Here is a 58,285-nt window from a genome sequence, read left to right as displayed (position 1 = left end):
GAGCCCCATCCCAGAGCCCGCACCCCCTCCAGCACCCTAACCCCAATTTTGTGAGTATTCATGGGCCGCCATACAATTTCTATTCCCCGATGTGGCCCTCAAACCAAAAAGTTTGCCCACCCCTGGACTAGACATTGGTCCCTTTTGGCCTTGGAATCTGTGAATCTATGAAGGACATCCATATTGCTGAGTCCCATTTGGACATTAATACTTTCCCCTCTATTCCTCCTACGTGATCCATTTTTACTCTCTTATCCACTGTGTCGTCAAGCCAGGAAATGCTCAAAGAGTTGTTCTTCCCAGACTACATGCAGCACTAACACCTCCCCCTCCATTCCCACCTGACTTTTAGATGACCAAGCAGAGTAGGATAACAACTACTTGTGGGATTCTGTGATGGAGGCAAATTGTACAAAAACAGGGATGCAATCTGCAGCTGCGGAATTATAGAACGGACATACAGTCTGTACTGTATGTATTGCAATATCCAGACAGAGCATTTGGGATCAGTAGCTTTTGGTGTCGGCTTGTTTAATGGAAGTTAAGGGCCTGATTCCATACTGTTCTGCTTCTTTTGTCACCATTACACCTATGCAAAGTGGCTGCAAAATATTACCATTCCAATCTGGTAACATGCTACATGCATTTTGTACTCCTATTGTAGAGGTGTAAATGATGACACGAGATGCAGGCAGTGCACAGTTAAACCTCTACTGAACAGTTTTGCTTCTGCTCAGAAAAACAGACCTATCAGATGATATGAGTCTTGCTGTGCAAATGTGCCTTGGATCGTCAGATGTTGCCTGTTTGGAGTGACGTTTCTGCAACCTAGGGTAACAGGAAATGACACAGTGTGGACATTATTAGACACCGACCTTTTTAAGCAAACCTAAGGGTGGCAAACAAAAGCCACAGAATGTATTTTTCATCAGAAGGCGTGTGATATATCTGTTCTACTATACGGCACTATTGATTTGTGTTTAATATTTCCATCTTGACCTTTTGACACCCAGCTTTTCACATATCACAGTCCACAGCAGATAAATGGTAATTGAGACTATAGAGGCTGATGCATTGGGAGGGGTAAACATTTATCATTGTTAGATATAGACGTCTTCACAGCTTGGCCCTGTTGGAGTATATTTTAAAAAAAAAAAAAAAAGCCTCTTCCTTAACTTTGGATATCTTGGTTCTGGCTTTGGCCAGGGCTGCTGTGGAAGATGAGGACACACTTCTTTCCACTGTACATCCATATGTGATAGGTGAGTTATATGTATACTATGTTAGGGTCTCAAGCGAACACATGTGCCACTAGGACAGTGATGTATTCAAGGGAAGCATTCAAAGGGGCTGCTCAAATGTAGGACCAAACTGGCAAGTCGCCATGTGGGTATTTGAGAGAGAGGTTGCAAGGATTTTCCTCCACTTTATGCTCCTATGCAGAGGCAAGTCATAACTGCAGTCCTTGCCCTCTGTTAAGTGCAGTGATTATTCCATGCTAGTGCCCACCTGGGCAACAGGCAACCCCAAAGGAATGGACATGCAGAACTAGGAGAGGTGATTGCAATGTTCTTGTCCATGCCAGTCAGAAAAGCTGGCTGCCTGCATAGGAGAGAGCATAGAAAGCCTTCCAGTTAGTGGCAATAAATTTTCTCGGAAACAACAAGGCAGACAACTACAGGTTGTTGGTGGAAAACCTCCTCAAGGCATACAAAAGCCTGGGTTGCAACATGTCACTAAAGATACATTTTTTGCACTCTCATCTACATTTTTTTCCACCGAACTGTGGAGCAGTGAGCAACGAGCACGGCGAGCGATATCACCAGGACATTGCAACAATGGAGAAATGCTATCAGGGCAAATGGAGCCCATCAATGCTTGCAGACTATTGCTGGACAGTGACAAGAGATGCTCCATTTAATGAATACAAGAGACAAGCCAAGAAGCGCCGAGTAGACACTGAATAGGACTAAACTATGTACATAATAGTTTTTTGCCTTTTGTTTCATAATAAATTTTATTTATATAACCCTTTTGCTGATTTTTATAGTGTTACATAAACAGGACAGGTGAAATATTATCATGTAAAGCAACCATAAACACATGAAAAGACCTAGGTTTACAATTTATGATTAAAACTCTATCTACACAATATACATAGACATAAAATGTAAAAACTTAAACATCTTAGAAACAGTAGCCAATCAGTTGTTTTAATTGTCATATTTGAATTCAGCACTTCAAAATACATAATAAATAGCACATTTTATCTCTGAAGCAGACAACTTCTCAAAAATTGTAGACCAGTGTAAGATGAGATTGGGTATATCCAAGCATACCCTAAATGAAAGCTTAATGAAGCTAAGTGAAGACATTGATACATGTCACCCATTTCCATAGAGATACAGAAGAACCTTGTGTAATCTAACCCTTGACATTTAGCTTACTTAAACTAATAGCTGTATGTGATAGAGCAGGGGTGGGCAAAATTTTTGGCCTGAGGGCCACATCAGGGAACAGAAATTGAATGGCAGACCATGAATGCTCACAAAATTGGGGTTAAGGTGCGGGAGGGGGTGACGGCTCTGGGATGGGGCTGAGGAGGAGGAGTTTGGGGTGTAGGAGGGTGCTCTGTGCTGGGATCAAGGGGGTTGGAGAGTGGGAGGGGTATCAGGGCTGGGGCAGGGGGTTGGGGTGTGGGGAGAGGCTCAGTGCTGCAAGCTCCGAGCAGCTCTTATGTGAAGCGGCTCCCAGAAGCAGTGGCATGTCCCTTCTCTGTGTCCTACGCATGGAACAGCCCCTGACCCTCGGAGCGGGGCCATGCGGCTGCTTCCGGGAGCCACGTGGTGCAGCTAACGCCCCTGCTGGAGCACCGGAGTGGGGCTGAGTCATGTGGTGTGGCCCCAGACCCGGCGACCCGGCTCGAGCACCGAAGCAGCCCCCGACCCGGCGACCCGGTTGGAGTGCCAGAGCAGGGCTGAGCCGTGTGGTGTGGCCCCCGACCTGGGGCACTGACCAGAGTGCCGCAGCAGGGCAATTCCCAGACCCCGCTCCTCAGCGGGAGCTCGCAGCGGGGGCTCGCAAGCCACATCCGGCCCACAGGCCATAGTTTGCCCACCCCTGTGATAGAGTGCTGTCAGCATAATATGTATGTGGTAGAAGAGGTGTTTTAGATCATCTAAAAAGACAAGCTCTCTGCCTTGAAGAACTTACACTATAACGTACATGTGCACAATGCACTGAATAATAATTAATGTGGAAGAACACAGAAATACTTTAATATTGGATCATAAGAATGGTGTAGCGGGGAAGTTAATTTCCTATAAAGAATGTTCATTGGAAATTGTGACATTTCAACTATGCCCAAACTTGTAAATTTTTGTGGCAACTAGTGAAAATGCCCATTCTGGCATGTGCACATTTCCTACTTTGCAGGAGGTGTTTTAAGGATCACTCAATGAAGGATTGCTTAGTTAATATAATAGCACTTGCACTATACCTATCAAAATGCTCAGTGATAGAGGACAGAAGCTCACATGCAAATTTCCCCGTATAATGTCGTGGCTTTCATTGGCACTGCTTACCAAAGAGATGCCATTGATGCACTCTGCCAGCTATGCTTACATTTGGTTGGATTCATACATTTTAAGACCATTATGATGATCTGGACTAACCTCCTGTATAACACAAGCCTTATTGAAACTGGCATAATATATGACGAATGCCACCTGAATAGACAGCCAGAAATATAGGCAGTGCCACCCAGCAAGCATGAACATAGTTAGACCGTTAGGGGTCAGAGTGCTGATGTATATTAACATGCTCTTAAAGTCAATGGAGCTATGCTGAATTATACTAACTGCAGGTCTGCCCTAAAGGCTTAATTCCCATCCAACAATGTCTAAATAACTGTCTCTTTGGTTTTGAAGGCTGTAGATAGTGGTGAGAAGCTTTATTGTGAAAATATGATTTAACCCAGAATCCCAAAGTAACTGCAAGATTGAGAACTTTGGCTATGGTAAATCAGGGTTAGTATTCCAGGATCGGATGAGATCAGTAACATATCAAAGTCTTCATCTGCTGAGTTGTTCTGTATTGGAGGTAGTATTAGATGTGGCTCTTGATCAATGTGAATTAATAACTCAGCCAGTGAAAGTGGCATCAAGGAAACCTTCATGAAATTTCCATGGAATAGGATTCCTAGCCACTGAACAAAAAATGTTGCAAGTGGATAAATAGGCCTGAGTTCAAAACAAGAATATCGAGTACATATAGTTTGGCTGCAAATCCAAAAGGGCCCTGATTTTCAGATGTGCTAAACATCCACAGATCCCACTGTCATCAATGGAAGCAGCAAGTGATCAGCACCTTTCAAGGTCTGACCATAAAGTAATACACACAGTCTGGTATTTGTTGCCAGTCACCATAGTGGTATACAGCTGTCTAACAAACTAAGAAAAGAAAATATGCTGCTATTGATGACATGGGCACCACCACTAGGGAGCAGACTTCCTCATTCTTTATTAAGCTGTTTGTACTGCTACCCATGCTCTATTGCAGTGGTTCCCAAACTGGGGTTCGCGAACCCCTGGGGGTTCGTAGAACGTTAGAGGGGGTTCGCCAGAAAAATTTCACTAATGGCGGACAGAGGACCCTGGGTATTGGAGACAGCAGGTGGGACCCGGTTGCAGGGCAGACACCCCGAGCCCCAGGGAGAGTGGAGCCGGGCAGTTGGGGCTGGCAGCCCGAGTCCCAGCGCTTAGCGAGGGAGCCGGCAGCCCGAACCCCAGCGCTCCGCGCGGGGCTGGCAGCCCAAGCCCCAGGGAGAGCAGGGCCGGGCAGTTGGGGCTGGCAGCCCAAGCCCTGCCCCCGTAAGCGGGGGAGCCGGTAACCCGAACCCCAGCCCGAGCCCCAGGAAAAGCAGGGCGGGCAGTTGGGCATCCATCACACTGAGGAAATTTAAACTTAAATCCCTGAAAATATTCATTTTTAGGAGGGGGTTCACGAGATTTCACAATTTAGTGAAAGGGGTTCGCGGGCTGTTAAAGTTTGGGAACCACTGACTCCATTGGATATGCAGTTATCGCCTATGTAGCTCTCTAAACATTTCAGTAAATATTTAAAACTTGTTTGTAAAATTTCAAATGGGAAAATGAAGATGGCGGTTTAATAATATAATTAATGCTGAATTTTGACAAAATTCCATTCAAGAGCCTGTGAAATCTGAACTACAGACTTCCCGCCTTTTCTGCTACACAATTTCAATGGGAACTCAACCAGTATGTATGGTATATGTGAGGTACCTCACTCTGGCAGAGAAGCCAAAGTCTACAGCTGAGATCACTTACGATCTTAGTGAGGTGGCAATTGTCCCAATATTGTTAAAGTAAAGCACTAGTCACATCTAAAATAATAGGCTATATACTATTTTCTTCTTTGCAAAACTGAAGAGTTTTAGGGATTTTTCTAAAAAAACTTGGCCATTCGCTGCAGAGCACCACTTCTGTTACTTGTGTTAGGAGTTTAGAGAGACTAATGAGACATGTTTCTTTACTGTGCAGTAAAGGAATACAAAGGAATACAGTAAATTGGAATAGTGAATAGATTTTTTTATGAGAGTGATGTGTATCTAAAGAGATGTTTGCAGGAAAGTTAAATTCAGCTGAAGTCCACTGGAAGGTTTGCAGAATGACAGACACAGATTGCTGTCAGCATGGCATGCAATTTAGAAGTGCTGCCATCCTATGGAGGAGTTGGAAATGAGCAGTGTATGGAGAGAAAGCCATTCCGCTCATCTGGGCAGAGAGCTGTGGCAATGGAGCTAGGAAGCCTTGGTTTCTGCTGGTTTTGGGGTGGGAGGTGTTCTGTTTTTATTCATTTATTGATTGAGCTTTTTTTTTTGCCACATACCTACCAGTATCACAGCCCCACCAGTCCCATAGTGTGTGGAGAAGACAGGCCAACTGCCACACTGACAAATCAGCAGAGATTTTTGATCAATTTATTTCCCTCCATGCATTTTAAAATGGGGCTGTTTATTGGGGGAAGGAAGCCCATACACCAAGCCTGCACCTGACCAGCAGGAGGTAAAAAAGAAAGAGGTATTTGTTGTCATTCTTATTTGTGGGAGATGCTTTAGTGCTATGGTGAGGGGAGTCAGTACTATAGCCTAGACAGAACCAGATTCCAAGCTCAGTATAGATTCAGAGTAACTCCACTGAAGCCAGGTTTACTCCTCCGTACCTCAGATTAGAATGTAGCCCTAATCTTTTTTGGATCTCCCACCCTTGCCTCCTGTGATCACTGTCTACTGTAACAGACCCAGACCAGTGGGGTACAGGAGTCTGGTAGAGGGCAAATATACTGGTCACTGGATGAGTAGTTTTCTGTTCCCTGAGTGACCAGAGCAGGGGCTGCACTAGAGTAATCAGGAACCTGCTAGAACCAGTTAAGGCAGGCAGGCTAATTAGGACACCTGGAGCCAATTAAGAAGAAGCTGCTAGAATCAATTAAGGCAGGCTAATCAGGGCACCTGGGTTTTAAAAGGAGCTCACTTCAGTTTGTGTTGTGAGTGTGAGGAGCTGGGAGCAAGAGATGCAAGGAGTTGAGAGGCTGTGCTGCTGGAGGACTGAGGAGCACAAGCGTTATCAGACACTAGGAGGAAGGTCCTGTGGTGAGAATAAGGAAGGTGTTTGGAGGAGGCCATGGGGAAGTAGCCCAGGGAGTTGTAGCTGTCATGCAGCTGTTACAGGAGGCACTATAGACAGCTGTAGTCCACAGGGCCCTGGGCTGGAACCCGGAGTAGAGGGCGGGCCCGGGTTCCCCCCAAACCTCCCAATTGACCTGGACTGTGGGTTCTTCCAGAGGGGAAGGTCTCTGGGCTGTTCCCCAACCCACATGGTGAATCTCTGAGGCAAGAAAATCCACCAATAAGCGCAGGACCCACCAAGATAGAGGAGGAACTTCGTCACACTGGTGTTAGAAGTGGGATCTTGGGGTGCACAGTGCGGTGGAAGAAGGAGGGTGATTTAAAAAAAACAACAACCAAACAAAAAAAAGGGAGAGGGTTTATTTTTTTTCACCATAATGGATGACGTAGTGCAGGCACTGATACAAGCTACAGTGGCCCAGCAGGAGGCTACCCGTGTCCAGGCAGCCGCCCAACAGGAGGCAGTGCGGCTGCAGCAAGAGATTAATCGCCTGCTGATGGACCAGGCTGCTCAAGACCGAGCTATCTTCCGGGAACTGGTAAACCAGGTAAAGTCCCTTACAGAGCTGAACCGTGGCCATGATGGGACGCGGCTCATACGGGCCAGCCATTGGCTGCAGAAAATGACACAGGAGGATGATGTAGAGGCATACCTTCTGGCCTTTGAGAGGACAGCCCTACGGGAGACCTGACCTCTGGCATCCTTGCCCCATTCCTGTGTGGGGAGGCCCAGAAGGCCTATCATGATCTGCCTGAAGAGGCTGTGGCAGACTACCCCCAGCTGAAAGCAGAGATCCTGGCCGGATCTGGGGTAACGACAGCAGTGCGGGCCCAGCAGTATCACAGTTGGAGGTACCAGGAAGACAAAACCCCATGGTCCCAATTGTATGACCTCATCCATCTCGCACGAAAGTGGTTGCAAACAGAGTCCCGGAGTCCGGAAGAGATACTAGCAGTTCTGGTCATCGACCGATACATGAGGGGACTACCACCAGACCTTCATGCCTGGGTAAGCCAGAACGAATCCTCCACCTACGAGGTTGTCGCCCTGGTAGAGAGGCGAAGGACAGCAAGGGAGCTGACCCGACCAGTTAAGGAAGAGGCACCCCGGGTTAAACTAGCAGCACCACGCCCTAAAGTTCGGGTGACTGGGCCACCAGGAGGGCCCAGGTGGAAAAAGAGAGTGGCTGAAGGCCCATTGGAGGCCACAAAGAGTCGGAGCACTGAGGGAGAAGAGGATCGTGATGTTAGACTGCCCAAACCAAGAGACCGGGGAACGCCTAGGGCTCCATACAGATGTTATGCCTGCAGGGAGTGGGGACACATAGCTGCACAGTGTCCCAATGCTGAGGAGCCTATGCAGTGTAACCTGGGGAACTGGGCAGATCCATGCTCCCTAATCCACCTTGTGGGGTCTCACTAACCCCACATATGTATACCAGACCAGTGAAACTAAATGGGGTAAGGACCACGGCACTGGTTGATTCGGGGAGTGCTATCACACTTATCTCAGTGAAGCTCGTGAAGCATAGTCAGCTGCTGCAGGCTAAACGTACGGGGATAACATGTGTCCATGGGACAGTTAGTTACTATCCCATCATCCCAGTAAAAATCGAGATCCAAGGGAACACTCCTGAGGTAGCAGCAGGTATAGTCCCTAAACTCCCATACCCAGTGCTCATAGGGAAGGACTTCCCAAGGTTTGGAAACTTACTCCCAGTAGGGGGATTGGAGAAAGATGGGGACCCTAAAATTGGTGAGGCATCCACAGCAGACTGTCAACCCCAATCTTCTCTGAAATATCCCCAGATTTGTTCTCCACTCCCAGACAGGGTAGAAAGACAAGAAGGGCAGCTAAGGCCTTGGGAACCCGAATACTGACCCAAAGCCAGAGGGTCGCTCTTGTAGGTAGGCAGACCCGTGCAGCTGAAAAGGAGGCCACGCAGGAGGGAGAAGCACCTGAGTCTGACTCCCAACCTAATGCTTCTGAACCAGTAGAGGCAACAGAGACTGGGCCCCTAGATCTTGGGCAGATTAGCCCCGGGAGAGGAAATTTTGGACGGGACCAGGCAGAAGACCCAAGGTATGACAACATTAGAAAGGAGGTGACTGAAATAGATGGGGTCCCCGTGGAAGGGAAAACCCAGGGACCAGGACCCTATTTCATAATGAAGAAGGATCTCTTATACCGGGTTGCACCAGTACAGGGGCAGAAGGTACAGCAGATCCTAGTACCTCAAAAACACCAGAAAGCTGTATTAAGTCTTGCTCATAGTCATCTTTCTGGGGGGCATTTGGGGGTAGAGAAGACCCTGGCACGAGTCCTACGACGGTTCTTCTGGCCCGGAGTACATGAAGAAGTGCGGAGGTACTGTGCCTCCTGCCCAGAGTGTCAGCTACACAGTCCCCATCCCCACTTGAGGGCACCTTTCGTACCCCTTCCCATCATAGAGGTCCCCTTCAAGCGAATAGCCATGGACCTAGTGGGACCCCTGAAGAAGACGGCTCGGGGCCACCAATATATACTTGTTGTTTTGGACTGTGCTACTCGTTACCCAGAAGCCGTCCCCCTGCGGAACACGGCCTCTGAAACTATAGTCAAAGAGCTGGTGGGGATCTTTGCCCGAATGTGGCTACTGAAGGAGATATTAACTGACCAAGGAACCCCATTTATGTCGAATCTAATGAAGGACCTCTGTACACTGCTCCATATACATACCCTGAGAACTTCCGCAGACTGATGGGTTGGTAGAAAGGTTTAACCGAACCCTCAAGGCTATGATAAGGAAGGTGGTAAATCGGGATGGGAAGGATTGGGACACCCTACTACTCTACCTTATGTTCGCTATCCGGGAGGTACCTCCGGCCTCAACTGGGTTTTCCACCTTCGAGTTATTATACGGGCGTCACCCCCATGGCATACTAGATATCGCCAAAGAGATCTGGGAAGAGCAACCCAATGAGGGGAGAAATATAGTAGAGCATGTAATGCAGATGCGAGACCGGATAGCCCGGGTTACCCCTATTGTACGGGAACATTTGCAGAAGGCACAGGAGGCCCAGCGAACCCATTACAATCACCAGGCAAAAGTGCGGCAGTTCCAACCAGGGGATCGGGTTATGGTGTTGGTACACACGTCAGAAAGCAAGCTTCTGGCCCAATGGCAGGGGCCCTATGAGGTGATTGAACCCGTGGGGGAAGTAACCTACAAGGTGCGGCAGCCAGGACGCAGAAAACAAGAACAGATTTATCACGCTAACATTCTGAAACCCTGGCATGCACAAGAGGCATGCACAACGGTCCAAAAAGACCTAACCCAGGAAAACAAGCCTTCCAAACAGGTGAGAGTGTCTCCCAATTTAACACAAGACCAGAAGAATGAGGTGTCTGAGATGATCTTCCAGAACCAAGATGTGTTCTCGACAAAACTGGGTCGAACAACCAAGACATATCACCACATCGTCACGAACCCTGGGGCCAGAGTAACAATGAGGCCCTATCGGGTGCCAGTGGGGAAAAGGGAGGAAATAAAAGCAGAAGTAAAAAAAATGCTGGAGTTGGGGATCATCGAAGAATCCCACAGTCAGTGGTCCAGCCCAATCGTGCTGGTGCCCAAACCTGATGGCACCACAAGATTTTGCAACGACTTCCGGCAACTAAATGAAGTATCCCAGTTTGACGCGTACCCCATACCTTGCATAGATGAGCTAGTGGACCGTCTGGGTAATGCCCAGTACTTGACTACCCTGGACTTGACAAAGGGGTACTGGCAGATTCCCCTTGCAGAAGACGCAAAGGAAAAGACTGCGTTCTCTACACCAGAGGGTCTTTTTCAATATACTGTCCTCCCTTTTGGACTACATGGGGCCCCAGCTACCTTTCAGCACCTCATGGACAAGCTGTTACGCCTGCATAACAGTTATGTTGCTGCCTACTTGGATGATGTGGTCATTCATACCTCGGACTGGGAAACCCACCTGGAGAAGGTGGAGGCAGTCCTCGATACCTTCAGGCGAGCTGGCCTTACAGCAAACTCTGCCAAGTGCACTGTAGGGTTTACAGAGGCCAAATATCTTGGCTACATTGTGGGAAAAGGTCTGGTAAAACCCCAAGTGAACAAGTTAGAGGCCATCCAAAATTGGCCCCCTACCAAGCCGCAAGAAACAAGTCTGGGCGTTCCTAGGTGTGGTGATTTATCCCCCACTTTGCCACAAGGGCAAGCCCCCTGACAGACCTAGTGAAAGCCCGTGGACCTGATCTGGTGAGATGGTCTGATGCAGCAGAGGAAGCATTCACAGACCTACAGACTGCCCTCTGCAGTAACTCCATACTGATAGCCCCTGATTTCACCAAGGAGTTTATCCTGCAGACGGATGCATCGGAAGTAGGGTTGGGGGCCGTTCTATCACAGATGGTCGGGGAGGAGGAACACCCAATTCTATACCTCAGTCGGAAACTCCTTCCAAGGGAACAAAAATATGCAGTGGTGGAGAGAGAATGCCTCGCTGTAAAATGGGCCATGGAAACATTGCGCTACTACCTGCTCGGGCACAGATTTGTCCTCGTGACCGACCATGCCCCTCTTCAATGGATGCAGCGGAACAAGGAGAAGAACACAAGGGTGACCAGATGGTTCTTATCCCTCCAACCTTTCCAGTTCCGTGTGCAACACAGAGCAGGGAGCCGTCATGGCAATGCCGATGGCTTGTCACGTGTGCACTATCTGGCATCCCAAGCTGCCCAACCCCTTGGCGTTGAGCAGGGGGGAGGGATGTGTGACAGACCCAGACCAGTGGGGTACAGGAGTCTGGTAGAGGGCAAATATACTGGTCACTGGATGAGTAGTTTTCTGTTCCCTGAGTGACCAGAGCAGGGGCTGCACTAGAGTAACCAGGAACCTGCTAGAACCAGTTAAGACAGGCAGGCTAATTAGGACACCTGGAGCCAATTAAGAAGAAGCTGCTAGAATCAATTAAGGCAGGCTAATCAGGGCACCTGGGTTTTAAAAGGAGCTCACTTCAGTTTGTGTTGTGAGTGTGAGGAGCTGGGAGCAAGAGGCGCAAGGAACTGACAGGGTGTGCTGCTGGAGGACTGAGGAGCACAAGCGTTATCAGACACTAGGAGGAAGGTCCTGTGGTGAGAATAAGGAAGGTGTTTGGAGGAGGCCATGGGGAAGTAGCCCAGGGAGTTGTAGCTGTCATGCAACTGTTACAGGAGGCACTATAGACAGCTGCAGTCCACAGGGCCCTGGGCTGGAACCCGGAGTAGAGGGTGGGCCCGGGTCCCCCCCAAACCTCCCAATTGACTGGGACTGTGGGTTCTTCCAGAGGGGAAGGTCTCTGGGCTGTTCCCCAACCCACCTGGTGAATCTCTGAGGCAAGAAAATCCACCAATAAGCGCAGGACCCACCAAGATAGAGGAGGAACTTTGTCACACTACATAGTTATTGTATATTCCTGTGATTAATTATAGCATACTTGAAGCCTTCTTTGTACTTTTCCCCAATATATTAAATATAAATACACCTCTACCCCGATATAATGCGACCCAATATAACACGAATTTGGATAGAACGCGGTAAAGCAGCGCTCCGGGGGGCGGGACTGCATGCTCTGGCGGATCAAAGCAAGTTCGATATAACGCGGTTTCACCTATAACGCGGTAAGATTTTTTGGCTCCTGAGGACAGCATTATATCAGGGTAGAGGTGTATAACAACAAAGTCATTTACTTTAGATTGGTAGAGCAACAAATAGTGAAGAGCACAGGTGATTTGCATTGCACTGTGCAGAATCTTCCAGGAGCATTGTTTCAAACTAATCCTGTGCTGTTGTGCAGTTTGCCTCATGCTCTGTAAACAGCTCACACCCTTTGGAGCTTGTTAAGTCAAAGAATGTTTACTTTTAAATTGTGGATTTAAAATAATGCTTTAAAAGGACTTGAGCCAGAACTATGGTAGGTTCTATACCAAAGGCCAGTGTGCAATTTCAGGACTTACCCATTGTGAGCAAGAGTTAAGAAATTAGACAGCCTATCCGATTATAGCCATTCAGAATGTCAATGGTTTTGTCCCTCCGCATTTAACTTTCATTTTCACTCTGACCTCAGGAGATTGTTATCATTCATTCTCAGATTCCCTTTACCTGATAGTCATTTAGTCATGCTCCGTGTGCTGCTTAATATCACATTATTTACTTTCCCTGTTGGTTGATACACTTGGATTAAGACTTTCAAAGCAGACTAGGGAATTTGAGGTAAGATACCATATGTACATAAATCGCCTAGTCTGTTTTGAAAATCTCGTCTGTATTGTGTCATATTTTGTCCTGGTGTGCCCTGAAATGGTTCTCACCAAAGTCTCTAATGACCTCTTTCTGGCCAAAGCTCAGAACTCATACTCTGTCCTCATTCTCCTTGACCCATTGGACACTTTCACTATTGTGGACTACCCTCTTCTTTTTGATATCTTGTCCTCCCTTGCTTTTTATGACTCATTCCTCTCCTGGTTCTTCTCATACCTCTCTAATAGCTCTTTCAGTGTGTTGTTCAGAGAATCGTCACCTCCTGGTGGCCTGCCTTAATTCCAAGACCTTAAAAAACATAATATTTAAGAATTTGTGTATCTATCCTAAAGATTATCCATACTGTATATACATTTCACAATGATTATGATGACCAGTGGGCAACTGGATCTCAGTAGAGACCTCACATGCCACTCTTTGGTAAACTATTATGCATAGATCTGACCCAGGGTATCCCTGTAAACACCCTTGCCTCCTCTGTGCCCTCTGCCAGTTGGCATCAAGGGGTTCCTGGATCACAATGAGCTGAAATATTTTAGACCTACCCGTATCTCCTTGTGGAAGATGGGTCATTGCCCAATAAGGTAGACATGCATATAAGCTGCTTATTGTTTGTCATATAGAGTCATAGAGATTAAGGCTAGAAGGGACCCCCAGGTCATCCAGTCTGACGTCCTGTATATCACAGGCCACCAAAACCACCCAGCACCAAAACCCAGCAACTGAAATTAGACCAAAGTATTTCAGTCCAGAGGAGACTATTATGTGCTACAGGCGGAGAATAGGAGGGACTGAGGTGCACAAATGCCCGAGGCCCCTGCAATAGCAGGGGAACGATTAAGTGACCTGCACCCACACGCTGCAGAGGAAGGCAAAAAAACAAATAAACCCAAGGTCACTGCCAGTATGACTGGAGGGTAATTCCTGCCTGACCTCACATGTGGTGATTAGTTAGACCCTGAGTATGGGAGCAAGAACCAGCCAGCCATGCACCTAACAGAGACGATGCTTGGTACCACCTCAGAGGCCTGGGTCCTCCCTGTCCAGTGTCCCATCTCCAGCTGTCGCCATCCTGGACACTTCAGAAGAAGGAGATTTTTTTTAAAAATAGATGGGGGGAGGTATTCTCTGCCTGCAAATGACCAGGTGAAAGCTTGAAGCATGAGCTTTTAGGAATATAAGACATAAACTAGAAGTGAGCGCCAGCGTTGCTGAGCCCTGACCCCCATGATCACATACAACCCTGTCATACAATCCCACTCATAAATATGTGCAGCATTCTCTGAAAACTAATTAAGTTGTTTGCCCCCACAACTCCTAACAGTAGGTTGTTTCAGAACCACACTTCTCTGGTGGTTAGAAACCTTCTAATTTCCAGCCTAAATTTGTTCATGGCCAATTTATATCCATTTATTCTTGTGCCAACATTATCATTAGCTTAAATAGCTATTCACATTCCCTGGTATTTTCCCCCCTAATGTATTTATAGAGAGCAATTATATCCCCTGTCAGCTTTCTTTTTGCTAGACTAAAGGAGCCAAGCTCTTCCAATTTCTTCTCACAAGATGTTTTCTCTGAAATGCTACTGTTCTGAATAAATAATACCTTGATTTATGAAAGCTGGATAGATAATCCTGTAATTGCCTCCTAGAGAACAGAACTGCAGGTGCTGAACTGAAGTCAGACCTGTTGAGGTGATCACAGTGAATTGCAGGGTATGGCTACACTGCAATGTAAGCCCAGGATTAGTGGGACTCGAGTCAGCTGATCCTGGGTTAGAGAACCCATGTCTTGAGTGTCTTCACTGATTATTAACCCTACATTGAGAATTTTCTAACCTGGGCTCACACCTGGCTCTCTGGTATCCACCTGCAACATTTCCACCTCTGCTCTCCCTCTTTTTTTTTTTTCTTTTCTTATTTTTCAGGTGGTATGTCCTTGCAGACCAGTTTTGTTTTCTTTTGGCCCATCTTGTACCTACAGTTTTTTGACTATTGTAGAATGTTTTAGGAAATTTTAAATTATAGTGTGTGATTGTCATTTTAATGCAAATTAAATATAATCCTAATTTTATTTAGAGGTCTAAATGCAATATGAATAGCTAATTTTTTCTTGTAGATCATTTTTCAGTCACATGTGGAAACACCTCATGTCATGTTTAACAATAGTCATCTTTGACTTCAACAAAAGCCACTCCCATTCACTGGCATTCTCTAATGTCCTGGAAAATTAACCACTGATCACTCTGAGCCCCCGTATTCTTATCAGTTGTACACTAGTCATTTTACTCTTATGAGTCAGCCAAGCATCTTGTTCAATAGATCTGTGACTAATTGTGTACGCTTTTCTGTAAGCAGAGCTAAATTAAGAACACATAATTAAGATTGTTTAGGCACTACGGTAGTACCCTGCATTTGTGCTCTAGCATTTCTTCTTGGCTTTGATAACGAGTAAAAATGAGCGGGAAGGGATTACTCTTGTTCCCTAATACAAATTTGTCCAGCTTCTAATTTGTCACAGTTGATTTGATCATCTCTGCTTGCAAGAGGCCCAGAAATAGCAGGTATGTAATGCTATAGTTGTTTGTTCAAGCTCAGTGAGGAGGCGGTGCTGCCTGAACTGTGCCTTACTCTAAACCGTGGCAGCAATCCCTCCATTTCATGAGCTCCGCAGTTTTTCAGTTGTTATAGTAGCCACAGGGAGTGCATGCTGGAGGCAAAGGTTGGGTCCGTATTTAATTATAGTCTTCTTTCATCAATTACTCATAATTTTCTAAAACAAATTCTGCTAAGTGTGAAATTTCCCATCCTTGATTTCAAACTGAGAGCCAGATCAGTTCAGCCATTTTAGGCTATGTCTCTGACGAGGAAAAAAGAAAGAAAATTGCACTGTGTTCAAATGTTTTACACATCTTGAATGAACTGAGATGAGGCAATACAAAATCTTGCCAAATAGCAGGTGATTCTTTTGTACTGGAACTCTGTGCATTTCATTACAGATTTTCCCCCCAAAAAGATGAAAGTGAAAATTTCCTTCTCTCCAGTTTTGTATAATAGGATAGGAAAAATTCACTTATTTATGTATTTTAGTACTAAGTAGGATTGCTTGGATTAGGCAACAATCAAGAAATATTTTATGCAAACAAAGAGTGTCCCTTGGCAAGATCAAATGTTCTACTTAAGTATGTATAAAGGTGCAGTGGGGTTACGGAGAAGGAGGAATTCAGCTGCCTCTTAGGCTAAGTCTAACACATATGATCAGCCACAAACAGTGCTTCTTGGAGGTGGTGGGAACGGAATTTGTTGCCGTCAATAGTTTAGAAGACTCAAAACAAAATGTATACAAAAATACATGGACACTGACTCCGTTGTATGTGTCTTAATGTATTCCTGTGGGAGGAAAAGTGTTAAAACGGAGGGGTTGAAAGTCCCATCATATAGAGAGGAGCAAATGATGACCAAGGAAAAACAACCAATTAAAAAAATCCACTCAAAGACCACAAAATTTCCATTAAAAAAGCACATTAGCCACAGGCAGAGAACCCACAGCAATGTCATCTTATCCCAGTTGGCATTCAACTCATTATTTCTTACGTGGGTGAGGAAGGTTCTCTCAATTTCATGTGTACCACAGAAACCAGAAAAGACAAAGCCAGAAAACAGCAGCAGCATACTAGATTAAATGAGTGACATGCTTGATAATTATTTGTATTGCAGAAAAACCTGCAAGACTCCACTCAAGATTGGAGCCTCATTATACTAGGCTGCACAAGGTTTTTACTCACGAAAGCTTATGCCCAAATAAATCTGTTAGTCTTTAAGGTGCCACCAGACTCTGTGTTGTTTTTATAGGGAGACACAGTCCATGCGTTAAAGAGCTTGTAGTCTGATTTAAGTCAATATGTAGCAAGTAAGTACAGCAATAGGAAAGAAGAGGAGAGTGAGAATAAGGAAGGAGAGAGCAGGTTAAGAGCAGGAAAAAAAATCCTCAAATAATACTGCCTGCCCCTCAACTATCCAGCATTAGCTGGCTGATTTTTTGTACACATCACAGCAGAAATGGAGACGGGATCTTCAAGAAGAGAACGATACTGCCCTTATGGATCTGCTCAGGAAGGGTGTTTCATGTGAAAGATGAAGCATGGGACAAAGCAGAGACCTCTTTTGGGAGAACCAGAAAAACTGGGTTGTAAAGGAGGACACCACTGGCAGAGAAGGATTAGGGGACAATGCGATAAGAGATAAAAATGGATAAACACAGCTACTGCAGCAGTGATGGAGAAAGTAAAAGTATTCACAAAGAAGACACAAGAAGTTGACCAGAGTTCAAAAGTATAGAAGGAAGCACATAAAGAAGACTCAGGGTTAGAATCATTCCAAAGACAGGCAATTCAAACAGGCTTGATCTCCATTCGGAAGCACTCCAGAGAAGTTCAGCCCTAACTTTCTCAGTCTGAGTAGCATGTCCACACTGCAGAGTTAAGGCAGCCATAAGAAATGGAACATTCCTTATGGTTATAGTGGGGGGGGGGGGGGGCGAGGGTGCTGTCATTGGTTTGCTCGAGGCATCCTCTATTTCATACAGAGCCTGATTTAGAACTTAAATGGGTCCTGACACATCCACCCATTGTTCTATGGGAAACAGTGTGACCAGGTGAGAGACCTAAGCAGATCGTCCATAAAATGCCACAGCATGCTGAAAAACACTTCAAATGGTGACAGAAATAAGTCCTGCCAGGGCTGGCTTTAGGCCGATTCCACCAATTCCCCGGAATCGGGCCCCACGCTTAAGAATGCCCCGCGCCTTAGGCACCTTTTTAATTTTTTTTACTCACCCGGCGGCAATCCGCTCCGGCACTTCGGCGGCGGGGGGTCCTTCAGTGCCCCTGAAGACGCGGAGTGGACCCCCCGCCACCGAAGTGCTGCCAAAGACCCAGACCACCACCGGGTATTCGAATCGGGCCCCGCAGGTCCTAAAGCCGGCCCTGCCTGTGCTTAATGTCAAACTGGTTAAAATGCTGGTTGGGAACTGGTAGCCACTTTGGTTTACATTTGCAAATGATTTTGAGAATTCTCTGGGAAAAGCAGTCTCAAAGTGGCAAATGCTCTAATACCCCTTTTTTTTTAGTTCTCACAGTGTAAGGTGGAAAAGTCCATCTGACTACTGGCATGTAAATCTCCTCCTATATACTATTGCACAGATATTTGATTTTTCTTTTCATTTTTTAAACTGGGACTCTACCCAACATCAGATTAAAAAGTAACAAGCTCCACATGCAAATCTGAAAGCAATGATTCACTGGACAGCAACTGTCCTCTGAATCATGCCCCATTGTGGTTCTAGGAGACATTGAGCTCCTGGAGATGAACCCCTTCAGCTGAGGAATAATATCAAAGCCTTGACCCATTGCAATGTTTGGAAGATTCAATGGCCCCTTTTGCAGAAGCTAGGAGTAGGGTCAATCTGGGTGTCCTAGCTTAATTCAAATTTGAGTGGCTGTTGTCTGTCCTTTTAAACTGGAGAAGTCATATTTTCCTTCACCTTCTAGAATATATCATGTGCTCCTACTGTGTTCCCCTCAGGGGTGACTTCATTCCAGTGACTGGTGAGTGACTGCTATGTGCATGCAGCCAGGAGAGCACTTGGGATCCTTCAAGATGAAAGGCCTCAAATAAGTTTAAATTTGTTGGGGTTCCCCTGAGACTTCTTCCACTCAGTTCCCCAAGAATTCACTTTGACTCTAGTCTCGTCACTCAGGTTCCTTTATTTGGCATATAGCAAAACTATGCTGAGTTGATCAGACACAAGCATCAGGCATGGGGATATGGTGTACTACACATCCAGAGTTACACAGCAAACCTCTTCCTTTATATACATATACACATTGTATTGCATCTATACATTGCATCACATGCTTTGGGTTTGGCTTGGTCACTTTGTAGGAACCAATTGCTGTGCGGCACACACTGTCCATGCACAACTTACTTTTTACCTCATCTTATGTTCCATTGTTTTCTTGCTCATTGTAAATGGTTCCCTGGGTGTTCCCCCTTACATTCTGTTTCCAGCCTATGGCTCCATTTACCTCCCCAATCGTGTCTTCCAAGAAATGAGGCTTCCCCCGTGTCCAATTACTCATGTCAAGCCAGGCCTACAGGCCGCTGCTTTATTTTCTTTATATTTTTTTTACTTTCTGGGCTTTTTTTTAAGTTCACTACCCAGCAATACATTCCCAAGACTACAGTAGTTGTAATCATTTGAATCACCATTAATGCTTGACTCAAGGTATGAACCAGGGGGTGCAAGCTCACCTCCTCCTGTACTAGGGTGTAATTCCACATTATAAGCTTGCTCTGCCTTTAAAGCATCCTTGTGTAATTTTATTTTTGTTTTTATTTTAATTATAAACAAGTGGTACAAAAGAAAAAAAACTTTCCATTTATTACCACAGGAAATTTAGGTGTGAAACAGAACATAGGCCAATTAAAATAACATTTTCTGGGTCCATACCAGAAGTGACTCTCTGCAGCCACCACACAATACTTGTTATCCCCAGTATAGGCAGTTTTTACTTTACCAGCATCTCAACCATATTGTGCAATTTGAGGACTGTTCCCCCAGAATGAATCCACATGCCAGCAACTCTGTCTGTAAGACATGTTACTTGCTTATGTAAGTGTCTCCCACCTGCAAACAGCAGAACAAGTGTGGGGCTTTCCAGACCTTTGCGTTGCCTTGCAACTGTATTTGAGAAGGGAAAACAAACTTCTTCCTCAGGGCTGCAGTGGTTTGACATTTAACTTCATGATATTGGACCCTTGGTAATTTTCTTCTCCTGCACCAACTAGTGTCACCTCTCTTTTGCCAAATTTGTAACTTTTCTGTGGTGATACACCAGGTGAAGTTCTCTTGCTCCATATCTCTTAAGGCCACTTTTACTTTGTATAGCATGTACCCCCATATACAATGCATGCTGTTATTATTAGAACCCATTGACTTAATTCTGTACTTAAAAGCAATTACAACATCATGTATTTTTTATATATACAGTTAACAAAACTTCATTAATGAGTCCTTGGTTTTGCTCATTCAATGGATGAAGTGCTTTTGCTGCTATTGTCTGTTGGTCATGTTCCCACAGTATATCTATGTCAGCAACGTACCAGTTTCAAACAGTCCAGTTTCCGTGCCTACAAAATTATTAATGTTAAAGTAAATCAGCACTTGTTCAATGGCTAAACATTTAGGGCAAGTGAATAGTAAGGTTCTTCATGGAGGTTGGGGGATGGCGTTCAGCAACACACTCCAATGGGTGTGCTCCATCCCAAAGTCTCCTCCCTTCCCCTGCCCCCACCTGCATTCTTATGCCTTAGAATCACAAGAACAGGATGACATTCAATGAAATTAAAAGCTGTAAATTCTTCAAAATTAATAGGAAATCTATGTAAATGTTGTGTGAAATAAGTACTGTTGAACTCACTGCCACCAGAACCTTGTTGAGGCCAGTAATTTAGCAAGATTCAAAAGGGGACTGGACACTTACATGGATAATAAGAATATCCAGAATTGGTGTTATATCAGAAATTATGGAAGGGATCTTGAACTTCATGCTTCTTCAGTGCGTAAGCCAACTTTTAACTATTAGGGAGTAGGATGATACCTAATACTGGTACTGGCCTCTGTCTGAGACAGCATACTAGACTACATGGACCTCACATCTGGTCCAGTATGGGAATTTTTCTCCTTACGTTCCTATCAAACATGTCAATGCAAGTACACTTACATGCACAAATGTTCAAAAATTTGAACCAAAGTACAGAACTACTGTATGAAAAGCATCTAGTTGGAAGCAGTGTTTATCAGTGGATAGAGGTAAATTGGTTTAAGTGGCCATGAAAATAGCCAATGCAATCTTAGGATGCATTAGGCAAGGTATTTCCAGTAGAGATAGGGAAGTGTTATTACCATTGTACAAGGCACTGGTGAGACCTCATCGGGAATACTGTGTGCAGTTCTGGTCTCCGATGTTTAAAAAAGATGAATTCAAACTAGAACACATGCAGAGAAGGGCTACTAGGATAATTAGAGGAATGGAAAAATCTCCCTTACGAGAGGAGACTTCAAGGAGCGTGGTTTGTTTAGCCTAACTAAACGAAGGTTGAGGGGAGATATGAGTGCTTTCTATAAATACACCAGAGATATAAACACCAGAAGGGAGAGGAGGAGCTAATGTTGGCACAAGAATGACTGGCTATAAACTGGCCATTGACAAGTTTCGGCTTGAAGTCAGATGAAGGTTTCTAACCATCAGAGGAGTGAAGTTCTGGAACTGCCTTCCAACAGGAGCAGTGAGGGCAAAAAAACCTAACTTGTTTCAAAACTGAGTTTGATAAGTTCCTGGAGGGGATGGTATGATGAGGTTGCCTAAAATGGCATACGGCCCATCCATGGTTTCTATTAGCAAATCTCTTTTCTAATGACTGGTGATGGGGCACTAGATGGGGAGGATTCTGAGTTACTACAAAGAATTCTTTCCCAGGTGTCTGGTTGGTGGGTCTCGGCCACATGCGAAGCAGTGGCGCTGGAACAGTTTTTAGAGTGGGGTGCTGCGCTGCACACCCCCTTACTCCTGTCCATGCTCCTCACTGCCCCCTAGAGCTGGGGCCGGCAGTAGGGCCGTGGCTTTGGGAGTGGGGGTGCAGAGCCCCGGGACGAGCAGCAGAGCCGAGACCCCGGGCGCGGGGCCAGTGGCAGGGACCCCACACAAAATCTGGAGGTGCTACGGCACCCCTCACACCCTTAGTTCCCATGCCTATAATGCTAAGGGTCTGATAAATTACCATATTTGGGGTTGGGCAGGAATTTTCCCCCAAGTCAGACCGGTAGAGATCCTGGAGGTTTTTTACCTTTTTCTACAGCATGGGACACAGACGGGGTGAAAGTGAGCCGGTACAGGCCGGTACTGCGTACCGGTAAGAACCCGCACTGGCCCATACCCGGCCCACATTAAAGCACTGCCACAGCATCACTTTAATGTCCCTACCCCTTTTGGTAGGGTTGGTACCGGCAGGGTCGCCGATGGGGGGCGGGGAAGGGGCAGCAACACCACAGCAGCGCTTTAAAAGACGATCCTTTGCTGCGGCAGCTTTAAGGATCCTCAAAGCGCTGCCGCGGCAAAGGACCGTCCTTAAAGCGCTGCCGCGGCAACGCTTTAATGCTTTAACATCACTGCCCCTTCCCCCCATCAGCGGCCCTGCAGCGCTTTAACGTTCCTGCCCCTTCCTCCCCTTCCCCTCCCCCCCCCCCCGGCTACTGACGATTTAAAAGGGAGCCCAGGGCAGCACAGGCCAGGTGGCCTGGAAGGGCTGGCTAGGGGATGCTGACCCACCCTAGCCCCGCCTCTTCTGCCCAAGGCCCCGCCCCTTATGGGGTCTGGAGCCACCCCAGCCCCGTACCGGTAAGTGTCCTCAGTTACTTTCACCCCTGGACACAGATCACTTGCTGGTTTGAACTAGAGTAAATGGTGGATTCTCTGTAACTTGATGTCATTAAATTAAGATATGAGTGTGATGGGTTAATTCACAGAACCCCCCCCCCCCCTTGGGAGCTGCCAACTGATGTGCCAAGACTCTGGCCCTGCTTTCCTACCCTGGCAGCTTAGGACTTCAGTGCCCTGCCTGGTTTGAGCCAGACTCGCTAGCCTGCTGCAAACCCAGACCAGGTCTGAATCACATCCCCTAGCAGCTGTAGGCTACCTGAAAGCAGCTAACAGAAGTGTTCTTGTCTTTAACACTCAGATGCCCAAATCCCAATGGGGTCTAAACCCAAATAAATCCATTTTACCCTGTATAAAGCTTATACAGGGTAAACTCATAAATTGTTTACCCTCTATAACACTATAACACTGATAGAGAGGTATGCACAGCTGTTTGCCCCCCACCCACAGGTATTAATACATACTCTTGGTTAATTAATAAGTAAAAAATGATTTTATTAAATAAAGAAAGTAGGATTTAAGTGGTTCCAAGTAGTGACAGACAGAACAAAGTAACTCACCAGGCAAAATAAAATAAAATATGCAAATCTATGTCTAATCAAACTGAATACAGATAATCTCACCCTCAGAGATGCTTCAGTAATTCAGTCCTCTACATGTAGGTGAAAAGTTCCTCTTTCATCCCTTAACATGTGGACTCTTTCTATTTGAGATACAGACTGACACTTGAATTTTTCTTCTGGAGTTGCTACTGAATATAAAATCTGTAATTCATTCATACGTAATGAAAAGACATTAGTAACAATACTGACGACATGATGACTTCAGATAATCAATAGAAAGATTAATACAAAGTTTTTAAATTAATCATTTCTGTTTTTAAATCCATTGATTTGTACAGTCTCAAAAAATAATGTACCAAGATGTTTTCTACCATATGCAAAAAACCCCCTTTTTTTTTTTAAATTTTCTATGGAAAAGTAGAGTCAGTAAGTTACATAATATAAGCTTCAGCAGTTGGATAATGTCCATGGATTTTCATCATCATTTGTCTTGGTTAAGAAACCCCAAAGTTCAAATATAATTTTTTCTTGAACTTCTGCTCTGTTAGTCTGCAGCTTAAGTGACAATTTTTCCTCAACAATATATAGTTAATGGCGGAGTCTCTTATTCTCCAAACATTTGATAAAATATTGATATCAATTTCAGTTACAAATTACCTCTTTTTGTGCAGCTTTGAGATTCTGCAACTGATCATTTATGATGGCAACCTTCACTCAGAGACCTTTCATACTACAGAAATTTTAAATGGAATCAAAGGGGGCACACAGTTTTTTGTTCAAAAATAAAAGCCAAACTCATGGACATTTACAATAAGCAGTTCCTGTGGAATAGAATCTGATCTGGTGTCAAGGCTGCTTCCCCACTCTGAACTTTAGGGTACAAATGTGGGGGTCTGCATGAAAACTTCTAAACTTAACTACCAGCTTAGATCTGGTCCACTGCCACCGTTCCCAAGTGGATTCCCTTCCCTGGGAAGCCTTGAGAAACTCTTCACCAATTCCCTGGTGAATACAGATCCAAACCCCTTGGATCTTAAAGCAGGGAGAAATGAACCATCCCCCTCCTTCCTTTCACCAACTCCTGGTGAATACAGATCCAACCCCCTTGGATCTAAAAACAAGGAAAAATCAATCAGGTTCTTAAAAAGAAGGCTTTTAATTAAAGAAAAAAGGTAAAAATCATCTCTGTAAAATCAGTATGGAAAATAACTTTACAGGGTAATCAAACTTAAAGAGCTCAGAGGACCTCCCTCTAGCCTCAGGTTCAAAGTATAGCAAACAAAGATAAACACTCCAGTAAAAGGTACATTTACAAGTTGAGAAAACAAAGGAAAACTAACACGCCTTGCCTGGCTATTTACTTACAAGTTTGAAATAGGAGAGACTTGTTTAGAAAGATGTGGAGAACCTGGATTGATGTCTGGTCCCTCTCAGTCCCAAGAGCGAACAACAACCAAAACAAAGAGCACAAACAAAAGCTTCCCCCCCCCCCCAGATTTGAAAGTATCTTGTCCCCTTATTGGTCCTTTGGGTCAGGTGTCAGCCAGGTTACCTGAGCTTCTTAACCCTTTACAGGTAAAAGGATTTTGGAGTCTCTGGCCAGGAGGGATTTTATGGCACTGTACACAGGAGAGCTGTTATCCCTTTATAGTTACAATATCTGGAATTATGGTAAATGCTCAAGGTCCAGTCCTGGATTTCTTGTGCATCCAAAACTTCCAAAGACAGCAGATGATTTGGGTAAATCAGGAATACAAGATCAGGCCCTCAGGATTACCACTTCTGTTCTGTAAGGGTTTCAGTGCCAACTGTGTATCTGTTGGGATTATTTAAAGAGTTTACATGCATATTTAGGGAGATAAACCCTCTGAAGTAATTTTTTTCTACCAAGCAGGGTGGAATAGACGGAGGGTAGAAATTGGGAGAACAGTATTTTACCAAAACAAGTTATTTTACAAATCAAAAAGTAACTGTCACATAGATCTAGCCTTTCCTACTTACAGTCTGCTTTGAAATTAAATCCTCCCTCCTCCCCCACCAGGAGAGACTTTACAGATGAAGATGGCAGAGTCTATTACTCTTCTAGATTAGGAACACAAGTTTATTTCATATATGCTTCATTCTTTTAAATACAAAACCATCTGTCCCTTTGCAATTACTGGGAGCCATCCTTAATTCTTGAGATCCATGGACAGCTGAGATTAATGGACAGCTACTACTTTTGCTGCTACGCAAGCCTGTCTGTAAAGCACTTTTGTCACCCTGATTTGTATACAGAAACCTCTTACCTGATTACTTTTAGTTTTCTTATGTCCTTTCTGAAGAGTGAATAGCTGAAAAGTTCTCTTCTGGATTTATTATCAATTAAGCTTTGACAGATCTAGAATTAATAACAGATTGTCTTAGATCATAAGGGTCTTAAGAGCAGGGACTGTCTTTCTGAGGGTATGTCTACACTACCCGCCAGATCGGCGGGCAGTGAGTGATCCAGCGAGACTAGATGCGATAAATCGACCACCGAGCGCTCTCCCGTCAACTCCTGTACTCCAGCTCAGCAAGAAGCGCAGGCAGAGTCGACAGGAGAGCGGCAGCAGTTGACTCACCGTGGTGAAAGTCGATCTAAGTACATCAACTTCAGCTACGTTATTCACGTAGCTGAAGTTGCATAACTTAGATCGATTCCCCTCCCTCTCCCCCCCCCCCCAAAGTGTAGACCAGGCCTGAGTGTCTAGTACCTAGCACAAGGTGACCGCTACCAGAATACAAATAATAAATCATATGAAATCACAGGAGTAAAGAAACAGGAAAAGTGTTCCTTTACATCATATCCAAAATACCCTGGATGTGGATTTTATCAGAATGTTTTTCTTTAGGAGAAACTAAACCACTCCTTTATACAACATGGCAGTACAGACTTAAGATTAGAGGAAAAGCTCATATAACTTTGTCCCACCTGCAGTTTTTAAGTGAAAAAAATTACTGAAAATTTTCACCAGATAAAATTGACGTAAGGAAACAAAGCTATAACAAAAACTTCTCTGTAATTTTCATGCAATCTGCCCCAGGTACCTAGATCCCTGCTGGGGTGTCTGGCAATATCTGTCTTGCTATTGGCCTCTTTGAGGTTATGTTAATTACAACTGAAAAGGCTGATCCTGCAAACTGTTACATCTCCAATTCCAGTGGAGTTATTCTAGGTGCAAGAACAGTGGAGGAGGGAAGGACAAATATCATATATTGCCTCCTTTGGACTTTGGTCGTGGGCCTGGCTGGGGCCTCCTGGCCCATAGTAGAAATTAGACCAGCCTCAGGATTGCTCTTACTTACACTTGACTGCAATGACGTCTCTTTTTATGTATACATCATTTCATCTATCTGTCACCATGCCACAGTGGGTCACAGCTGAGAATACCAGATTCAGGACAAACTGCTGAGAAATAGGGCAGAGTCACCCAAACTGGTGGATATACCAAGCCAGTAACAAAAGGAAACTTCTGTCTCCCCACTGTCGGAGAAAAACAGAGTTCTCACTCTCTTTTTTGGGTGCAGCTCTACTTCCACACCACATTGATTAACAAGAAGTCAAAGATGAGATTAGGCATTCTAGCCCTTATTTAACCATCCAGATACTAGACCAGTGTTTCTCAACCAGGGGTACATGTAGATATTTTCCTAGTTTTACAATAGGCTACATAAAAAGCACTAGCAAAGTCAGTACAAACTAAAATTTCATACAGACAATGACTTGTTTATACTGCTCTATATACTATACACTGAAATGTAAGTAAAATATTTATATTCCAATTGATTTATTTTATAATTATATGGTAAAAATGAGAAAGTAAGAAATGTTTCAATAATAGTGTGCTGTGATACTTTTGTATTTTGATGTCTGGTAAGCAAGTAGTTTTTAAATGAGGTGAAACTTGGGGGTACACAAGACAAATCAGAACCCCGAAAGGGGTACAGTAGTCTGGAAAGGTTGAGAGCCACTGCACTAGATTTTATGAAGTGGTTATTGAAAACCAATTTAATCAAACAACGGGTTCTTCTGCTCTCAAGAGATCAGCCACATAGCCAGGTCAATATATAACTCAGATATTACCCAATAAGCATACCACTGCCAATCCTTTTGTAACTAAAATCTAAAGGTTTATTTATAAGAGAAAAGAAGAAGAGAGTTAAAATGGTTAATAGATCATATACATACAATAATGGTAATGTTCTTATATCAGGTTTGTAGCAGTGATGTTATAGACTGCTGGCTTGTAAAGTCTCTGGTAACTTCCAAAAGATGGGAAGGTCCTCCGTCCATAATTCAATGTGCTCCTTTTAGTTGTAAATCCACAGTCCAGAGAATCAGAGCAGGAAAGGGGCAACATGTTTCAAGGGTCTTTTATATCTTCTGCCATGTGCCTGGAATTTTACTGTCCCAAACAAAGCCCACAGCCCCTGTCTGTAGAAAGTTACTGGCACAAGATGGAGTCCAGGGTCATATGAGCATATCACATGTCCTTACATGGCTTTGCTGACTCATAGGGGCAGCCACTGGTCATATCTGTGCTAAGGCATCCACGGGAAGACTTGCTGGGTCTATGGCCATTGTGAGAGTAATGTGTCTTTAATGGGTCATCAAAACATAGCTGTCTGGCTTCAATGTAGATTTTACATGATTGGTGTTACCCCAGGAACAAACACATTTGGGATACAAATATATAGCCAATATTCATAACTTCATATACAGTGATGATACATGGATTTACACAGAATAGTCTTATTTAGCAAATCATAATTTTTCCATTAGAACATAAGAATGGCCGTACTGGGTCAGACCCCAAAGGTCCATCCAGCCCAGTATCCTGTCTACCGACAGTGGCCAATGCCAGGTGAACCTAACAGGTAATGATCAAGTGATCTCTCTCCTGCCGTCCATCACCACCCTCTGACAAACAGAGGCTAGGGATACCATTCCTTACCCATCCTGGCTAATAGCCATTAATGGACTTAACCTCCATGAATTTATCCAGTTCTCTTTTAAACCCTGTTATAGTCCTAGCCTTCACAACCTCCTCAGGCAAGGAGTTCCACAAGTTGACTGTGCACTGTGTGAAGAAGAACTTCCTTTTATTTGTTTTAAACCCGCTGCCCATTAATTTCATTTGGTAGCCCCTAATACTTATATTATGGGAACAAGTAAATAACTTTTCCTTATTCACTTTCTCCACATCACTCATGATTTTATATACCTTTATCATATCCCCCCTTAGTCTCCTCTTTTCCAAGCTGAAAAGTCCTAGCCTCTTTAATCTCTCCTCATATGGGACCAGTTCCAAACCCCTAATCATGTTAGTTGCCCTTCTCTGAATCTTTTCTAATGCCAGTATATCTTTTTTGAGATGAGGAGACAAGATTTGTTGCAACTGTCTAACAGTGGCAATATTAACGATACAGAAGGTCATATTTCATACACCATTACACTATCATTTTCCAAACTCGGGTCAGAACAACTTGGGAAGTCATGCTGGGTCTCCCCAGTGGGAAGTTTTAGAGTTTACTTATTAACATTTTATAATGTCAATTTTTCATTTTCACAAATAATCAGAAACCTAACACTAACTAAAGATAAAATATCCAGTGGTTGCCATTAAAAAGTCAGCCAACAGTTATTAGAATAGGATAGTTCCTATTCTGCGCAGACGGATCTCAGATACAACTGTGGGAGGTGGTATGGGGACTGTGTCTTGAAGGGAAGCTGGGCCCCTTAAAGGCACAGTTCCCAATACCACATGAGTAACTTTAACTTTTCGTATGCGTTGAGTATTTAATGGCAACCATTGGATCCCCTGTTCTACAAGAACAATCCTGAGGACTTTGCATAGTGCATGTGGGGGATATAGGGAGCTCTGTTTTTGTTAAGAGGATGTTAGATCTAGGTGAGGACCATGATGTTAACATCGCAAGAGCTCTGGTTTGTCAGCCCTAAAATAAGGGCTCGGCTTTGCTATATTTGTAACCACAACCTCCATCCCCTCCCTACCACATCTCCTTTCTGCTGAGTTTATTTTGGTGTGTGGTGCCCCTGACAAATCAAACTGGTTATAGAGAGACTTGCAAAATAATGATAAACTTATCAGAGTGGGGCGGGGGAGGGAAGAGAAATACCATCAGAATGTGGGTTGTCCTGTACTGAGGGAATCTTCCCTTGCACTATGGACTTAGCTGGCTTGGGGAGTCTTCTTACTTCCCACCTCCATGCAACAGATTTCCTTAATTTGACCCAATGATTTGAAATTTTTAGCTACAAGTATTGTGAGAGTCATTAAGGGGATAATAAGGTTCTAAGCTGGTAAACGGAGGCTCCTGTCAAGAAAGCATTTGGGAAACCCAGTTATAACCAGATATGTCTCTTCTTAGTAGTGCTTATCTAAATGGAACATGCTCAGTTCTCTTCACCTTTCCTCATAGGACTTCTTTAGAGAACCCTTCATCATATTTGTTCTTCTTAAAAAAAAAACACCTCTCCAATTTGCCTGTATTTTTTAAAAATTTGATTCCAGAACTGAACACTGGATTGCCCCTGCAGCTTAATCGGCACCAAGGTAGAAAAAAAGTGCTTCCTATGTATGAAATGGATCTTGTCAACAGGACCTATTAAAGCAGGAGTCTCAAACTCAATTTACCTTCGGGCCAGTACCAGTCCACAAATCCTCCCAGCAGGCCAATAATGTCACTCATGCCACCCAGAACCCGCCCCCAAAATTCTGCCCCCCACCTGCCTAAGGCTCTGGGAGGAAGTTTGGGTGTGGGAGGAGGTCTGGGGTAGAGGATTGGGGTGCAGGCTCTGGGAGGGAGAAGGAGGGAGGGGTGCAGCTCTGGGATGAAGTTTGAGGGTGTGAGGGGGTGTGTGGGAAGGGGGAGGGGGTGCAGGCTCTGGGTGGGAGTTTGGGGGCTGGTGGGGTGTACAGGCTCTGGGAGGGAGTTTGGGAGTGGGAAGGCTGAGTGGGAAAGTGGGGGTGCAGGCTCTGGGGGGGAATGGAGGGTACGGCACTTACCTGGGGCTCCAAGGCGAGGCGGGCCGGGGGGCCTCTGCGTGCTGCTACCCCCAGGCACTGCCCCAGCAGCTTTCCATTGGCTGCAGGGGTGCTCGGGGCAGGGAGGGGCCAGCAGACATGTGGAGCACACAGGCAGACGCCACTCAGTTCCGCTGCACTGCCGGGGAGAGACCCACTGCCAAGGGAGAGACCCAGCCCCAAAACTGCTGGAACCCTGCAGGCCACATTGGGGAGATTCGCGGGATGCAGATGGCCTGCGGGTCGGGAGTTTGAGACCCCTGTATTAAAGTATCTGTCTTTTATTCAAATGTTGAAAGTTTAAGTCATGCATAGTATGACGTTATTGACATGAACTGTGACCATATAGATCATTGTTGCAACCAGGGTCCTATGGTTGCACCAGGTCTTGTACAGAGGAGGTCAAATGGGGTGCCTATGGAAAGATTGTACTTTGCTGGTTATGATTATGCTGTCTGTATGTATGTATCATTTTTGTATTTGAAGTTATGAATATTGGCTATGTATTTGTATCTCAATGTGTTTGATTCTAAGTAGCCTCGGTGAAGCATTTGGTCAGCTTCTTGAGAAAGGACTATTCTCAATCAGTGCCCAATCAAGAAACACTTAATCAACAATGGACTTTGGGAGACGCCAATCCACATCTGAGCTTTCCTGGGAATGTTCAAACTAACTTGTAAACAATGGCATCAGGCCTGCAAAAAGCTGAATCATTCATAGACAGTGACTTGCCCAGGTGGCTCCATCTCCATCTTGTTGCTGTGACTTTGCACAGATGAAGAAAGGGTTTCCACCCACAAGACAGAGAATATAAAACGCCCTGGAAAGCTCTCCATTTTGTCTTCCGCTGGCTCAAGAGATGGCCTCTTCACCTCAAAGAAATGCCTGAAAGAAACTGGAACAAAGGACAGTAACTACGGGGGTGTGAGTGATTGCTGGACCTAGACTAGGAAGGAGTCCAGTCTGTGAAAGAAGCTGATTGGAACATCTCTGGGGGTGAGATTTTATCTGTAATCAGTTTCTTAATGTATTAGGTTTAGACTTGCGTGTTTTGCTTTATTTTGCTTGGTAACTTACTTTGTTCTGTCTGTTATTACTTGGAACCACTTAAATCCTACTTTTTATACTTAATAAAATCACTTTTTGCTTATTAATTGACCCAGAGTAAGTAAGTAATACCTGGGGGAGTAAACAGCTGTGCATCTCTCTCTCAGTGTTATAGAGGGCGGACAATTTATGAGTTTACCCTGTATAAGCTTTATGCAGAGTAAAACGGATTTATTTGGGGTTTGGATCCCATTGGGAACTGGGTATCTGGGTGCTAGAGACAGGAGCACTTTCTAAGCTGTTTTCAGTTAAGTCTGCAGTTTGGGAGTGTGGGTCAGACCCTGGGTCTGTGTTGCAGCAGATTAATATACCTGGCTCAACAGGACAGGGTTCTGAAGTCCCAAACTGGCAGAGAAAACTGGCTCAGAGGTAGTCTCAGCACCTCAGGTGACAGTCCCAAGAGGGTCTCTGTGACTGAACCCGTCACACATAGTATTTGCCTATTGAGGATTTACATTATCCCCTATTCACTAGTCGTTCCTGGATTATTTGTTTCCTATTTAACATCGCTGTATACTGCTAAATGGTAGGCTTTAATTAAAAATAGTTTTAGAAAATGACTTTGTTTAGGTAGCACTGATATTTAACTTATACAATGTATGCAAGAGCCAGAAGGCCACTGCAGATGGTGTGAACCTTGAAATTTCTTTTTTCTGAACTTTTGTTGAAGCCAAGTTAAATATCTTCTTCAAAAGGCAGGCTTTCTGCTTGAGTTAGAAAAGGGATGGTTCTGTTAGGAATAAAAATCCTTGCAGAAGAATCTCTAAATAACACTGTAAATAAATAGGCATTTGAAAGAAGAAGAAGAAAAACCAGAGACACTAGAGTTGACATCCAAAAGCAGTAAAGAAATTCCCTTTATACAATCTTAACTCCCTTCCTTCTCCTGATACCATGAGAGTGTGATTTTAAGTTCTTTGATATCGTAATATTTTTGTATTGAAAGAGGTTGTTTACAGGAGTGCATTAGTGTGCTGCTGTGGTAGAATATTATGGGATAGCAGTGGACTAGTGCTTGGAGAATGGCATTATGCTGAGTGTGAATGCTGTCTTAACTCACCCAATACTTTTAGTGGGGTTTGGATGGGCTTAGTGCATATTTACTTTGTAGTGTTTTTGTTGTTGTGAAGAAATACAGTCTAAAAATTAAGCAACCTTAATTCTAAATGTAAGAGTTAGGTATGGGTACTACAATAACCTGGCTATAGCAACTAAATTTTCAACTCATGCACATATTAATCATTGGAATTGCACCACTGAATTGAACAGCATTACCTTTCATCTGTGTAAGTGTGGAGCAAGTAGGAAGGAAGCCTCTTCATTTCAGGTGCTCACATTAATTTAAAATTAATGTGAAAAGATTTTATCTTTAAAACATGTCCTGTTACATAAAAACAAAATGGACATTCTGATAGCAATATAAATTAATAAAACACAGAATATCCAAGGACACTACAATCTCTAAAGCCTTACTGTAACTCTCATTATTAAGGCAGGTGGCCAAATGAATGAGCTATGGACAGAGTATATGCCCTATCCTGGATTTCATGAGGTTTGTCAGTCTGGGTAGCATCCAGTGTTTGACCTGAAGTGGGACATAGAATAGGTGGCTGGGAAGGAATTTCCCTATCTCTGGTGAAGTTAATACCTCTGTGGATAATGTAAAATTATGTCTTCTAGGAGGACTTACTTCTGAAGTATAACTGCCTTTGGTGCACAGAGTGTGTGCCTATGTGAGAGCTAATCTATACTTTATGAAAACATTTCTTTATTGAAATGTGTAAGTACAAAGTCCTGCTACATCTGATTTTATAAATATAGGCCCCAATCCTGTGAGGTGATGAACAATTCCTGAGAGGTACTGGGTGCCCTTACTTCCTTTTGAAGTCACTATGAGTATCTACCCCAGGATAAATAGAACTTCTGATTTATGTTCATTACTATCAACTTCCCCTTTCTTCCATTTGTTATCTATTATTATTTATAGCTGCCTTCACTTCCCCTCTAAACCAGGTCAGTTTTTTAACCAGTACAGCCTTCTTCCTCAGTTGTGGGTTTGTGGCTTTTCAGGAATCTACTAAGGTGTTCTTAAGTGATTCCCAATTATCATTCATATTTTCTGATTAAACTCTTCCTCTCACCTTATTTGTTTCATAATTGTTTTCAGTTTTGTGAAATTGGCCTTATTAAAACCCCAAGTATATATATTACTAGTCTGGAATTTATTCTGCCTGCATATTATATATATATGTGGATTAGGTTGATGACTGTTGTTTGTTTTAAGTAATGATGAAACAGAAACGTAATTAAATTACTTGCACTCCCTAATAAAGAAAACCTTAGGTGTAGGCTTCTACTTTTGGGATAATGAAAGGGAAATAACGTTTTAAACTTTGCAGTCAATAATTTTGTCTCTTTTTAAACACAAAGTTATTTTGGATCAAATGATCACTTGTACCCAAGGGTTTTCTGAAGTAAGTGATCTGTGAATGGGCAGGATCCCTAAACTGCTCTCTCAATGCAGCATGCTCACACTATGTTAGCATCCACACCCACTTTCCGGGGTGTTGTTTTTATTTCTAATTTAAAGGACTAGTGCTTCAATCTGAATTTTCTCCTGAGCTGGGCTTGTTCCTCAGGTTTCTTCCTGTTGGGCATCTTTATCCCTGTCCCCTAATTCCCTCCTCAGAGAGTGAGACTACATCCTTCTATTTCTAGGCTGGAGGTGACAAGAGTCACTTGATCTGGTCAGTGAGCAGATATAGCTGCCCTATCTTTTTGTAGGTTCCTAGCACCTGACATCTGAATGAATCCATAAAAGAGCCCTGTATCTCTGTCTTACAGAGTCCTAGAACCTGACAGTCTGTCATGGGTCCATAATGCAGGGTTCACTGTATTCAAAATATTTCCAAGTATTATTTACTTGTTAATAAATGGTCAGATAAACCCTGGCTTGAAGAGCTTCTAATCTCAATGAGACAGACACAGAGAAGATAGGATGCACTAGAAAAGTGAGAGGGAAAAACTAAAACTATGTTTTACTTTTAAAGATATTACTGTTACTGACTCACTTCTTGAGGCATGTTATTTTCTGTCCTCAATGACAAGTCAAAATTTGTTATCTTAAAGACATATCTCAGTCTCAGGGACAAATTATGACACTGCCTGAGGATGGTATAATTATCAGAACAGCCAGCATACTCCAGCTCCAGGACAATCTTCTTGTCTGGCTGCCCCAGAGCCATAGACAATGGAAGCCCTGGGGTTCCCTGCTCTGAGGCAAACTGTATGGGGGCCTGTCCCAGAGCTGTGACCCCTGGAAAGCCTAGGCTGATGAGGAACTGTAAGCCTGAGTTCCCTGAGCTTCTGGTTCATGGTTCCTCACCAGCTTGTCAGGCAGGCTGCTGTGGAGCTAACTAAGAAGGTTTAGAAGCATTCCTGTGTTCTGTTAGACCTTCATTGACATCAAACTGGCTCCGTGAAACAAAAAAAAATGGAATTTTTCCAATCAATGTTACTCTCACTGACTGCAACTGGAATCATGCATATGCCACAGCTCTGAAATTCATGCCCTTTGGTTTATAGTCACAACAAAGTGACTCAGTAAACCTGGAGACTTGAACCAGTTTTGGAGGAAACAGCTGTTCTCAATTGTACTCATCACAGACACGTATGTGTGCATTACAAGTGATTTTCATGGAAATAGCTCTGGAGGTTTTCTCCAATACTTGGACTTTAGCCCTGAGAACCCTATGTATGTATTTAACATACACAATACATTGCACTCTCTCTCTCTCTCTCTCATTCGGAGTATGTATCATTTCATGGGAGATTACCGAATGAAAAAACCTACTCCCAGGGAAGCAAATCCAGCTGTAGCAGCTTACTCCCTTGTTTCTTAAAAAAACAAACAAAACAAAAAACCACAGGAGGTTATAGCATAGAAAAAGATCCTGAAACTTGAGTGTATAGCATTACTTCCCGATGAATTAATATGCCACTATTAGAATTTACAATATTGTCATGCCTAGGATTGGGCCCTTTGTGCTAGATGCTGTATAAACACTTACAATGACATCGTCCTGAAGAGCTAAAATTCTAATTTCAGACAAGACACAACTGCCTGCATTTTTAAAAATGACCAGTGATTTTGGGCACACAACTCAAGACCCCTTAAAGAGGCCTGATAATCAGAACATAAGGGCTCAACCCTGTTTAAGGTGTTTCAGTTTAGCCTTCATTGGTTGGCTGATTTCTGGCAGGCATCATGGTAGAAGTGGGCCTTGTGCAGGGATCTGAAGGATAGTGGTTTTGTGGACTAGCTCAGGGAGGTTATTTGATGCATGGGGGGAGCTAAGTTTGGAAACAGCTGTGGGAGAAGTGGACAAACAAGCAAGCCAGGCTGGCATCATTGAGGAGGAGAAAAGAGTGATGGAAAGAAAGACCAAAGCAGATAGGTAGGGAGGAACAGATTTATGAAGGGCCTTGAAGGTGAGGACCGGAACCTTGAGCTTGGGAGAGTGGAAAAAGAGGAGGCAGTAGAGATATTCGAAGAGAGGAGTGACAGGCAAGGAAGAAAGGAGAGCTCAAAAAGAGTATGTGCCCAGGAAAGCATTGTCCCCCCTGTAGTTCACTGCTGTATGGGGGGGATTACGCAGGCTGCATCATCCCTTATGGTGGTGCAGCTTGCTTCTCCCTGTGTCACTGTGGATGACCAAGGTTATGACTCTACTTCCTCCCTTGTCCCTTTGAGACAATATGCTTTCTCCCAAAGGCACAAGGGAAAGCAGTCTCTAAGCTTCCCAAACCTGAGGACTGTGACTGTCAAAGTCTCTTGCCTGGTGAAAGCAGTGGGGAATTGGTTGGAGATCTTTGCATGCTCCACACAACCCTTTCCCTCTTTTCTAGGGCCAATCACTATTTAGCCCAAGGTTTGTTACACTACAAAAATAATGGCAAAGGTGAAGTTCTGAATTAACTTGTTACCTTGCAATGGTACTTGGAATGCTTGCTGTTTACTATGCATGTTTCCCAGGCTGCCTGTTTCTTTTCATGGAAAATTTTAAAATGTTGTGGGTTTGGTATGAATTGGAACAGAACCAAATAAATTTCAAACTATCGAATTCCTCCATGAAACAGCTACACCTGTAACCCGATATAACCCTGTCCTCGGGAGCCAAAAAATCTTACCGTGTTATAGGTGAAACCGCATTATATCAAACTTGCTTTGATCCACCAGAGTACGCAGCCCCATCTCCCCCTCCCTCCCCCCCCGGAGCACTGCTTTACCGCATTATATCCAAATTCGTATGATATCGTGTCGTGTTATATCGGGGTAGAGGTGTACCTTTCTGTGCCCAGCTCTGAGTGGGAGCCCTAAGTTACCCTGTGGTAACGCTTCTTCAACATAACAAAGTTATTAGTATTTGTACTAAACCTCTGACACTAGGTGAAATAAAATGTATTTGTCATATATCAGCATAACTGCATAACTTGGGATCATATGGAACAATGGTACCACTCTCAAGCTGGGAACCTTTCACAAAAAAGCATCACACAGGATGAATAAATGTAAAATTATACTTTTATTCAAATATTTTTGTTATTAAATATAGAAATAATAAGGGTATTTTTTTCATTTCAGTAAAATCAAAGTCTTAAATAATATTGTAGTGCAACTATTTGCATATTCACCTGAGATAAAGTACTTGTATGCTACTTATTATATAATAAATATATCTGGCACCTTTTAAATTCTCTAATACAGAGATGAAACATTAAAAAAATCAGTGGATCAAAATTCAGACATAATACATGTACAATATATAGTCACACTTCCTGTTAGACAGCTGACAATGTTTAGTTGCCTTATCCTTCTAACAATTTCAGGATTTAAAAAAATAGTTAGCATCTATCAGTCATCAAGGCCCCAGTTCAGGAAAGCATTTCAACATATGCTCATCTTTAAGCATGTACTTAAATCCCATAGACTTGAGTGGGACTTCAGTATCTGCTAACTTTAAGGACATTCTTCATTGCTTTCCTGAGATGCTTTTCTGATTCAGTGCCCTCTTTCCAGCCCAATTAAATAAATGATCAGTCATATCCGTATTAATTTTAGCTATCAAGATAGTACCAGAAGGTCTGTTAAACACAGTATTGGGTCTACATTGTATGTTTATATGCAGTTCACAGGGAATATCAGGTAAACGTTGCACAGCTCTGCATTATCCAGTTAATAAACATATAAAAGATAAACAGGAATTCTATACATATTCATTTCTTACGCAGCAGTAGGAATTATAAATACTTTCTTGATTTCAAAATAGATTTCATTATAAATAAAGATTGAAAAATAGTTAAATATTAATAAATAGATTTATATAAAAACGGAATAACAAAAGGTATAACTAAGCCTTTCAACATCTACATTTCCTTTTCTGATTTTGGCTCCTTTTTCTCTTTACGTGAGTAGTTGGATGGTCCAGTAGTAGTTTTTGTAAGGTGGGGAAAAGTTCATTAACAGCTTTGCGTTGGATTTTCTTATCATTCATCTGGTTCAAAGGACAAAAAACATAGTCATTTCAAAAGGTACTGTACATTTATTAGCATGCGCTATAGTCTAGGCCCTACAGTTCTCAAACTGTGGGTTGGGACTCCAAAGTGGGTCACGACCCCATTTTAATGGGTTCACCAGGGCTGGCATTAGACTTGCTGGGATCTGGGGCTGAAGCCAAAGCCCGAGCCCCACTGCCTGGGGCTGAAGCTGAAGCCCTGTCTTCGGCTTTAGCCCTGGGTGGCGGGGCTCAGGTTACAGGTCTCCCCACCTGGGTCTGAAGCCCTTGGGCGGCAGGGCTCGGACTTTGGCTTTGCCCCCACCCCTGCCGTCTGGGGTGGCAGGGCTCAGGCTTCAGCTGGAGTTGTGTAATAATTTTTGTTGTCAGGAGGGAGTTTTGAGAACCCCAGGTCTAAGATGTTGTACGGGGCATTACATGATATAGCAAAGTAACACATTGATGAAGAATAGCAATAACCCATCAATCCATCAACCAGTTCAGATAAGGAAGAGCAATCTTCTAATGAATTTTGTTGTCTAATTTCCAAGCTGCTTTATGATATGGTACAAGTCAACAGCATTCTATGCAACTGCGCTACTGTGTGGCTCAACATGATATATTATTATACCGTTTGAGTTACTGTGGTATTGGAGGACAAATTATTAAAGCAGAACCATATGCTGATGGCTGTAATTGAAATCAAGGGAGTTAAACCACTATTAACAGTAGAATCTGATACAGGATGTCACTTTTGGAGGCTGTTTTTAATCCGACTATGAACTGATTACTACTTCCTCCACCCAGTTTAGGAGACAAATGGCTGTTAACGATGTAATAATCTGACGTAAGGTTAAGGTTGTCTGTTACTCTCATTGACTCTATTTTCATTCATTAATGTTTAGATTAAAATGTTTCAGATGTTAAAATGCCTCAGTTGGGCTACTTTGTGAGCACACATACATAATTTTTAAAAAACACAAATAAAAAACATTAACTAAAAAATTGCCTTGCAGGATATGACTAGATTGTCTTCCCCTCAGTGAAAACACTTAAGAACATAAGAAGAACATAAGAACAGCCATATTGGGTCAGACCAAAGGTCCATTAAGCCCAGTATCTGTCTTCCGACAGTGGCCAATGGCAGGTGCCCCAAAGGGAATGAACAGACAGGTAATCATCAAGTGATCCATCCCCTGTCACCCAATCCCAGCTTCTGGTAAACAGAGGCTAGGGACACCATTTCTGCCCATCCTGGCTAATAGCCATTGATGGACCTTTCTTCCATGAATCTATCTAGCTCCCTTTTGAACCCCGTTATAGTATTGGCCTTTACAACACCATCTGGCAAGGAGTTCCAGAGGTTGACAGTGCATTGCATGAAAAAATACTTTCTTGTGTTTGTTTTAAACCTGCTACCTATTAATTTCATTTGATGGCCCCTTGTTCTTGTATTATGAGAAGGAGTAAATAACACTTCCGTATTTACTTTCTCTATACCATTCATGATTTTATACACCTCTATAATATCGCCCCTTAGTAGCCTCTTTTCCAAGATGAAAAGTCCCAGTTTTATTAATCTCTCCTCATATGGAAGTCATTCTATACCCCTAATCATTTCTGTTGCCCTTTTCTGAACCTTTTCCAATTCCAATATATCTTTTTTGAGATGGGGTGACCACATCTGCACACAGTATTCAAGGTGTGGGCATACCATGGATTTATGTAGAGGCAATATGATATTTTCTGTCTTATTATCTATCCCTTTCTTGATGATTCCCAACATTCTGTTCCCTTTTTTTGACTGCCGATGCACATTGAGTGGATGATTTCAGAGAACTATCCACTTAGACAAAAGCCTAAAAGAGTAAAGGGGCCTTAGACTTTGTCCTGAAAGTCAAGAAGCTGAGGCTCTGTTGCCACAAAAGGGGAATGAATTCTAGATTTTGCCTTCATAAAACAAAAGGAAAAAAAGAAATATCCTTACCGGAAGTCTTGCCAACTCCATTAGGTCTTTTACTTTTTTGAAGCTTTCAGTTAGGCTGTCGTTCAACGTATACAGGGCATTGTGTATGTTCTTGACGTGCGATTTACTTGTAGCCGGGCCAATATTATCAAACATTTTCAAGTACATGGAAACGATCTGGCTGAGTATGATTTTTTTTTCAGTTGCCTGTTAGAAATACAGCACATAAAAGCATTTAATGAACTTCCATCAACAGCGAAATGTAGAAAATCAAAATGAAGGCCCCCTGCTGTGATCAAAGAGTATTCAGGACAGGGGAATGCAAAGGTGGCCTAAAGCGTTGATTCTGGGTTGGCTGGGCCTAAAGCTGAGCACCTGGCATAAACTAAAGTATCCTGAGGGCTGTCGTAACTTGTGCCAGCTGCCAGCAATCCCAAGGAGCCATTACAGCAGCCTAGTGATCAATGGTACATAGGAGCTCCCTTGCTACACCCCTTTTTTCCCAACCATGTCCCCTACGCTAGCAGAGAGGCAGCAGAATGTCATAGGAGCCACCTTGCACAATTAGCACAATGCAAAGCAGCTGCACCTGTGCTCAAAATCTGGTTCTAAGGGTGTAAGCTTACCTCTGTCCAACTTTTCAGTCTTTCTGTGAAAATAGATCCGCCCTCAGCTACATCTGACTGACTTGAATTCTGCAATGGAACATAGAAATGACTTAGGAGACACCAAGATTTACTGAAAAACAAACAGGACCCTCCATTGAAATGGATGGGAGTAATAGTGAAATACATACGAGAATTATTTTTGCTTTAAGGATTTTCAGCTGTTATAAGTCCTTCATCTTGGAGGAATTATACAACTACATTCACTAAATTGTTACTACGTGCTCTTTGTGGATGCTGACATTAACAACTAAAAAATAAATACTAATAGACACAGCAAATTGTTCTTTGAATTGTCTGATCTAGTTTTATCTTCTTTTCTGAGGGATTTAAGACCAGCAGTGCAAAATCAGTGGGTCTAACCCTTCATTCATTCCTTTCACAGTACTTAGGAAAATCTCCCGTTGACTTTAGTGAAGGAATGGGAATTCATTTACCTTAGTGAAAATTTTGTGTCAGTAAAGATCCCAGTGCAAAGGGCCCATTCACTGTGATTCTCACATGCGGAGACGACCCGTGCCTGCCGATAGCAGGGGAGCAAAGTGAGGGCAGCTGGCTTCAGCAGTGTTAATGAGCATGCTCAGTCTGTGTGAGCATGCTCAGTATACGCCAAGCAGCATATCTGGGGGGGAGGCATGTGATCCCTGCATACATCCCTCCTCCCCACGTATCATCTCTGCTCACGTGATTCCCATGTTAAGTGGCTTAAGTAGTGCACATGGGCCTTCCCTGTTTGGGTGAATTGCAAAGAGCCGAGTTCTAGTAGAGGGGAACTGTCATTTCAGAGAGCCAGAACTCCTGTAATATCAGAGGTATGTAAAAACTGGGGGAAAGTCCGATATCCCACTCTCAGGCTGAGGGATGCAAAGATATTGTGGACTAGAGAGTATTTCACATAGCTGGAAAACAGGTGTTCTGTACGTTGTATCTCAATGATTGCAGGGTTAGAAAATACAGAGCTTTAAAAATATTTTTCTAGGGGCAATTTAGTTAGTTTTACTAGTCCTGATAAAACATAATCCTAACAATACAATGTGAATCATTCATTTTTTGTTTGTTCAATAATGTAATTACAGCGACTTCAATGGGATAATTTGCATACTTAAGTGCTTTGCTGGCTTAGGGCCTATGGGTCAATTTTGAGAAGTGCTGAGCACCTGCAGTGGGCTTGAACTCTTGACTTCAGTGAAAACAGTAAGTGCTCAGCACCTCCCAGGCTCTGGCCCTACATAGTCACATATATTGGAATAGGAATCTAACATATAATCACAATAACTGTATTACATAAAACCAATATTGCATTTGATCTTCAAGCACTTGACAAAGATTAAACAAACCTTACAATATTCCTTTATGGTTATTACTGTAACTACTGTACTCATTCTATTGACAGATAAACACCCAAAATCAGTGGCTGAGCTGGAAATGGAAGCCAGTGATCCTAGCCCCCAGTTCTTTGCTCTGGCTGCAAGAGCGTTCTGCATCTTTCATTCGTTTAAGGAAATGAATTTAAAATGTAAAAAACCAATTAATGACCACCCCATCCGACAGCTCTTTCTCCCATTAGTAATCCCAGCTGAAGTCAACAGGTTATCTGACTGACTCCTAAGCGATCATAAATTAATTAACATAACGTTGACATAATCTCTATGAAATGTGCTAATGTTGCAGATTTAGTATTCTTGCAATCATCATAATCTCAGTTTATGAAAGCAGGATTAATGTAGCAATGTTTCAAACATACTAAAGAATAAGCACTAGGGGCCACCTTTGAGCAATGTAACAAGAAAAAAGCACCAGATGCATTTGCTAAAGCAAAGGATCTCCTTTCATCTCTATCATTTTCATTTGTTCCTGTTTACATTATTAACTACTACTTAATCCCCTATCTCTGGCAAATGTAACTTTATCACCGTAAAACTAATGATGATCCAAGAGGTTGCATCCTAACTGTTACAAGATTTTCTCATTATGCATTGTTCCATGTAATTGATTCCTAAGGGAACTGGGAGAATGTTCCCCACCATGAAGCATAAACAGTTATATCAATTTTCCCCAGATAGATTCAAAATACTACATTACTTTAATTAGTTCAGTTGGAAGGACCTTAGTTTTGGTGACAAAGGTGAATAGCACAAAGACATTGTCTAGCATCAAACTGTATTCAAATAAACAATTAACTGCAAAAGCAAACCTACACATGTTGTAACAGGACTATATTACATTGATTGTCATAAACCAAACTCTAGCCAACTTTCAGTAATATTTAAGTCCAAATGATGTCTAAAGCATAAGCAGTAAGAGAGGAAGAAGAATGAATTATTAGATGGTTATACTTACAAAGTCAGCTTTGAGTTTTTCTATATCTTCTTCTATTTTAGGAAGAATTGATTGACAAAAGAAACATCCAAAACAAGAGCTGATAGATAGAAGGATGAAGAGATAAATCTGAGGAGTCATTGCTGTGGAGACACTGAAGTAAAAATGCTGAAGTGGTTTCTGAATGTGGCTGTCAGGCCTAAAGCAATGAGCTATCCTTCTAACAGTCAGGTCTGGTATTAGAAGAAAGCCGAGTAGTGAACTTCATCTGTCTTGGTGGTGGTATTTATACCTGGGTGTTGAATATTTTTATCTCATCATCAGAATTACACATTATTCACAAGTTTTAGAAGATGAGATGGTGTTAGATAGGATGTGATGCTCATTGGTTTTATTAATAGGTATGGTTTGTGGGACTTTAGCGTTCAAAGTTTCCTTTAAATGACTAGGTCTCCCATGTGACAGAATATGATGCTCGGTTACGTGTCCATCCCTGCCACCGTTGAGGGATCCCTCGAAAGCATTTTCAACCTGGCACTGGAAATTTTCCAAATGGCTCATCAGCCCCATTTAAAGGTAAAATGTACGTAGTACGCTGAAAAGTTTCAATGGTTTGTTTGTGGTTGGGAACAAGCAGGAAAGGAAATTCTGGTACAAGTTGGGGAAGTGGAGTCTTACGAAGCGTATATGCTGTGGCTCAGACATAAGATTCTTGCAAACCATCAGAAAGCAAAGAAATCATATCATGTGGTTAAGGGTCAGTTTGACAGTCAAGTCACTTGTCGTGTGCTTTTAAAGTAACCACTTTGATTAACATTGGACTCTTCAGAGATGATCGCTTCACTGTGGTATTTTATGCAACTTAAATAGCCCTTTCTTTAAAGACAGAAATGTTTGCATAATATTTTCTTTTTTCCAGTCTAGCCTCGATGACAGTAGAAAATGAAATCCTGATACCAATGTGAGGACGTATTTTATTAAGTCTTTGGCTCTGCAGGTTCTTTCTTTGTGCAGAGCAGGGCCTGCAAGGTTATGCTACAGCACAACTGCAAGTGGAGACTGTGCTTGGGTGTAAGTGAGGTTAAGCTTGGATCATATTCCTTCACACTGAGCTGTACTTAAATCTCACCCCCTGTATGACTTTTTGCTTGCACAAAATTAGTACGGCACAAAAGTCCCTGGGCATGGGTGGAAAATGGGCATGTTTAAGGAGACATGGACCTAATCACAATCCTCCTCAGAGGTGCTGAGCTATGCACTTCCGGCCTTACTCCTGCTTAGAATGGGGTGCACAGTGGGGAAATCTGCTCGATTTTGATTTGCTGGGCTCACACTCATTTTCCATGGCCATTTGTGGGAATGAAGCTTTCTTCAGACAGATGTTCATGTGTAAAGGGATCAGGCTATTTGCAAAATCTGTTTTGTGAAGAAACTGAAACAGTGTCAGGTAGAAGTAGGGTAGCATTCACCTTTGTGAAGGAGCAGGGTAGGCAGTAGAGAGAATGGAGGGATCCTGCTGGAGGGGGATAAAGGAAAAAGAAGAGAGACCGAGTCAAAAGAAGAACCAGCTCATCACATGTATGGGCTTGCTTCACAGAGGTTACAGAGGAGGAGATCATTGCAGCCTCCATAAAATTCAGCCTGACGTGTTGAGGAGGATTGGATTGGCACCTTGGCACTCTGAGCTGCCCTGCAGGATCATTGCTGGAATGAGCTACAGCCCTTGATTAAGTAAAACCGTTCCCAGAGAGAAGTTATCAGTGGTTCACAGTCAAGCTGGAAGAGCATATTGAGTGGGGTCCCACAGGGATACGTCCTGGTGCTGTTCTGTTCAATATCTTAATCAATGATTTAGATAATGGCCGAGAGAGTACACTTATAAAGTTGGCGGATGAAACCAAGTTGGGAGGGGTTGCAAGTGCTTTGGAGGATAGCATTAAAATTCAAAATGATCTGGAGAGATGGTCTGAAGTAAATAGGATGAAATTCAATAAGGACAAATGCAAAGTACTCCATTTAGGAAGGACCAATGAGATGCACGCATACAAAAAGGAAAATGACTGCCTAGGAAGAAGTTTTGCAGAAAGGGATGCATACATGTATGAACCACAAGCTAAATATGAGCCAACAGTGTAACATTGTTGCAAAAAAAGCAAACATTATTCTGGGATGTATTATCGTGAGTATTGTAAGTAAGACACGATAAGTAATTCTTCCGCTTTACTCCGCGCTGATTAGGTCTCAACTGGAGTATTGTTCTGGGTGCCACATTTCAGGAAAGATGTGGACAAATTGGAGAAAGTCCAGAGAAGAGCAACAAAAATGATTAAAGGTCTAGAAAACATGACCTGAGGGAAGATTGAAAAAATTGGGTTTGTTTAGTCTGGAGAAATGATGACTAAGAGGGGACACGATAACAGTTTTCAAGTACATAAAAAGGTTGTTACAAGGAGGAGGGAGAAAAATTGTTCTTGTTAACCTCTAAGGACAGGACAAGAAGCAATGAGCTTAAATTGCAGCAAGGGCAGTTTAGGTTGGACATTAGGAAACACTTCCTGTCAGGATAGTTAAGCACTGGAATACATTGGATAGGGAGGTTGTGGAATCTCCATCATTGGAGATTTTTAAGAGCAGGTTAGACAAACACCTGTTAGGGATGATCTAAATAATATTGTCTATAGGTATGGTCTAGATAATACTTAGTCCTGGCATGAGTGCAGGGGACTGGACTAGATGACCTCTCGAGGTCCCTTCCAATGCTATGATTCTAAGATTAGTGATCTGAAAAATATGCCTTACAAATAGAGATTCAGGAAGCTCAGCTTCTTTAGCATATAACAGAGAAGTTGAGACAACTTGATCATGTTCTATAATTATGTACCCAGGGAGAAGATATGTTAGTATATGACTCTTTGATCCAGCAGACAAAGGCATAAGAAGTTCCAGTGGCTGGAAGATGAAGTCAGCAAAGTCACTGCTTTTTTCACACAGACTATTTAACCTCAGCAGCAGTGCTAGTGTGACCCAGCCTGCTAAGGTAAAGAACCATACCTCCCATGTCCACAGCAGCCTGCAGATGTTCAAGTGAATGCAAATTGATTTTCTACTACAGAACATTTGTTCTGCAAAAAGTATAAAATATAAACCAAGGATGACAACTCAATTTGAAAAATGGAGCTACTCCAACTCACCCTTAAGCAAGTAGATCTTGCTTAGGAACAAAGACACAATTGAATACAACTGTTGTGTCATCATATGTGGCAAAAAGACATTTGAGAGTCAAGGAGATGGAAACAGTTGTGCCGTGATGACTGGCACTAGTGCTAAGCTGTCTTCTGAGTAGCCAGCCTGCCAAGTGCCAATGTCTGCGTATTGAGGTAGAAGTCTCAGGCTCACTTAGATTCTCTCCCCCTCTCTTTGGCCTTCCAATTATCAATTCAGTTATTAAATGTTCTCCAGAAAAAAAGGCAACATGTGTTTCCCAGGTAAACAAGACAATTGCTGTGGGTGTTGTGAATGGAGCACATATTATTTATGGTCAGAGTCCTTTTATGTTATCCATCTCCTGTGAGTAAATAGCACCAGGCTACTATCAGTATTAGCATCTTTCTTTCTTTGATAAGAAAATCCTTAATGTGGGCCATCCCCAGATCAGTGCTCTTCTCTAGATGCACTGACCTCATCTGCGTCATCCTGAGGTTGGACAACTGCATCACATTCTCTTAACTCAACTGGGGCCTGCAGTCCCCGGCACCTGTTTTTCCAAAACAAAGTGATCAGAACAGACTACTCTTGGCTAGTACTAGCAGATCTGCTGCACAGAAATATCATCGTGTCAAATTGTTAGGAGTATCCAAGTTGAGTTGATACCATGGGGCCTAAATGTGTCTTTGTGCTGGATCCCTTTCTCTCTTCACTTCCACTCCCATTGTGCTGATGAGCAGGAAAAGCAATTACAAATACAACAACAAGAGGGAGAGATCTTCTAACATTTTCTCCAGTCCTGGACATGGAGGCTGTTATGAATATTCAATCACTCCCTTTCCAGCTAGGACTATTCATGTATTCATGCTGCAATTTCTGTGTGTCAGGTGCCAAAGGGGATAGATGACAAAAAACTGAAAGTCAAAAAATTGAAAGAACAAAATGCCCTTATTCTACGTGGAATTCTGTTGTGTATATGAAATAGCACCACACCGTGGTTGCACCTCAGAGCCCAGACCAGAGCCCTGACATGGAGGACTATGTCTTTCCCAACTAAAGTTGTAGATTTACCACAATTATTTGTGGATCAAAGAACGGAAATTTGGGATCCGTACTTCAATAAATGCTTGGTTAATTTATGAAATATTGCTGCAAATTAGATGAGACTTGGTGTTTACCAACAGTGCAACACAGGGGAGGCTGTGTCCCAGAACACCAGGACAGAGCCCTAACATTGACACAGTTAAATGAGATGGCCTGAGTTGCATCCTCGTCTTTTGCAGCATTTTATGTGACCTTTTACAGCTGAGACTAGATGTGCATATACCAGCTGCAATTACTTGGTGTGAATATTACAAGAGAACATTAACTTTAAATCTGTCCTTCCCAATGATATCATAATAACCTAATATTTCTAGCAATGTTGTCTCAGGCAAGGTCTGGCTCAGGTGACTTGGAATGGCGTAAAACAATCTAAAACTTCACAAATCCTGCTGGCCTAGCTCTTCCTAACTCTGCAAACTGTTCCTAACCTCTCCTTTAGAGAATCAAAGACCCAGCAACTTGACTATGCCCACTCCGTCTATTGCAGTGATGCTCCTCCACTCGGGAACGAGAAGAAAGATATGATTAAGGTGAGCAGCCACACAGTAATAATACCGAATAGCAAATCCATGCAGTGAACACAGCAACTGCACAATCCATAGATTTGTGTTTGCATTGCTGAAATATTGTTGGCATGAAACATTCATTGAATACTTGTCAATAGCCAAGCATTTGTGAAAATCAAAGCCTGGTCATGAACAATCAGGGAACAGAAAAAGGGGCAACATTTTTCCAGCAAATGTTTGGCCAGAATTAGTTTGCACAACTCTATTTCTGCCGCAAGGCTGGAATAACTTGGCGGCGACACAGTCACTCTCTCCTCAATGCAAGATTAGGTTCTCCCCAGCACTCTGTCCTACTCATCACTTCTTATCCTGCTGTCATGTGAACCATGCTCCACACCTGTGCTGTGAATGGTCAAGCCTCAAAAGGTGGTTTATTTTAAGTTCTAATTATTAACTCTTTCAGCTGGCTATTAACTATTTCAGAAGCAGCCAGAAGAAAAACCAAAGCATTTTTTTCACTTTGCTGCCTGTAAATCACCTGATCAATCAAGCAAAAGTAGAGGTTTCACATTTATCTGTTCAAGCAGCACCTGACAGCAATTTCCACCAGTGGCGTCCTTGGAAAGATGCTAATTCTGTAATATGGTACACCCTGTTAAACAGAAAGATCTGATGACTATATTACTGTATAATGTCTATTTAAAGAAAAGCTCACTGTTTTAATGAGTGTTGTTCTAGCTCTGATATTTACATGGGTAGGATTTGTAAATCTGTTAATACTTCCCAAATAAATAAATAAAGAGTAAAGGAAAATCAGTGTGCCTGCAGCCTCGGTCTGAATAGGCATTTATACTAAGCCTGACCTTTTTGAGAGCTATTCCATTATCCCTTCCATCCTTTTGTTCTTTTATTCATCCCCCACTTTTAAAAGGCCCCACTTTGAGGAAACTCTCCTTTGTGGGTGAGGTGGATGTGGCTCCCTTTAAAACTTGTCAGAGCCTCTCCGCAAGTGCTGGCCAGGAGTCATTGAAAAGCAACTTAAGGAAATCACTTTCCCCTTCAGCTGTCTCAGGTTGGAGCTTAGCTGAAATTTCCCTGTGATTGCTGGACTGGCCTTAAATTACAGCAACGATGAGTCAACCTCCAATGGAGTTGGATTGCAAAAGGCATCCAAGACCTCATCTAAAATGGAGAATTGTGTTATGCGTAACATGAATATTTGGCCGTGTCTCACTAAATTTCCCAGGAGCTTTGTAATGATTTAGAGCAAGCAGAAAGGAAAGGGTTTATTTTCAAAGTGTACCACTAAACACCGTGATAAACAGAATCTTGATCATTTTAAGTACAAAGTGGAAATGGGGGTTAAGTATTAGTTGCTCTGCAGCTGACCAAATGAGAATATAGAAATACCCTAAAACATGCTGTGTACAATTTAGTGCGTTCAAGACCTTTTATCATGAATAGCTATTGTTCAATGCATGGATTTTGCCTAGTATGCCAAGGAGGGGAGGAAGAGACTGTAGGGAGCCTCTTTTCTTCCTTCTTCTGTGCAGAAAAAAGCAGGGCAGGTCTCTGTGCTTCCTTGTGCATCAGTCAGGGTGAAGACCCAGCTGTCAAGCTACAATAGATGGTATTCCATGGCTCCACTCTGGTTTGGAAATGTAGCTAGGCCTTCAGCTACCCTGTGTACATGATGCTGTGGGAGAAGTGGTGTGGGGACTTCATACTGCTCTTTTATGGAGCACGAGTAATGTGTCCTGTGGAGCACACTGGCCCAGGATCATCATGCCCTTTATAGGTTGGATGGCTCAGAGCTTCTTCGCCACCTCCGTGGTGTGCCTCACTCTCATAAAGGCAAGATTAGGTTGGATGCCTACTACCTTGCATTTCATTGACCAAGACTGACATCCCCAGACTGAGGGATGCAATGAGGTAAAGCCAACATGCTTCCATTTATGCTGAGTGGGTACTTCTGTGCAAGCACATTGGAAAGCAGTTATGGGGTTGATATGGATGTTTACTACCAGCCTCTGCCCTCCACCCACTCTGACCTTCTACATTTTGGAATATTCTGATGTATCTCATTAGTGGCCCACTGTGAAGAGCTGGGTTCTCATCATCCCAGAAAGTGAATAAGGAAGTGTTCTTTACCACTTCACATAACACATGAATCAGGATCACCCAATGAAATTAATAGGCAGCAGGTCTAAAACTAACATAAGGAAGTACTGCTTCACACAACACACAGTCAGCCTGTGTAACTTGTTGCCGGGGACACTGTAAAGGCCAAAAGTATAACTGGGTTAAAAAAAGAATTAGGTAAATTCATGGAGTATAAGTCCATCAATGGCTATTAGCCCAGATGGTCAGGGATGCAATCCCATGCTCTCGGTGTCCCTAAACCTCTGACTACCAGAAGCTGGGACTGGACAACAGTGTGTGGATTACTCGATAAATTGCCCTGTTCTGTTCATTCGCTATGAAGCATCTGGCACCAGCCTTGTTGGAAGACAGGAGACTAGGCTAGATAGACCATTAGTCTTACCCAGTATGGCCATTCTCATGTTCTTAACCCTGGGGGTGAAAAACCTACTATGCAGAAAAAGGAAGGAACTCCCAACTCTCATGTCATTTTCAGATGAAAGGGATGTCAGTGGAAAAACTGCACAAGTGTAGTCATAACAGCTAACCCCAAGTACAGTCAGCATTTCGTGAACATACTGAGAACGAAAGTCCTGAAACCAGAGTCCGAGGGTCGGCTACCAGGGGATAAAAGCCCTGCAGCTTGGCCATGACTGGCCTGGGTCAGGTGACTTGGGCTCATGGGGCTCAGGCTGCAGAGATAAAAATCACTGTGTAGATGTTTGGGCTCAAGCTGGAGCCCAAGCTCTGGGACCCTCCACCCTTGCAGGTCCCAGAACTCAGGCTCCAGGCCGAGCCTGAATGTCTACATGGCAAGTTTTCAACCCCGGAGTCTGAGCCCTCAAACCCAAGTCAGCTGACTGGGCCAGTCACGTGTTTTTTTTATTCCCATGTAGACATACCCTAAATGGATTTTTCCACAAATAGTCTCTCAACTCCACTTGCTACTCTCCAGACATCTGCACTCTTGAAAGTTCCACATCTCCTGGACCAAATATTGTGTTGCAGTGGTGCCAGTTCTCACAATTTTATTATGAATCTCACAATATTTGCTGTTTTTCTTAAAGCCCCAGCCACTGGAGTCTGTGATTATATGAGAATCCAAGCTTTCATTAAAAGTAGAAGTAATTTTCTAGCCTTCGTGGTTGCAGAGAAAAGCTTGAAAATGTGAACCCTAAAAGCTCAAAATCAGAAGGCAAATAAAAAGAACCGCAAATTTATTATTTTTAAAAATCTGATGATTTTAAGACAACCTCTTGATTTTGGGGGGCCTAACTCACAAATGCTTGATGTTGGCAACACTTGAAACATTGATGACTAACAGTCGGCGCTGTATGAAAGCACTGATATGGTTCCTTTTGCTATCAAGCAAGTTAAAAATATCGTGCAATGGTTTTCCAATGAATTTAGTTTAGATAATCTGGTTTTAAAAATAAAACAGAGGCGTTCCTGCTTTCATCTGGTTTAGCAAAAGCAAGTCTTCTCTAGTTATGATAAAGTGATATGAGCAAATATACAAATACATTTTATTCTGTACTTTTATTGAATACTAAGTAAAACATGCAAGGTCCCATTGCTATTACGTTGAAAGAGTCATTACTGTACCCAGATGTAAATTTATTTTTTTATTTTAAATTTTAATGCTAGCTTTAATCAGTTAAGAGTTTTGAGATGATTTTAGTGGCTTTTTTGGCTGCATAGTACTCTACAGAGGAATGGCTTCTTATTAAAACTAGTTATCCCCTAAAAAGTATCCTCCATGAGCTGATAGTCCTTCTCAAATTAACACTGTTCTGACTGGGACAAGGACTATGGTATTTCCATGAAGACTGATGTAGGTTTTAGGAAGACATTTATTTAATTAACAGCCAGAAATGATTTAGAAAATAAACACGTAAGTAATGTGTCTGTAATCTAGCCTGACTAGAGTCTCTCAGCCTTGCGACTGGTTCTTGTCTCAGAGTCTGAATGAGTCTGTGAGAGTCACTAAGCACTGCATGGTTTCCAAAAGGATCTATAGCAGTTGTGCACTTCTCCATGAAGTTTATAACACAAGGAACTTCTTGTTTGGTTTTGCATGCTCTTCTGCCAAAGTCAGGATGGCCTCTGCAATAACAATAACAATAACAATAACCTGCAATAACAGCTTCATCCTTGAGTCATTTTAGATTCTGTTTCTGCATTCACAGTGGCTCCTATGCCCTACCAAGTCAGGGAAATTTAAGGGTCCCTCATTCATTCTGCCCTAATTCTCCTTTGGCTCTCCTTGTGGCTCAGAGACAATAACCATGTTAAGACTATAGTTTTTATTAGGGCTGGCTGGTAAATTTAAAATTTCTGATGTAAAACATAAAAATTCTCAAAACCAGCTCTACTTTTTATATTAATAGGGGCCCAGGTAGCTCACACGTAGCAGTAGTGTTATTGCTGGTTACATATTCATGTCTCCCATGTCCGTCTTTGAACTACTACAAAGACTTTCTCAGTCACTTGACTTTTGGAATAAAAAATACTATTGCTCAAATTTGGAAATGCAGCCCTCCTCCTCCCATCTCTATTCCCCTTGCCACTCCAGGGAAAGGGATAATTTTGTTTAGTCTAAGAATAAATTAATTTGGTTGTTTGATTACAAGTACCTACAATATCTTGCAGTATGGATGCCATTCTACAACTACTTTGTTAATGCTCGTTGCCTATCAGACTTTCCACTGTTTCATTTGAATAAGATAATTGACTAACTTCTGTCCCTCACTTTATCCCAGTTTATGAGATATATTTAGAGGTTGTATAAAGCCCTCTCTGAAGTGTAGAAATGTCCTTAAAATCAATACACTGTACAAGTTAAAATCAGTGCAACAATGTTCATAAACAGCCCATTGGCCAACTTCTGCCATTTTTTTCACCCATTTCAGACAATTTCACTGAATTCCATTCAATTCTGTTGATGTCCATAGGGTTATGGGTCATGTAAATCAGAGCAGAACTGGGCCAATGAAATGCAAATCCTTTGGCTCAGACATTATATTCACAATCATAGATTCTCCACTCCTCCCCCAGGTCAATATCATATTGGTCAGTCATCATTCATTATTTGTTGTGTGTGTGTGCATGTGTATAGATGTGTGCCTGTGTCACATATGCACATCTGTATGAATACACGTGTGGTTTAAATTTGCTTTCTCTTTCTAGCTTTGTAAAAGCCAAATCCTTTAAGGAGATCTGAATAAGCAGATTCTGTGCCAGCACAGAGCCCTGCTGAAGTCAATGGGGAATTCATGCAGGGGCAAAGGTTTGCCTGTGTAGATCCAGTTGCAGGATCAGGCCCTGTTATAGTACCACAAGTCTCAGATTGCCCAGGTCCATCCAGGAGTTCCAGGACACTTTCCCTGATCCAAAGCAAGGGTGAGTTTGTATTAGCTTTCCACTTCAGCTGTCTGCTATCTCTGGAGGTATCTCAGTGTCTAATATTCACTTTCCTTTTCACAAGATCGTATCCATTTCCCAAGAAAATACCCCCTAAACTTCAGCCTCCAGATTGTATGATATCCTCACTTTATATACTCTATTATTTTTAAAGGGATATGACAAAAGAATACACTAGAGTTTCTCAAGTTCTTGGTAATGGACTACAGATCCTTGTTCCAGTCTAGTGACAGAAAATCATTATCATCTGATACTTATTTTAGGATCCGTGTGAAACAAGTTAGAGAATACAGTCGACTTTCTAGTGGACAGGTGTCCACATCATAAAAAACACCATCGTAGTCAGCTCTTTGTTAGAAATTCAGACAAGAGCTGAACTTTGAACAGACGACTTTGGTTTCCGGTACTGTCAATGTAGCACTTTTCATAAGATTTTACTTCAAATAGAATTTTGGATAAAAAAAAATCACCTGCCGATCTTTTAGGCTTTTCTACACCCTCAATGAGCCTGCCCCACTCATTTTCTTAACATGACAAGTCTATTGAACTCTATTCATGTGTTAATGGTTTGATGATTCACTGCTTTTTGTCACATTGGATTTTGATTTGAAATCCGTGCATTTTATTTATTTCCATTCTTTAAATTAAAAAAGCCTCCATCCCATTCTCTAGGTACATTTGCACAATTCAGCTTTCACAGTTAAAAATGCCCTAATTGTACAGATTTGTGTGTCATTAATCATTCATTTGTGTGTTTACTTTATAAGAAATTACCAATAAATATAATACATAGCAATGCATGTTTAATTGTACTCGTATGAGTTGGATTGTCAGCTAGCAATCTCCTCTTTTTACTGGTTTCAAAAAGCACCATTAGTGGCCCTGAATAATAACTTAATAATGTGACTGTCCACATGTGAATGTGTGTATGTTTGTTTGTAATTTAATTATAAATATTAAGGACAGCTTAGGAGATATTCATGAAATACCTGAAAACAATGAATGGACTTTCCTTGTCATAGCCATTTAGAAATGTATAAGGGAGTTTCCTAATAGGTACTTGCAGTGTGATGCAATCGCTTCTTTTAAAATGATCCATTATATTTTTTTCAGTGGGGTTTCCCCTCACCCTCTCTGCTCTTTTAGTGCCATTCATCACTGTGGTGACTAAGCAAACCATTTTTCTTTAATCACAGAAATAGGAGTACCCATGGCAAAGCAGGTATGCAAATTCAGACTTACCTCCTCTGTCCTGCCTCCGGATCATTATGAGTGGGTGAGAAAATCTGTTGTATATCAATCCAGCCACAGATGCCAGTTTACCTTAAACTGGGCTTGTTAATGAAAATTTGGCTGCCAAGAATTTCCAGTTCAGGTTTGAATTTTAGATGCAAACCAGAAATGTGCAACAACTTTAGTTTCTAGATGCCGTGCAATAAACTAAAGTGACACTGTGCAGCCATGATGTGTTTCCTTTTGATGTGACAGGAAATAAGACTGCCTATTGAAAAGCTACTGTGGGCAGCCTGTGAATACATTTTATAAGTTACACTTCTTGTCTTTTCAGAGATCTTAACTACTGAAGTTGAGATGCCTTGGGTGGCTGCTTGAGAATATACTGATTTACGTACTGTGAAAATCCCTAAAATTCAAAAAAAAAATATAACGGGCAAACTAACATGAAATAACATTTAGAATGCCAAAGAACTTAGCGGAAATAATTTGTTTCTGCTTCTTTGAGCATGGCATCGAGTCTACGCCCCAAAGAACTCATTGACCTATTCATAAGATGAGAAAACAATGGGTGGGCAAAACAAATGTGGAGAAGAACAAAGTCAATAATTAATTACCAGAATTTAACATAATCAAAACATAAACAGCACTGCTTGCAAGTGGCAAGATTTTTTTTTAATGTTTAAAAACATCTGTATGAATTAAACATTTGTTTGGAATTGGATAGCTTTCCTTATGTAGGCACCAAGCCTGCAAACACTTACACATCTGCTTAACTGTATGCATGTGAGTAGTTATGGACTTCAGTGCGGCTGTTCACAAGTGCAAAGTTAAGTATTTGTAGGATCAGGACCACAGTTTTCAGTAGTGCTGACCTTCCTAAATATAACCAGACTGGGAGCCCATACTATCAGGCCACATCCTATTATTTTTCTCCCCTGATGGATAGCTTCTACATCACAGGTTACTGACTATGCTGAGGGTAACACTGGTAACTTGCCAGGAAATCTGCTTAAGCAATGGGATCTTTCAGGTACTGCTGGGAATGTAAAAATGCTGACTACGATATGGTTAGTCATCTAATAATGGCAGCTGACGTTTCATTCGATTTTTGTAAGTGCGATTGTATTTATTTAATGGTTTGGTAAAACGCATGAGATCCTGGGTGATATCTATGAAAAACATGTACATTAAACATTTGCAGGCTACTACTTGGTCTCCACCACTTTTTACATAAATATATACAAAGGCTCTGCAGGGTCCCTATGCACCTTCAATACAGTACACGGCTATGTTATCCAGAATCAGTATACAGTACAGCCCTTCTTAGGTTTAAAACCCTAACAAAACATGTACAAATCAAATTACGTACATTCAGATTGTTAAAGGTTCATAACTCAGTCAAATCAAAATTAGTTTTTGTCAAAACATCGAAGGCCCCCCTATTTCCACACCAAGTTTCAGCTGTCAAAACCCAGCCATTTTGGCTGTACAGTTGCTCGGAAAAGGACACAAGACATTTTTAAAATTGGAGAAAAGTGTGGATTTTTTTCACTCCCCCACAATGAAAAATGGCAAATCAGTTTTGCCCAGATACTTCAGAAATGTTCGCCTTTTGGCAGATTTAAGCCTCAAATGTTTCACCATTTGAAAAGTTCTGAACAACAGAAAGCAGAGTCTTAGAATGTAACTGTTCTGCAACCTTACCCAAGGTGATCGTAGATTCATAGATTGATAGACTCTAGGATTGGAAGGGACCTCGAGAGGTCATCGAGTCCAGTCCCCTGCCCTCATGGCAGGACCAAATACTGTCTAGACCATCCCTGATAGACATTTATCTAACCTACTCTTAAATATCTCCAGAGATGGAGATTCCACAACCTCCTTAGGCAGTTTATTCCAATGTTTAACCACCCTGACAATTAGGAACTTTTTCCTAATGTCCAACCTAAACCTCCCTTGCTGCAGTTTAAGCCCATTGCTTCTTGTTCTATCCTTAGAGGCTAAGATGAACAAGTTTTCTCCCACTTCCTTATGACACCCTTTTAGATACCTGAAAACTGCTATCATGTCTCCGCTCAGTCTTCTCTTTTCCAAACTAAACAAACCCAATTCTTTCAGCCTTCCTTCATAGGTCATGTTCTCAAGAATTTTAATCATTCTTGTTGCTCTTCTCTGGACCCTCTCCAATTTCTCCACATCTTTCTTGAAATGCGGTGCCCAGAACTGGACACAATACTCCAGCTGAGGCCTAACCAGTGCAGAGTAGAGCAGAAGAATGACTTCTCATGCCTTGCTCACAACACACCTGTTAATGCATCCCAGAATCACGTTTGCTTTTTTTGCAACAGCATCACACTGTTGACTCATATTTAGCTTGTGGTCCACTATAACCCCTAGATCCCTTTCAGCCATACTCCTTCCTAGACAGTCTCTTCCCAGTACTTCACATAAATAAAATGCTCTATAAATAACAATAATTGTAGCATAATGCCTTGAATTACACCTAAGGAAGGCTGAGCTGCACAGACAGCCTCATCCCCTGCATGTATTGCGTATACAAGGATGTGATGGTAACAGGACATGGGTCAGCTGGGAAAGGGGTGGATTCACAGGATTCAGCGCTGCATGGGTTTGGTGGCCCTCCTGCTATGTCCCATATGGTTGCTCTGGGTTAGGGATGCCCAGGACTACTTCATCTATAGGTAAAAAGTGACTCCCCAACTAGTCTGTGGCCCTGGGTGAGGTATGTTTCTTGCTCAATCCAGCTATCCAAATTGAGCACTGTGCTGAGGTCCTAATTATTAAAATACATACTTTAGAAAGAAGTGAACTGCTATATGTCTGTAAAGACATACTGGAGCTTTATCACAATGAAAGTGGATTCATAGTTTTGGAGGCCAAAAGGGTTTATTATGATTATATACTTTGATGTCCTGCATACTACAGGCCATAGAATTTCACCCAGTAATTCCAGCACTGAGCCCAATAACTTGTTGTCAACTTAAGAAATATAGAAAGAGATCTGGTCTTAAATTACAGGCTCCAAGTGACAGTGAATTTACCACTTTGCCTGTTGAGCTTTTCTAATGGTTACTCTCACTTAAAAATTTACATTTGATCTCCAATTGACCTTTGCACCATTGGATCTTGTGCTTTCTTCTGCTTGAGTGAAGAACCCTATAGCATCTTCTCCCTGTGCAGGTAATTATAAAACCATGATTAAATTGCCTCTTCTTAACCCTCTCTTTGAAAGGGCTGAATAGATTGAGTTCCTTTAGTGCAGGGGTGGGCAAACTTTTTGGCCCAAGGGCCACATTGGGATTGCAAAACTGGATGGAGGGCTGGGTAGGGAAGGCTGTACCTCCCCAAACAGCCTGGCCCCCGCCCCCTATCCGCCCCCTCCCACTTCCTGCCCCCTGACTGCCCCCCTCAGAACTCCTGACCCATCCAACCCCCACTGCTCCTTGTCCCCTAACTGCCCCCTCCTGGGACCCCCCACCCCTAACTGCCCCCTGGAACTCCATCCCCTATCCAACATGCCCTGCTCCCAGTCCCCTGACTGCCCCGACCCCATCCACTCCCCCGCCCCCTGACAGGCCCCCTGGGACCCCACGCATATCCAACCCCCCTGTTCCTAATCCCCGGACTGTCCCCCCCCCCGAACCTCCGCCCCATTCAACTGCCCCCTGCTCCCTGTCCCCTGACTGCCCCCCGGGGGCCCCCGATCCTTATACAACCCCCCAGTCCCAGCCCTGGCCCATTTACCATGCCAAGCAGAGCATGCAGAACAGCATGTCTGGCTGCCGCGCCTGCTGGAGCCAGACACGCTGCCGCTCTGCTCGGCAGGAGCGCGCAGCTCCGCCGCCCAGAGTGCTGCCCGCGCAGCGGCATGGCTCTGCAGGGAGGTGGGGACAGCGGG

At 42.9% G+C, this 58,285-nt stretch overlaps 1 protein-coding gene across 1 annotated transcript; it reads right to left on the bottom strand.

Annotated features, from left to right (window-relative positions):
* Nucleotides 1–36,891: 36,891 nt before the first annotated feature.
* IFNG (interferon gamma) lies at nt 36,892–42,963 on the bottom strand. The gene is made up of 4 exons (XM_005280018.3): nt 42,773–42,963; nt 40,394–40,462; nt 39,789–39,974; nt 36,892–37,801 (listed from the first exon to the last, which is right to left on the bottom strand). Exons 1-4 carry the CDS (start codon nt 42,890–42,892, stop codon nt 37,667–37,669), a joined length of 510 nt encoding a protein of 169 aa, XP_005280075.1. The 5' UTR covers nt 42,893–42,963; the 3' UTR covers nt 36,892–37,666.
* Nucleotides 42,964–58,285: the final 15,322 nt, after the last annotated feature.

The sequence above is a fragment of the Chrysemys picta genome, chromosome 1, assembly GCF_011386835.1.
Source record: "Chrysemys picta bellii isolate R12L10 chromosome 1, ASM1138683v2, whole genome shotgun sequence".
In the NCBI taxonomy this organism is placed as follows: Eukaryota; Metazoa; Chordata; order Testudines; family Emydidae; genus Chrysemys; species Chrysemys picta.
Note: the sequence above shows the minus strand (reverse complement) of the source record. Positions and strands in the feature narration are given on the sequence as shown.

Excerpts from the sequence above, each read along its gene's own strand:
- IFNG (XM_005280018.3), bottom strand. The coding sequence starts at position 42,892 with ATGACTCCTCAGATTTATCTCTTCATCCTTCTATCTATCAGCTCTTGT. Across the intron at positions 40,463-42,772 it reads AAAAACTCAAAGCTGACTTT|AATTCAAGTCAGTCAGATGT; the intron begins GTAAGTATAACC and ends GTTCCATTGCAG. Across the intron at positions 37,802-39,788 it reads TGGAGTTGGCAAGACTTCCG|ATGAATGATAAGAAAATCCA; the intron begins GTAAGGATATTT and ends CCTTTGAACCAG.